We start from the raw sequence: 72,089 nt of genomic DNA on the forward strand, positions 1-72,089 counted from the left end.
GAATGTCCCTGGGATTTATTTTACTCATAACGAATCTAGCCTTGTTTTTTGTGCTTCCCATCCCAGTGAACACCGAGTTTCCGGATCCGGAGACACGGATGGAAGCCTTACTTCATCTTGACCCCACAGCCGATCATCGTCTAAGGACAGATTTTTCTCATGCTGGCTCAGTTTTGTGCCTTCTTCCATGTTTCTTGCCAGACAATGGCAACAGCTTCCTTGCTGGTCTTATTTTCTCTCCTTCAGCCTATTCTCTCATGGAAGGCACAGAGATTGTCTTACAGTATAAATCTAATTAACCACTCCCCCACTCGAAGCCTCCCAAGGCCTTCCCAAAGGAAGCAGAGGCCTCTGATGCCACATATGGGACCCCCTTTGTCCCCTTTGTACTTGGAATTGAATGCAGTTGCCAGAATACCCTTTCTCCTCCCTTCTCTTTTCTTCTTACCCTTCTCTCATCCCTCACCTTCTTTGCTATCCTCTTCCTTCTCTCTCCTTCCCTTATCTTTCTCCTTCCCTCTCCCATTTTCTTTTTTCTCCCTCTTCTTTCTTTTCCCGCCTCCTCCTCTTTGACCATTCTGTTTCTACTCCTCAAACTCTTTCTCTGCCTGTCTTTTTATCTCCCTCTCTTTACTCCATGCTTATCTTTCTCTTATAAGCCTCTTCTCTGAATTGACACGGGAGAGAATCCCATGCTGTGGTTACCACCTCTTGGTATAGATACAGCAGAAGGGCATTGGAAGAAGAGACTTCATAATACACCCTTCCCTGTTGACATGACTGTGGACTAGGGAATCCAGTGAGGTTACTGAAGCCTGCTTGACCATGTAATTCTGATTGGAGAGTGATGTGGGCCTTCCCTGTACTTTCCTCTGTCCATTGCTGTATATATATATTTGCCATGAATGTGACAATTCAAAGCTGTTTTGGCCCTTTAATAACTAATTTTTCTCTATCACTGTAACACCTTATTCCCTGAGAATAGAAAGTAATCACATTGCTTCTTTTCTTTTTTTTTTTTTTTCTTTTGGAGATGGAATCTTAGTCTTACTCTGTTGCCCCAGCTGGAGTGCAGTGGTATGATCTTGGCTCACTGCAACGTCCACCTCCCAGGTTCAAGCGATTCTCCTGCCTCAGCCTCCCAAGTAACTGTGATTACAGGCACCTGCCACCACTTCTGGCTAATTTTTGTATTTTCAGTAGAGATAAGGTTTTGCCATGTTGGCCAGGCTGGTCTTGAACTCTTGACCTTAGCTGATCCTCCCACCTTGGCCTCCCAAACTGCTGAGATTACAGGCACAAGCCACCACACCTGGCCAATCACATTGTTTCTTAATTGTAAATTTCCTAAGGGCAGATACCATATTTCATATTTCCATCTTCCACAGGGCCTGCACAGTGCCTGGTACAAAGTCAGAGTGCAATCAATATTCATTAAATTGAATGGAGTGGAGAAATAATGTCCTCTTGATTGGAGTCTTTTAGACGTAATCCCTTTTGGTGTCCACACCTCTCTAAATAGATCAGATTATTATATAATAATAAGGAAGCTTGAGACCCCCCCACCTTTGCCCAGGGCAGAAAAATTCCAGCCAGATCCATTTCAGCAGGTGATTTTCCTGCTGCAGATGTCTAAAGATGAACTCTTCAGAGATTCGCTCTGTTGTCCTTTCAAGCATTTTATCATTGAACCTAAGTATGATCTTTTAAATATCCATGCAGACTTCCCATCTTTGCTTCACTTTGAACCTACTATTTCTTGTTTGAATTGAAGAGTGACTTGTATGACTTCTACAAAACGTTGCCTTAAAATAGTTCCCAGGGTTGAAGACGGTAGCTGAGATTTTCTCTCTGTTCTTTCCTTTTATTTCTTTAGATTGACAGCTTCTGATTTTGGCTCTGCTACTAATCACCTTGAGTGAGTCAGTTTCTTTGTTGGTGTCAGTTTCTTCAAGTGTTAGTGAAAGGCTGGACAAAACATGCCCCACTGCCTGTTTTTGTAAATAAAGTTTTATTGGAACACAATCACGCCCATTTGTTTAGGTATTCTCTTGGGTTGTGTTTGTGCTACAACAATAAAGTAGTTATGACAGAGACTGTATGGTCTAAAAAGTCTAAAACATTTACTATCTAATCTGTTATAAAAAGGGTTTGCCAACTCCTGGAATAGATTAAGACTCTTTTAATCTGAACATCTATGCCATGGTTTAGCTAGTTCTACTGAATGACTCATTCTTATAGATAGGCATCTGCTCATGTGGGGGATACACGCTATGACTTTGTGGATCCACTGCCTGAAATCGAGCAGCACTGAAGTCCATCCTGAGCAGTTATTGTCTTTTAATTTCTCATCCAATCCTTCGCATTGTATCTAAGAGAGAGGCTCAAGTTGATACTAGAATGTGGAATCATGATTTTCTCCGGCTCATTTCTTCAGGTGCACTATCGTATTCAGCTGGAATTTAATCACACTTATTTTACCCCCACTGTATGGTTCACAACCTCTTATGTGAAATTTCAAAGTCCTAGACTCTCTGAAAATTGACTTTTTTTCATAAACCATTTGATAGTTCTACTTAACCCAAACAGACAGGAGATTACACGTAGCCTTTAAATTCTGTCTTAAATGGGACGACATCAAACTGGAAAGCTTTTGCACAGCAAAGGAAACAACTGAGTGAATAGACAACTTACAGAATGGGAGAAAGCATTTGCAAACTCTATCTGACAAGGACTTCATATCCAGAATATATAAGGAACTTAGCAACAACAACAACAACAACAAGAAAGAAAAAACAAAAACAAAAAACCCTAAAGTCCCGCAAGTTACCCAATTAAAAAATGAGCAAAAGACTTGAATAGACATTTCTCAAAAGAAGACATACAAATGACCAACAGGTATATGAAGACATGTTCAACATTACTAATCGCTAGGAAATTGCAAATCAAAACCACAGTGGAATATTACCTCATTCTCGCCAGAATGGCTATTATCAAAAAGACAAAATAAAAGCTGGCGAGAATGTGGCAAAAAGGGAACACTTACATGCTGTTGGTGGGACTATGAGTTAGTACAGTCATTGTGGAAAACAGCATGGAGGTTCCTCAAAAAATTAAAATCGGAACTCCTACATGATCTAACAATCCCACTACTGGGTATACAAAAAAATGACATTGATATGTCAAGGAGATATCTATACTCTTATATTTATTGCAGCATTATTTACAATAGCCAAGATACAGAATCAGTCTAAACACCCAACAGTGGATGAATGAATTAGAAATGGCAGATATGTAAATCATGTAATCAAAAATTTTTAAATTTCACCTTAATACATTTTAATTTTGCTTTATTTTGAAAGATTTTAGCCTCTGTGGCGACCCCTTTTTTGTCCCTCAACTTGAGATGTATGAAGGCTTTTGGTCTCCCTGGGAGTGGGTGGAGGCAGCCAGGGTTTACCTGTACACTGACTTGAGACCAGTTGAATAAAAGTGCACACCTTAAAAAAAAGACATAAATACACAATGGAATATTATTCAGCTATAAAAAATGAAATCTGGTCATTTGCATCAACATGGATGAACCTGGAAGATACCACATTATTAAGTGAAATAAACCAGACACGGAAAGACAAATACCATATGATCTCATACATAAGTGCAATCTGAAAAAGTTACGTCATAGAAGTAGAGAGTAGAACAGCAGATGCCAGAGACTGGGAAGGGGCAGCAGGAGCAGGGGAAGATGGTGATGCTGGTCAGTGGGCATGAAGTCACAATAAGAGAAGCAAAACAAGTTCTGGCATTCTGTTGTACACTACAGTGACTATGGGTAGCGGTCGGGCATTATATATTGTGAAACAGCCCGAAGAGAAGCTTTCAAGTATTCTCCCCACACACAAAAAATGATAAATGCATGAGGTGATTTGATAATTATACAACCTATAGGTATGTTAAAACACCAAATTGAAACATATAAATATGTACAATTACAATGTCAAAAAATTTAAAAATGTAAGTCTTTCATTTTCATGTAATGATGATCTTCATCACGAATAAAAAGATCGTGAATGTGTATAGGTTATGCTGCAAAACTATGAATGTATCTAATAAGGGGTGCGGTCCTGGGGGTATATGACCATGTTGCTTTTCTAAAGTCTAGAAAATTCTGAATTCTGAAATGCCTGTGGCCCTGGGGTTTTGAATTAGAGATGTGGACCCACATTTCTTTTTATGGCTACTTCCTACTTATGGTAAAACATTTACAAGTATATAGAGTAAGCCTATTTAAACCCTCCAAAATACGTATATAATAATAAGGGGTTGCTCATATCTGACTTACATTGTAGAGTGGTACAGAAATGACTGATGTTTGGGAAAGCTTGTCCTAAAGGACATTTTCCATCCCTTTAATGATCCCTCAACTCTTTTTTTTTCTTGCTTCTCACACTATTTTTAATTCTTCATTCTCACCAAGCCACCCCTTACTGCCATCAAACCTGGAGCATCTTTGTGCGTGATGGTAAATTAACGAACAATCCTGTCTTACCCATACAATGGTATGTGGCTTCAAGAGCTGATTCGTCGTCCCGACACTTTTAGAGACCACCTTTGAGGTCACTGAGGACTTGCACAGGAAGAGTTTCCCCTGGGGAAACTGGATGGGGAGCAGGAGTCAGGGATCTCAAAATTCTGGGTCCCGGGGACAGTATCCGTGGCTTCCGGACCAGACTCATCAGAGTGCTGTGTTCTGAAAGGAGCTGATTCAATGCTTTCAAAGGGCAATATCCCCAGCCCTAAGTAGTTCTTAAAACACCAAACAACATTAGCTTCCACAAATGAGGGAGGCTTAAACCTAAACCTGATTACAGCCAAGAGTGGTGAGGCGGCCAAGGTGCTATAAAGAAATTATGTTATTATGTCCAAGGGATGCCATTAAAACTCTGTTTACAAACCAAATGTGCCAGAGAATGGGTCAGGGAAAGAATTATTAGCAACAAAGCTATTTGATCTCTTTTATGATCCAGTGAGTCATATCGCTCCATGATCTAGAAGGTGAATAATGAAAACCTCAAGCCTGTTGATTTATAAACAGGCCCAGAATTCTGTGTTCTTTAACCTCAGATGCCCTCTTAAGTGTGACTTACCCTAAATCAAATGGGACATCAGATACCACTGGGCTTCTCCCTCCTCCCGAGAGGTAATTGAAGAGGTGATTGGCGTACAGGGTGCATAAAATCCCTGCTCAAGATGATGGATAGCTTCAGGGAAGGGTCACTAGCCTGGACTTAGAGACACGGCTTTGTTTCTACATGTCTTGTATCTGCAGGGCTTGAGGCTCCAAAGCTGCTTTTGTTCAAGCTCCTGGATTCTCAGCTCACCAAGGAAAGGGAGGCTTAGGGGTCGAAGTCAATACTTTGTCCTAATAGCCGTAGTTTTGTTCCCCTTTTCTCCCCCTCAGAAGGTTATGAGGAATAGGATCAATCTAGGTTTACATCAGAACTCCACTGCTATGGAATGCAACCTCAGGACAGTTACTCAAGGCCTCTGAGCCTCAGTTTCCACATCTGTAAAAGGATGCAATCATGGTTGGAGCCCTTACTCTGTGCCCAGCATTAGGCTATGCTGCTTTATATGCACCACATTCCTTCCTTCCTTCCTTTCTTCCTTCCTTCCTTCCTTCCTTCCTTCCTTCCTTCCTTCCTTCCTTCCTTCCTTCCTTCCTTCCTCCCTCCCTCCCTCCCTCCCTCCCTCCCTCCTCACCCCTCTTTCTTTCTTTCTCTTGCTGTGTTGCCCAGGCAGGTTTCAAACCCTGCATTTAATGATCCTCTTGCCTAGGCCTCCCAAGGTGTTAGGATTGCAAGTATGAGCCACCGAGTCTGGCTCTCAGATTATTTAAATCCTCACAATGATCAGACAAATCATTTATTTCGATCCTGCCATGTGACAGACACTCCTCTAAGAATTTTCTATTTGTTCATTTCATCCTCACGGTAACTCTGTAAGGCAGTGCTGGTATCAGGATCTCCTCCAGGAGCCGACTCTGAAACAGGATTTGAGTCTAAGTGGAGAATTTAAGAGGAGATCTCAAGAAGCATGTGCAAGGAAGTGGGGAACTAAGATGGGAAAGGAAAGTTCATCAAGCCTTAGCTCTCACTTCATGTCGCCAGCATCCATACTGCAGGCAATTTGGGTGCAGTCCCCATGGGAATCTCTAGGAAGGTTGCACCTCAGGGCTGAGTCACCAAATCATAAGGAAGTTGGGGTGATCAGGCCCCAACGCCAGTCAATCATGGTACAGGGCTCCTCGAGGGGTCATTCCCAACTTTTCCAGCAGGTCCCACATGCAGGTCAAATAATTCCCTTGAGCAAAGAATCGTAGGTACTCAGGGCTATAGTCAGAAGCCGTTGAATCTGCTTGCATGGGAATGGTGGAGGGAGGGTATGGGTCTAGCCCCATAACATCCGCTACAGGTCCATTCTGCAGGGGGGAAATCTGAGCCATGGAGATTTGAAGTGTCTTCCCCCAAATTTCCCAATGGCAGGTGGGAGGAAGGGGCCAGGTTACATATCCACTGGTCATCTTACTTCAGGGTCCATAATGGAAGCTTATGGGTGATGCTTCATAAACCTCCACAGAAGGTATCAATATTTTATTCTACAAATGAAGAATCTGAAGTTCAGGGTGCAAATTGACTTTGTCCTATAGCAAATGAACAGCAAATAAGCAACTGAGCCAGGGCTGAAACTTCCATGGACTTCAAAGTCAGGGTCAGCCTCAGCACGCTGCAATCTTTTTGCCTGCCGAGAAATCCCCTAGTTTCTCCTGAATCAGACCAGTTCTCCAGTGTCTCAAACCAGATGTCCAGGCTTCAAGGACAGGCAGAAGGTTGATGTTGTCTCATTTCCTTAAGGCTAACGTCACAGCTGAAGGCAAGGAAAGGTCATTGGTGAGTCTTTGGCCTGTGTGTCCACCCTTCAGTGAGGCTATCTCCAAGGGGGATGCCTCAGGGCTCGAGAGCCATCTGACAGTTTCCAGTTCCTAGATGCTGCCTGACTCAGCTCTTTCTTACCTCCATGTTTCGTTGTCACCCATGTCCCATCCTCTATGTTATTTGGGTATGTCAAAAATTATGCACCTTTGAATCAGAGTTGGCATAAAAGGCTGTAATAATGCATACTAAAATCAATTATTTGAGACCTTCAAGCAGAAACCCTCCCTCCTTCTTCTTCCCCTCCTCCTCCCCTTCAAGGAGTGATACAAAGACTTAGAAAGTCCCACTGGGCTCACAGGCACCCTGGCAGGGAGGGCGGAGAGCAGTGTTAAGAAACCACATGGTGCCATTAGATGTTCTTGACTGCTGTGGTTTTCTGGTTCACTCTGCTAGACTGTGCCCAGGGCTGTTCCTGGAGCCGTCTGTCATTGTACTTACAACTCACATCACACCCCGAGTCAGCCTGTTACCCCGCAGAGCCAACAGCCTGGCCTTTTTCATGCAAAGCCAGCAAAAACAGACCGCCTGGCAGAGCTGGAAAGCACAGACTCCGGAGCCCCCTTCTTTCTTGCAGCAATAATAAATGATAAGAGCATTGAGGATGACTGGAGAGCCTGACGATGATAAGAAACAAACAAACAGAAAAGGTATCTTCTAAGCCCCGGACTGGCAGACGGGGTGTAGTTTGGGCACACATTTGCTTGGAAACCTTGGGCAACTACTTTCCTCTAACTGGGTGTCATCTGTTTGCTCATCCGTAAAATGGAAATGCTGAGCTGTAAATGAGCCTAAAGTTTCTTTTCAACATTTGGGTATTGTATTAGTTTCCTGGGGCTGCTGTCACAAAGTACCACACAAACTAGGTGGCTTAAAACAACCGAAATTTATTCTCTCAGGATTCTGGGGGCTGAAGTCTGGAATGAAGGTGTCGGTAGGGCCATGCTTCCTTCAATATTCAGGAGAAGCTCCTTACTTACTTTTTTTCAGCTTCTGTGGGAGCTGTCAATCTTCTGTGGGAGCTGTCAATCTTCTGTGGGAGCTGTCAATCTTTGGAGTTCCTTGGCTTGCAGCTGCATTCATCCAGTCTCTGCCTCCATCCCCACATGGTGATCTCCTCTGCGTCTGTGCCCTCATATGTGTGTCTAAATTTGAGTCTGGGTCTCAATTTCTCTCCTTTGATAAAGTTTCCAGTCATATTGCAGGAGTGCCTACTGTACAATAGTACGAGCTCATCTTAACTTGAGTGCTCAATCTCCAAAGACCTTTTTTTTTTCCATGTAAAGTCACATTTACAGGTACTAGGGGGTTAACACTTCAATGTACCTTTTTAGAGTTGACACAGTTCAACCCATAATGGGTATTAATGAGTATTTTCCTGGTGACCAGGTTTATGAGGTTTTATTTTGAAATTTGAGATAGGAGATATTGATGGCTTCCCCTCAGTGGAGGAGAAACTGGGGAAATAAGAGCAAGGACCATGTTAACTGCAGCCAGAGCTGACATTAAGCTGGGCTGCACTGGTACAGCTTTATGGGTTGTTAAAACGTAAGAAGACCTACCACTGTCCTGAAATGCTTCCACCCATGAAATCCCTGATCTCCAGGCTGCCATAGTGGCAAGATGGCTTGATTTTCTACGGCTGGAGTTTCTGATTGGTTTTGGTTAATATGTTGAGTAATATAGAAGTTCATGGTGGCATCAGGACAACTTTGGTGAAAACTGAGACCAGGTGGGGTGAGTTCCACTTCCTCTCGCATGCTGCCCTACAGTAGATCATCAATTCCTGCAGGGCAGGGAGGTTTGTCTGTCTTGTTCACTGATGTATTGCCAGGGCCCAGCACAGAAGATTAAGGCTGGAGCACATAGTAGATGTTCAATAAATGCTTGTTGAATGAATTAATGAATTCTCAGATAAATCTGATGGCAAATATAAGCAAAGGAAGCATCAAGAAATAATCTTCTAGCACCAAAGTGCCCATTTGAAGTGTTCAGAACCTTTTTATTTTGTGTCCATTCACTTAGACGAAGTAGACATGTCATAACTTGAGACGCGTTCAACACTTTTACATCCTTAGAGTCACTGATACTGTCCCCATTTTCTAGCTGAGGCTGAGACTAAGAGAGGTTGAATACTTACTGGAAGGCACGTAGAAAATACATTGCAGAGACTAGAGCCCTGGCCACATCTGCCCAGCAGGGCTGGGCCATTCTTTTCCACACTCTAAGAGAAGCATGTAATTTGTCTCCCAGCCCCCAATCCCATGTATAATCATGTATTCCTTTATGTGATTATATAAGTAATGTCTGTCATCCCCATTAGACTGGAAGCTCTGTATTGCTCTGATACCTACAGCTACTTGTGGTTCAGAGTAGTTGCTTGTTGTAGGCATCCTCTAAGATGGCTCTCAATGACCTTGCCTTCTGGTGTCCAGGCCCTTTTATAAATACTACCCCCGCAACCCCCAACGCCACTGAAGAAGTCTGGCCTGTGTAACCAATAAGACATTGCAGAAATAATGTTGTGCAATTTCTGAGGCTGGGTTGCAATATCTTTTGTAATGCCCACCTTGCTGTCTCTTGGGTCACGTGCTCAGGGGAAGCTAGCTGCCATGTGGTAAGGACCCTCAAGCAGCCCCATGGAGAGGTCCATGAAGTAAACAACTGAGGTCTCCAGCCCACAGCCTTGGGAATGAGCTACCTTGGCAGTAGATCCTCCAGCCCCAGTCAAATCTTCAGATGAGACCATTGTCCCAGGTGACATTTGTGACTGAAGCTTCATGAGCAACCCTGAAACACAGCCACCCAGCTAAGCCACTCCTGAATTACTGACCCACAAAAATGAGTTTATAAATGCTTGGTTTTGTTTTAAGCCACTAAGTTTTGAGGTAACTTATCATGGGGGCACAGATCATAAATACTATGCTCAGTGTGAGCTTCTTGAATGAAACGGGTGCATAAGTCAATGAATGAACAAAAGCACTATTTTTCAGGCTAATTATAGTTATCTAGAAACTAGCTCCATCCACCATGGACTAAGCGGGTGGCTTCAGGCAAATATAATCTTGCTGCCCTGGGCCTCGGTTTCCTCATATGTAAAATGGGATGATGAGAGCAGTAGCCACCTCAGAGATTTGCTGCAAAGATTCGGGAGGAAAAGACAGGCAAAGACACTTAGCATGGTTCTTGGCACAGATCATACTGGAATTATTTCACACTCAGCACAACCTGTGCATAAGCGGTTAGAATGGTCACCAACTGGCTTGATATCAGCCCTGGGGTGGGGCCCATGATAAGCTCTCCAGAACTGGTAGCTGTCATCATCATCATTGCCACCAGGCCAAAGGCTAATAGACTCAGTGCCTGCAGCAAGGAGCTCTCAACTTAGTGTGGGAAAGAGACAAGCAAGCAAATATTTACACTAGTATGATGAAGGGCACAAGAATGTGCAAAATGATGATCCATTCTGCTATGGGAGGAAAATGTCCATATAATCACAGAGGGCAGAGGTCCAGAGGTCTCTGGCCCGAACCTCAATTCCAGCTCTCAGACGCTTTTAAGAGTTGACATTTGTTCCCACTGTTTCACCCAGTTTTGGAACAAAGAAACTAGTTCTGAGCCCACCTAAAACCAAACTCCACAACGCATCTCCTATTACGACCTTGGGCAAGTCACTTAGCCTCTCTGAACCTGCTTCCCCATTTATAAAAGGGGAACCATTAAAGTTTTTAACTCCTAGCAAGCACTTAAGACAGTGCTTGGTGTTATGTTTGACACTGGTAAGTGCTTTATAAATGTCATTGTGGGTTACTATTGTTACCACTTTTATGATTTGAGGTGCTGAATTAGACCCCTTCTTCCTGAAAGACTTCTGTTCTCATGGAAAAGATGGCTCCGTGAGAGACTAATCTTAGTTTTCCTTCCCACACATACCATACACAGGGCCCTCTTGAACTTCAAAGAGAAGCCCTGCCAGGAAGCTCAACTTGCTGTAAGTTTAGCAGGAGAAAGATGGGAGCCGGCTTCCAGGGCCGCGGAGCAGCTGTTTGATATCACACCAGGGTGGCCAAGACTTTGGGGACGGGCCTGTTTACTCCTTGCAGATAACATCTCGAGGGGACTGTGAGGAGGAATGGGAAGGACGCTCAGGGTCAGCCTTCACCTTTGTGGTTGTTTAAATGTCGATTACGCATCTGAGACTGACTTGCGCTAGGGTGAGGAGCGAGTGATGTGTTTGAAGAAGACTTCGTTTACGGGATCTTAGATCTCTTAACAAAAGTTGGTGGATCTCAGCCATCGTTTTTCTGGTTAAGAAAGTGCTCAGCGGCATTTTCGTTAATAACCTTCATGGTTGAAAACTCTTTCTAAGATCCCAGAGGCCTTCTCCGTCTTAATTAAATATGGCAATGAATATTAATAAGAAATTGAGCTATCTAACTAATTGAAATGAAAGGAGAATTGGATTTCAGAAAATAAGAAGTGCACAGACAAAGATGTTTTGGAAGCAACTTGTTTTTTAAAAAGTGCAGTGGCTTTCTTACCGCAGGATTTCCTAGGGTCTGTTGTATACCCGTGTGCATTTTGATTTTGTCTCCCTGAGAAAGACCTAGGAAGCCACAAGTTTTGCAAGAGATTTTGGATCACAGAATCTTTAATTTGTGGAGCGTAGTATGAGATTAGTATCCTTAGGTACACACTTTGGTCCAGGCTACCATGAGAATAAGATAGGTAAAGTACTCAGACCAGTGCACACCACCCACAGCAAGTGCTTGGGAAATGGTACACATTATTACTGTTACGATGGAGGGAGTTGAACTTCAAGGTTGCCTCTGACTCAAGAAATTGATTTTCATTATAATGCTATCACGAAAAGGTAATTGAGCTTGTTGGCTTGGATGAAATGGAAAAAAAAATTGAAATTATGCACTCAACATAATTTTTTTTCATAATTTAACCTTCATTTGTCTTTTTTTTTGTTTTTGTTTTTTATAAGATCTTAACAAACAATGAAATCCTCAGAGGCAACTCAAATAATACCCCAGGAAAATACCAGGGCACACGTTTCAGCATGTGTGGGAAATGTGTTGTCTTGACAAGGGGCATAATCCAGCAGACCCTGGGTTGCAGCAGTGTCCTTCCTGGGTCACATACGTGCTGTGAGCAGATGGAAACCACCTCACTGCTTTGGATACTGGGCTCTGAAAAGATGAAGCATACACAGGAGATTAACGCATCGGCTTGCCACTCAAAGTGTGGTCCTCAGATCAGCAGCACTGACATCACCTGGGGTTATTACTTTTCTTGGAGGGAGGTCCTTTCTCATGTACTTACAATGTCCAGATTTTGTTGGCAACTTGGTAAAGTGGCCGTTTGCTTAGCAAGATGTGCCTAAATATTTTGGAACTCCGAGTTGAGGGCAGTTCCAGCTTCAAGGAGAGAGCTGGTGCCAATTCTAATTTTCATTTCTAGATCTGGATCTTTATGACAAAAACCTCATCAACCTGGAAGAGTAACTTTCCTGCTTTCAACTGTGAGTTCTCCATCACCTCCCCTGGCTCCTTGCACATACACTCTCTCTTCTTTTCCATATAATAAAACAGCAATGTATTCAGCCCCTGGAACGTGTCTTGGCAAAAGGAATAAACTCAGCAGCTTGGTTTATTAGCTGTTTCCATGGGAGAGAACTCTTGGGGCCAAACATATTTACAAATATTTTAAGCACTCTGCTGCTCCCCAGCAGTGACATGGCTGTCTGGAGATAAATATCTTCTGAGAGAAGTTAGGTTTTCTTCTCCACCCTCTCCTCCTGCACCCTTCTCATCGATCTTGCTTTCAGCCAGATCATCCTAGAATTAGAAGTTCCCCAGAAGAACTTTTTTTACCACCTGTGGCATTGAGGGCCTGAGGGCTTGAGGTTTACTACTCTGGGGGAACAGACCAGAAATGTGGCTGTGGAAGATGAATATTTTGATATATTTTGTGATTTAGCCTGCTCAGAGCCTTTGTGAGCAGAAGTGAGCATCTCATAAACGGTGTTTTTAGCCTCACAGCTCTTACAGTGGTTAGAGGACCTAGTTCAGGGTAATTATATCAACTTCTTCTCCAAGTATTCATTTATTCAACAAATAGACATTGACTCTCAGCACATACAAGGCAGTGCATTCAGTGCTGAACTTACCATCTTGTATCTGTTAGGGTCCAGCGAGAAAACTGGCATCATTAAAGGTCCTTCAAGCAGAGAGAATTTAACATAGGAAATTGAATCCATAGGTGATGGAGAAGCTGAGGAAGCAGAGAGCAGAGAGTGAAGCAACCCAGAGTTTACCAGTAGCAGGAAGTTACTACTATCTCTAAAGAAAAGGGACAAGAAGAGGAACTTATACTTTCAGAGACAAAGGGCCAGGACCATCAAGTGTAGCCAAGATTGTGAAGCATCTGTAGCTTCTGCCAGAGCCTTTGTGAAGTGATACTCAACTGTGTCCTCTTTCTTTGCTCTAGTCTTCCATCAGAGCCTCCTACTGGCTGAGTATGCAAGGAAGCAAGAAGGCAAAGGAGCTTGGAAAATGTAGCTCCTTATGATTTGGAAGAGAACAGAGCACATAATGGATCTGAGAGTGAGTAGGTGCACAGTTGGCACATGTGGCAAGAGGGACGGGTACAGTCTTAGAAAAAAGTGGGTGTCAACTATTGCCTGGACCTACCATATCCTTGACACTCATCTCTCAAGCCCAAACTGAATCTAAAGGGTGAGAGATGATGGTCTTCCTTTTTCTTCCCCCTAACCTAAACTTTGGAAACTTGCCAAGAGAAAAAAAGTCACATTGCAAAAGAAAATTTACTTAGTAGATGAGCCGAAGTTTCTATGAACAAGTCCCCAGTGACACCATTTTAGTTTTAGAGCCCCCGAATTAGCACTGGGATGTTTTCCAGCCTTGAAAACACCTTTCCCTGCAAAAATCATGATTAAAATATATTCAATACTTGGTGTGTGGTGGCCATTGTGCTAAATTCTTCCCATGCATTATCTTTTTAAACTTTATATTGATCCCATGAGGTAGCAATAGCTACTCTTATTAGAACCAATTTGTAGATTAGCAATCCAAGGCTTAGACAGGTTAAATTCAGCATATTGCCAGGGAGCGGTAGAGCTGGAGACAGGCAATCTGACTTCTGAACCCCTAGTTTTAGCCACTTTTCAATATTGCCTTCCAATGAAAGTGTATTTGATGTTGTGGCAGGTAAGAGGGAAATCTGAGTTGAATATAGTTCAGATGATAGAGTTCAGAATACAGTTCAGTGCAACCCCACCTCCCAACTAAATCATAGATGAAATAAGGTAGTCACTTATTTTTCTTGCACATAAGGGACTGCTAATATGGCAGCTCTTTATCTTGGAGTTTTCAGTGGCTGGGATTTCTCTTTTTTCTTTGTCATCCTTAGGGTATTTTTGGTCATTAACACTTTTCTAGTTATTTCACCACCAAATTTGTAATCTAGACAGTAGAAATAGTAAGATAAATGTGAGGGGAAAAAACTCCTTCACTCTTAAGAGTGTGACACAGAAATCACACACATTTTTCTCTGTCCCATTAGCCAGAACTTAGTTATATGTTCCCACCTAGCTGCAAGGGAGCTGGGAAATGGGCAGCCCAGCTAAATTCAATTATTCTGTCAATACAGGGGAAAAGAAAAACATTGAGGGACAACTCTCTGGTTCTGCTTGCACATAACTTTCTTTTTACTTCAATGTACTTATTAAAAATCTTTTCCATGTTTCATCTCAGCTAATGTGCAAATCTCCAATTTGGGATAATTTTGTGTTCAGTTTACAATACATGAGGCAAACTGAGGACATGAGAGTTGAAATTACTTGTTTCAACACATGAGTCAGTTATGTGGTGAGTGAGGTCGGAATGGGTATTTATTTTATAAGTGGCCTTTCAATTGTTTTTATATTGCAAATGGCTTTTTGCTTCTTGATATAACCTCGTTACTGTGTTCGAATTGGATAATATATTCTTATGTAATGAAGGCTCTTCATATAAACACCCTTTGTTTAATGCTCAGTGCTATCCAACTTTTAGAAATTATTATTGGGAATATTACTCAATTTTTGACGTTAACACAATTCCAGCAAGTCTGAACTAGCTGATTCATGTGAAACAATAAAAAATGTGAGAGAGATGAAGTGTCTGGAGGGTTTAGTACAGAATTATTCATTTTTATGGACAGAAACTCAGCCTAGCTCAAGCCAGGAGAATTAACTGTAACAGACACCAGATGATATCCTGTGTATTTAAGAGTTAGAAACAAAGTTTAGGGGATCCCACTAGTTAGGAATTTGTCATTTGAGCCCTACACAACACATTGTATAGGGAAGCACATATTGTCATGGTATAAACATTACCACCAATAAACTCACGCACATATTCCCCAGCAAACATCTCAGCCCATTTTACATGAGTGTAACTACTCACCAGTGCATCAATACCTTTGTTGGACACTCCCTCACAGGTTGCCAGATGCTGTAGGTATCTGACCATACCATGCAAATACAATGCAAATAGATTGCAAAGCAAAATTGCAAATCTTGCAAAAGATGCAGGATTTCAGAAAGTGGATGGAAATTTTGCTGGAGAAGGGCTCTAATTACAAGCAAAGCATCTGATGAATGGGAATGTGGTAGCATCAGGCCAGTTGACAGGACAGGTGCTTCAGATGAGAATGATTTGTGTATCAAAGGATTAAGAGAGGCCCTTAGGAAAATTGACGAAGCCCTCCAGTATTCCTAAAAAATTACCACCTTTATAATCCTGCTGCAAAAAAGTCCACTGTGAAGGGAACGTGTCATCTTACGATATCATGTGATTTATGTGAATATATAGTTTCAGAAAACTTGCCAAAACTTGATTCAAACTTTGTTCATTCTAAGAATTAGAACACTGTTGACATTACAACCGGACTCTTGTTAGATATGATAAAATAACTTGTTTTTCTAATTTTCAGCTTGAAGAGTTTTCAATCCCCTAGGGTTCCCGTGGATGTTTTATTAGATTGTGAAGTTTACTGAATATTCCGTGTTTTGAGATGGGGTTGGAGGTTTTGACTTGCTGTTCAGCCTTTTTTGCTTTAGCTGGCTGGAAGCAATTGCTGTGCAAAGGAATATGTGTTGGGAGAGCCTCAATTCTTGGCCTCTGTTTGGGTGCTGGAGTAATAAGGCTACGGCTGCTGCTGCTCACAAAAACAGCCACAACAGCCGGGCGCAGGGGCTCAGGCCTGTAATCCCAGCACTTTGGGAGGCTGAGGCAGGTGGATCACGAGGTCAAGAGATCGAGACCATCTTGGTCAACATGGTGAAACCCCGTCTCTACTAAAAATACAAAAAATTAGCTGGGTATGGGGGCGCGTGCCTGCAATCCCAGCTACTCAGGAGGCTGAGGCAGGAGAATTGCCTGAATCCAGGAGGCGGAGGTTGCGGTGAGCCGAGATTGCGCCATTGCACTGCAGCCCGGGTAATAAGAGCGAAACTCCATCTCAAAAAAAAGAAAAACAAAAAAAAAAAAAACCAAAAAAAGAGCCACAACAAACCTTGACTAGACCTTTATCATGTACAAAGCCGAATGTTTACATGGGCCTGGAATCCTCAGGTCACCCTACAAGGTAACTGTTGTTTCAGACCCATTTAACAGTCGAAGACAGTAAGGTTTAGCAAAGTTAAGCATTCTGCCACTAAGTTTCAATACTTGGTCCTTTGGGAAACTAAATCTTTCCTCCCCCATCTCCCACTTTTTAAATAGTGGTAGAAACATTTAACATAAGGTTTACCCTTTTATACAGATTTTAAGCGTACAGTACAGTACTGTTGGCTCTAGGCACCATGTTGTACAGCAGGTTTCTAGACTTACGTTGCATGACTGACATTTTACACCCGTTGAATAGGAATTCCCCCTTTTCCCCTGCTCCCTGTCCTTGGCATCCACCATTCTACACTCATGGGGCACCGAGCCAGACATGAGGGATTCACACCCTGCACCAAACCCTCCGCCCCACCCTACCAGGCCGCAACTCCAATACTGGAGATCAAGTGTTTACCTAAAGATTTGGAGGACACAAATATCCACAGTGCGTCAGCTGGGGACTCAGGGGAGAAAAAGGCAATAGGCTGACACTAGTAAGAGCTTGAGCATGACTTTCTACAGATCTAGATTTAAATTCTGGCTCTGTCAATTTTTAACCCTGGGAACTTATGCAAGGGAATTAGCTATTCAATGTGGAAAGAATGCCCAGAGACTAATATTCACAGAGCTAGAAACTGAGCTGGGTTCTGATCTTGCTTCTTCCACTCTTGAGTATCAGACCTCACTATCCCCCAACCCCCAGTGTAGATCCATTATGTACCATGACCATGCAGAATCACTCTCTTCTTTGTGCCCTCTCTTTATCCTCTGCAAGCTCCTATGTTTACATTTATTAGTTTCCTTCTTAGTCTCCCCCATGAGAATATAAGTTTCTTGAAGGCAGTTGTGACTTAGTCCACGTTTGTACCCCACACGGCAGGCAGCCTCTAACATAACCCCCAACGATCCTCACTTCCTGGTATTAAATACAATTGTGCAATTCCCTCCCCTTGAGTGAAGAATGGACTTACTTACTCACTCTAATGCATAGAATACAACAAAAATATGGACTGTCACTTTCAAGATTAGGTTACAAAGAGAGAGAGACTTCTGTCTTGTGCACCTTCTCTGGTTCTCATGTTCACTGTCTCTGGGGGAAGCCAGCTGCCACTTGGTGACCACCCTAAGGAGAGGCTCATATGGCAAGGAAAGACCCAAGCTAACAAAGACCCAAGGCCCTGTGTTCTACAACCTGTAAGGAATAGTGTTATTCCCAGTTGAGCCTTCAGATAAGGCTGCAGTCCCAGCCAAGACCTTCATTACAGAATTATAAAAGACCTTGTAGCAGGGAACCCAGCTAAGCCAGGACCACGTTCCTGGCTTAAGTTTTGACCCATGGAAACCATGAGATAATAAATGTTTGCTTGTATTTTAAGCTACTAAGTTTTAAAGTAATGTGTTATACAGCAATAGATAAGTAACGTACTTTTAAAAATAGTGCAGTACCTAAGATATGAAGGGTATTTAAATGGCCTTGTTGAATAAATAAATGACCTCAAAATCTTAATACTAATGGCCATGCTAATAATGAATACTTACTGAGTGCCTAATATGTGCCAAGCCTATGATAGACATTATCTTAAGGTATCGTAGAAGAGTAGGAACAATTGTGATTCCTATTGTATAGATGATAAAACTGAGATCTAGAGTGGTTACATAAGTTGAATCAGGATTTAAACTCACTTCTACCTAACCCAAATCTTGATATATCTACCATTGTTGTGCCCTCTTTGTCTATCTTGGCATTTTCGTCTAATTTTTTATTTTATAGAAAGGAAACGGACCTGGCAAAGGGGAGGGACTTAAGGTTACACTATGAATTAAAGACAGAGCCAGGACTAGCATTCTAGCCTCCTGATAGTCTATCAGTGCATTTTCTACCCCCCATCCTAGCCTGTCTTGAGGATACCACACTGTCAGGGAAGGCTGGCTATATCTCTGCAAGCTCATGCATCACCCAAGCATGGAAAATGCAGTTACCCAATGACATCCATGCCCAAAGTTGAACTTATTTACAGTAACTACACCTGCTTCTCCAGTAAGAAGCTCCTGTGTAATTGAGTGGACTGGGCAGGAATTAGATCTGGGCCCATGATCTATACAACCTGCCTGTAGCTTAATCTATGTCAATTATTTCCACTGATCTCTGTTCTATAGCAAAAGTTGACCATGTGGCCTTGGGAAGGCCAGCAGAGGGGCAGCAGCGGATACATTTGGAAAGGGTCATGCGGATAGTATGACTTGTCAATTTTAAAACCAGAAGAGGTTTGGGGCAGGCTTGCTTACTTTTTACATAAATGTAAAATGCCCTCTACGCCTTTCCTGATACCTTGGGCATCTTTGCCAGGAAGCTTTCTTTTCTCCTTTTAATGGCGTCCACCATGTATTGAGGTATCATTACTTGTCTTTCTCCGTGACTAGAATTTCCTGGACACAAGAATTTTGTCCTGTTTATCTCTGTGTTACTAACATATCATTCAGTGCCTGGCACATGGCAGAGGGATCACTTGGCTGCTGTACTGGAAGTAAATGAAAAGGGCAGAAGTATAGCCCCCTCCGCCCTAGCGCCCCACGCTCTCCCTCTCTCATTAGCTTGTCTCTTCTTTCTCATGCATGTCAGCATAGGGTGCAGTGCAGCGTAGTTTGTCCTAAACATAATATGAAAGGTAATCGAACTGGCTCAGAAATAAAGCCTTGATCAAGATGTCTAAAGCTTTTTTTTTTTTAATTCACTCCTTGAATATTTGAATATTATTTTCTTCTTTGAGAGAGTCCTATTATATAATTAACAAGCTAAAGGCTCTAAACGTCTGATAATAATAGAGAAACAAATTATTTTCTTTCATTTTTGAACCCACTTATTATGGTATGATTGGCATATAAAAAGCTGTACAGATTTAATGTATACGTTTCAATGAGTTTTGGAAAAAAGTATACCTTGCAATGCCATCACCCATCATGGCTGAAGACATAACGTCACCTTCCAAAGTTTTCCCCTGCCCCCATTATGATGATCGTAATGATGATTATTTTGGTACCAAGAACACTTAACATAATATCTCTCCTTTTAGCAAATTTGAAGTATAGAATACAGTATTGTTAGCTATAGGCACTATGCTCTATATGCTCTATAGTAGATCTCTAGAGCACACTTATTTTGCACAACTAAAATTTTCACTTTCCCGTCTTTCCCTCCTCCCAGCCCCTGACAACTGCGATTCTATAATCTACTTCTATGAGTTTGACAACTTTAAGTTTTACATAGAAGTGAGATCATGCAGTATTTGTCATTCTGTGTCTGGCTTATTTCACTTAGCATAATGACCTTCAGTTTAATCAGTGTTGCTGCAAATTGTGAGATTTTCTTCTTGTTAAAGGCTGATTTGGGGAGGCTATCGTGGGCAGATCACATGAGGCCAGGAGTTCAAGACCAGCCTGAGAGACATGGTGAAACCCTGTCTTTACTGAAATTACAAAAAATTAGCCAGGTGTGGTGGTGCACATCTGTAATCCCAGCTACTCTGGAGGCTGAAGCATGGGCATCAGTTGGACGTGGGAAGCGGAGGTTGCAGTGAGCTGAGATCATTGCACTCCAGCCTGGGAGACAGAACGAGTCTCTGTCTCAAAAAAAAAAAAAACAACCCAACTATTTACTTTTAAATTGATAAACACAAGGCAATTCATATGTTAGCTTGATTTAGCCATTCTACAATGTATACATATATCCAAACATTATATCATATACCATAAATCTGTACCTTTTCATATCACAATTTCTTTGTCCACTTATTAACTGATGGACACGTAAGTTGAGTCCATAGCCTGCCTATTCTGAATAATGTTGCAATAAATGTAAAAGTGCAGATCTCTCTTCAAACCCCTGATTTCAATTCCTTTGAATATATATCCAGAAGTAGAATTGCTGGATTGTATGGTAGTTCTGGTTTTAATTTTTTGAGGGGCCTCCATACTATTTTCCATAGTGGGTGCACTGATTTTCATTTTCACCAACAGTGTACGAGGGTTCTCTTCTTGATATCCTTGCTCACACTTGTTTTCTTTTCATTTCTTTCTTGCTTTTTTTAATTTATAAAGAAAATAGGTTTAATTGGCTCATGGTTCTGTGGGCTGAACAGGAAGCACGGCAGCATCCAATGCTGGGGAGGCCTCAGGGAACTTTGATTTATGGCCGAAGGCACAGTGGTAGCAGGCATCTTCACATGGCTGGGAGGCTGTGTTTTGGGCCCTTCTGTCCATGGCTCTGCTCCTTGCTCCAGCTGGAAGATTATCTGAGGTTTGGTAATTCAGTGTCCCAAAGATACCAAGCTGCTGTAGGTCTCCAGCATCACGTTTCTGTTCAGGGTCCACTGAGCATCATCCAGGCCCTGCCACTCCTCCCAAGTGAAGTCCTTAGCCATATTCTCGAACAACACCAACTCCAGAAATGTATTCATTTATTTTGCTTTTGGAAACACATAGAAGTTTCTGGAATTATATTGGAGATTTATTCATCTTTGCTACCCTTGGAAATGCATGTAGCATTATGGAAGCATAGCTTCAGGGATGCCGAATGCAACTGTGAACCTGCAGGGTGGTCCAGAGAGCATAGCTGCCAGAATACAGTAACAAAATGGCAGAAGTCCCTCCCTCCCTCCCTCCCTCCCTCCCTCCCTCCCTCCCTTCCTCCCTCCCTCCCCCCCTCCCTCCCTTCCTCTCTCCCCCTCTCTCTCTCTCTTTCCTTCTTTCTTTCTTTTCTTCTATTGGCCATCCTGTCAGGGGTGAGGTGATATCACATTGTGACTCTGATTTGCATTTCCTTGGCTAATTAGTGAGGTTGAACATCTTTTCATACAGCTCTTGGCCATTTTTATGTCTTCTTTGGACAAATATCTATTCAGCTCCTCTGCTCATTAAAAAACTTGTGTCATTTTGTGTGTGTATGTGTGTGTGTGTGTGTGTGTGTGTATGTGTGTTTTACCATTGAGTCATATGGTATTTTTGTATATTTTGCACATCAATCCCTTATTAGATATAAGGTTTGCAAGCATTTTCTTCCATTCATTCCTTGTGTTGCCTCTTCATTTTATTGGTTTTATTTTTGTGTGTGCAGAAGCATTTTAGTTTGATAGAGGCTTAGTTGTCTATTTTTGCTTTTGTTGCCTGTGCTTTGGTGTAATATCCAAAAACGTAAGTGCCAGGAGAAGGGGAATATTAAGGAGCTCTTTCCCTATGTTTTTCTCTCTAGGAGTTTTTCGGTTTTAGGCTTTACATTAAGTCTTTAATTCATTTAGAGCTGATTTTTGTGTGTGAGCTGAGTCCAATTTCATTCTTCTGCATGTGGGCATCCAGTTTCCCCAATGACATTTATCGAAGAGACCATTCTTTCTCCATTGCATACTCTTGGTGTCCTTGTTGAAAACTTGCTGCATATGCATGGGTTTATTTCTGAGCTCTATATTCTGTTCAGTGTCTGTTTTTCTATCAGTACCATACCCTTTTGATTATTATAACTTTGTATTATATTTTGAAGTTAAGTAATGTGATGCTTTCAGCTTTTTTGTCCCCTTCTTCTCACGATTGCTTTGGTGGTTCTATATGAATTTAGGATTGCTTTCCTATTTCTGTAAAAAATGTCTTTGGAATTTTGGTAGAGGTTGCACTGAGTCTGTTAATTGCTTTGGGTAATAAGACCTTTTAACAATAACAATTCTTCCAATCTATGAACATAGGTTATCTTTCCATTTTTATGTGCCTGCTTTAATTTTTATCATCAATGTTTTATAGTTTTCAGCATAAGATTAATTTTCTTTAACTCCTTATTTTAGTAATTATTGTAATCATGGGTCCATTTTTTCACTTAACTCCCTTAGGAAAGGTCCATTAAAGTATCTTACACTGGGCATGGTAGCTTTTGCCTGTAATGACAGCACTTTGGGAGGCTGAGGTGGCAGGTCACACCTGAGGTCAGGAGTTTGAGACCAGCCTGGACAACGTGGTGAAAGCCCATCTCTACTAAAAATACAAAAATTAGCTGGGTGTGGTGGCACGTGCCTGTAATCCCAGCTACTTGGGAGGCTGAGGCAGGAGCATTGCTTGAAACTGGGAGGTGGGGGTTGCAGTGAGCTGAAAAGGAGCCACTGCATTCCAGCCTGGGTGACAGAGTGAGACTCTGTCTCAAAAAAATAAAAAAAGTATCTTACACTCTTTCTTATTTTATGGTGAATCACAATGTGACAGGGCCGGTGGCAGTAGGATTGGTGCCATTTGGAGACTGATATTGTAATCTTAGTAAGAACATAGTTTACAGTGTGTCACTGGGTTCTTTCATCACCTGCACTCTATGAACCATGACTGTTGTGGCTGCAAGTGGCAGAAACCCAAATAAAGAAAAAAAAAAATAACTTATTGGCTCATCTAATTATGAAGTTCAAAGATGGACCAGAAAGTTGCTCTCTCTCCCTGTCTTGCTGTCTTTCTCCCTGGCTTTCTCCATCTTCAGCACTGTTTCTCATTCCATGCTGGTATCATTTTCCTCTACGATGAATATTCTTTTCCCTTTTTACTTTTGTGTAGTGGCCATTCAGGAATGTATATAGAAGGACAGAAATAGTTATTTGGTCTCTTGTGTGGGCCCTGAGAAGTAAGTGAGTTTTATAGAATTTCCTTGGGGGAATGAAATGAATCAATATTCCTTGCCCCTGTAGTCTAACCATTTCCTAGGAGTGTGCTCCCCCTGGGAAAGAACATGAGTGTGTCACAGGCTAGAGATACCACCGCCCCTCAACGACATACCTGGAACTCCTTTTATTTATCATGCCTCTCAAATCTTCTCAAATGGAGTAATCTTTCTTCTTCATAAAAATGCACCTCAGCAGGTTAATCCACCAGTTTGCTCACCTTAAGGATGCCCAGTGCGAATCTCAGCCAGCTTTTTTGATCTCAATCTTCTTTGCTGAATGTTGAGTGATTTTTATTTCCAGTGGTGCTCACACGGGTCACTACTTTAATCAAGGCTCTTTGGGGTTTGAGGAATATATGTCTACTCACACAGGTTCAAGTTAAAAGAATTTCCTTTGTAAGATTATTCTTAATAAGACAGAATAATGTTCATAATAACCATTGTTATTATTAATAGGGTTATTAATAATAGGATAAATCCCAGAGGCCAAAGGCAGGAAGAGGAAGGACACTTCGAGAGTGCTGGAATTGAGAATTAAGGAGTAAAGGCTACTATTTCTGCCCCTATCTGAGACCCCATGGCCTTTCTCATTTCCTCTCCCATCTAAAGTCTGCTACACCCTCCTTTTCTCACCTAGTATGTCATTCCTCATAGCGGCTATGGCCGTGGTCTTGTTACTCCCTGTACCTTGATCTGTTGCTACTGGCGACCCTCACCAATTTCCCAATTCTAAATTCTGAGAACAGAATTTATGGTCTGAGTCATGTCCCAGTGAACAGTGCCCTGTATGACACACCAGTGACTGGCCAGTAGGCAGATGGTCTCCTGTGGGTCGGGTTTCCTCCCCTGGACCAGCCTGGGGCCAGACCACATGACCTGCTGCCTTCTCAAGTGGGGGCTGTGGGCGGTGATTCATCCAGGAATTCTGGAAGCCAGTTAATCCCTGTTTTACTCCAGATAATTAGGGTAAGACACTGGGCTAGTATGACCCACAATTTTTGGTGAAACAGAGAGGACACATGTCTCTGGTTCAACTGGCTACGGCGTGGGTGCTCATTCAATTCAATAAATGTGTACAATGAAAGGGCTAATTATGGGCCAAGCACTAAGACTAGTCAAAGGTAAATTCTTTCTCCGTCCTAAACCCCTGAGTTAATCTGTAGAGCATATCACAGAGGTTTCTCATCACTTTTCTTACAGCAAACACAGCACTGAGGACAACAGTATCTTCCGAGACTCCCGCAATGCTGAGGTCCGTGCAGCAGTCTGAGCTTTCACTGCAGTAATGGCAGGGAGGACAGGTGGCGGATGTCAGGCCTGCCCTGCATTTATATGTTGTCATTTGATGGGTCACTTAAAACTCTAAGTGTTATTAAAATAAATGGTATTCCTGCCATGATACGAGTTCTAGTCTTAACTCATCCTAGTGTAACAAGTATTCAAAGGGGACTTACTGATGCGATTTTGACCGAGGGTCGAAAGCAATCAGTCTAAATATTCCCACGTTCCAAAGGAAGGTGCTAAAGCTTCCACTACCTGGGTGGGACTTTCAAAACTGCACTCCAGCCTGGGTGACAGAGCTAGATCTTGTCAAAAAACAAAACAAAACAAAACAAAAAAAGAAGGAAATCAGCACAAAGCTGATCTTTCCAGGCCACAGGAAGATTTGCTTTCTCTATAGCTCCCTTCCCTACAGTCACAGGTGCACACTCACGCTCACACCCACACCTGCCCGTAATATGGTTCTGGGGAGGGAAGCCCAGACCTGGGAGCTGTGCAAAGGACAAGGACTCAGACTGAAGGCAGCGGGTGGTTGCATCTTGAAAGTGGAAATTGGATTTCCAACACTTTGCCCAAGAGGGTACCTGAAGGCTCCAGCCTGCAGCCTGACTCTCCCGCGTGGCCACTTGTCCCACATCTGTGCCATGGAGAGAGTCCCATTCTAGTAGTTCCCTGACTGCTGGATGTGCAGACCTGTATCCAAAGTGGCTATGCATTTCTAGCTGCATCTCAGCTTGTCACAATCCCTCCTAATGATGAGACTTCAGGGAAACTACTTGATGAATACATCTCTTGGTTCTGAATTCCTTGGGGCATCAGCCAAAATTGAGACAGAGCATCCTGGTACCTGTCTCAGTATCCTAGTACCCGAAATCATGCTTTCCAATTGCAAAGAGCCCTTTGGGTACTAAGGAGAAATCCCCGAATGTACATTAAAATCCAAGGATGTTGATGATTATACAATCATAACAAATGCAATTCACTGAAGGCCTCCTATTTGACTAGGGGACAGACAATGTATGGGCCATTATTCATGCGATCCTATTCATTGTCATCACAGCTATAGGAAGTAGAAGTTATGAAGTCAACTTCATAAATATGGAGCTAAGACTTAGAGAGAATAAGAAACTTGCCAAAGATCACACAGGAAGTAAATGTTACATGTGGAATTTGGACATGTGCTCTCATCATGCGGCCCTGGTTGGGATGATCAGGTGAGGCTTATGCTTAGAGCAGGCTTGGAGAGGCTGGGTTTTTATAGGGGAATGTCTAAGGCTCGTTTTCCTGGTGATTTATCCCTGTGAAGATTTTGCTATGAGAAATGAAGTTATCTTTCTTTTTCTTATTTCTTTGTAGAATGAGTTCAATATACGTCTGTGTTTACATCTGTGTCCTCATTCCTACCCACCCTATGTCCATACCCATACTTACATCTATTTTTTTAATTATACTTTAAGTTCTGGGGTACATGTGTAGAACATGCAGGTTTGTTACATAGGTATACACATGCCATGGTGGTGGAGATATATAGACCATCCATGTGACTATCTTAATGTAAAAAAGAAAAAAGATATATAGGCCCAATAGAACAGAACACCACCCATCTACAACCATCTGATCTTTGACTTATACCTATTTTTTTTTTGTCTTAACTTACCTTAAACCAGGGTTTCTCAAGCTGGCTACTACTGACATTTAGGGCTGCATAATTCTTTGTTGCTAGGGGCTGTCCTGGATGTTATAGGATATTTAGCAGCATCTCTGGCCTCTACCCACTAGACGCCAACAGCACCATCCATCAGTCGTGACAACGAACTAGACATTGTCAGATGTCCCCTAGAGAGCAAAATTACCATCTCCCTCCCCAACGGAGAACCACTGTCCAAGAGCGGTGCATGACCAAGTGGACCCTTGGTTTGGCCAAGGCACTAAGATCACAGATTTCAAAGAACCCCAAATATCAAAGCAAGGTACTAAATCACTTAGGCAAGATTTTCCAAGGAAGCCACTGAAAACCAGATGGTCGTCCTAACGGCCTCCACTCAAGACGCAACTCAGGGAAGGCTCCGGCTAAGTGATGTCGGAGAGCAAGCCTCCTTCAGCCCCGCTTACAGCCCCAGTCATGACTTCTTTCCTGATTTCTTCTTTCCATTTATTCTTGGCCTGTTCAGGAAGGAGATGGCAGCATCACGGTTCTCTCATTTATCTTCTTAGTCATTTTGTTTATTACTCTACAAGCCACCCTGTCCCTATCTAATCAGGGGGCTGCTTCCTGTTTTTGTTCACTGCCATTCATCCTGCTGGGGTGATTTTTATCATCAAACAGTATGAAAATAGAATGTTAGGAATTGGCACCCTTCTCCTGTCGAGAGGCCATGAGGCTGGCCAGTTGGCTTGGGCAGAAGATACGGAAACGGCACAAGATCCAGGCAAGCATTGTCTGCAGGACAAACAGCCAAGCATGCCTCAAGTTCCCTTCACAGGGACTCCCTTCAAAAAAATAAAAATAATGATGCCATTTGTTTAAACCTGAAGACATGTATTTACAAGCATTTCATGGCCATTCTTCCTGGAGAGTGGAGGGAATTTTCGTAGTTTGATGAATGGGTTCCGTCTGCCATCTAAATGTACTCAAAGGTGGGCATTTCCATTCAAGGGTGGCTCTCTACTTCCGTTTTGGTTCAATGCCTGTAGTCCGGAAGGAGCCTTGGTTCTCAGTGATGCAGGAGAATGGAGGTGTGTGGGTGAGGACTCGTGGACTCCAGATCTCTGGAAGAGCAGGAAAACTCAATGACGTGAATGCCTTAAAGGACTTTTTCTGTAGGCCCAACAGTTTTGCCACTGCATGACCTTAGGTGACTCATTAAAGGCCTGATGGAAGAAAGGGTAGTGGTGCTCAGAATCATTCCATTAGTTTCCCTCTGTGACTTCTAATGCAAAGTGTTGAGTCAGTGCTTATGTGTCAAGCACCTATCAAGTGCCTGGCATGAGAAGAGCTGCTTTAGGGGAAGAGCAAGAAACTAGTCCAAGAAGAAAAAAGCATAGTTTCTATGTATTGAATAGTTTCTTATTTTTCGACACTCAGCCAATTTTCCATTTCTTGTACAGCTTCATTGACAAATGCTGCTTGTCCATTTCTTCTTCTTATAAAATAATCCCAGTTCAATATCCCAGTGACACCATTTAGTACACGTCATTTGGATGCTGACCTATCACTGTCTATGTATGGCTCACATGCCTTCACTTGCCATCCCAGACCTATAGCAAACATGGTTAATGAATCAGCACACCCTTTTCCCTGTTTATTGCTATGGTGGCCTTAGAATCCTTCCAGAAGACACCCCAAAGTAAAAATTGTTACCCCCTTTTCCCCATTAGAAGCCTTATTCCACTGAACACTATTATTGGCTAAGCAAAGAGCAAACTAGCTGAATTAATTCACTCTGGCATGCAAATAGCTCTTAACCTTTTCTTTACTTTGGCGTTGCTAGATAAAATACAGAACTCCCAGTTACGTTTCAATTTCAGGTGAACAATAAAGAAAAGAAAATGATTCACTGTTCATCTGAATTTCAAATTTAACTGGGAGTCCTGTATTTTCACTTTTGAAATCTGGCACTGCTACCTAACATCCACTTTTTAAACCAGGGTTGTGAGGCTTTAACTTATATAAATCTGTGATGTTCCCATTTTAGGCCTGGGTGACAAAGAGGTGAGATTTTTACTAGTAGATGTTGGGAGAGGAAATAATTTGGAGCCTGCTGGAATAGGAAAAGAGAGCCTTTCTTTGTCGTGAAATTGTACTCCATCTTCCTCCTCTGCCTTTAGACAAGTCACAGGTAAGGAGACACACCAGGATTCAATAGCTTTTGCATGAATAACCCCTTCAGCATTGCTTTGGGAATGGGAGCTGAAAGACAACCTGTCTCTAGCCAACTTTTTGTCACCTGTTCTGTCTTTGAGGATGTGGACACCCCCCCCAACTCCGCCGAGAGAGCTCGTTGGTAAGGATCAGGATCAGGTGGGAAGAAGAAGTGCAGCCCTGCAAGGGATCTTAAAATATCTGTGCACAATTTAAGATGCTGAAAGCCAAGATGAAAACACCCCTCTGCATTTGAATTGGCTGTGCCCACATTGCCTTCTCAGACAGAGGTGGTAAAGACCAGCTTTACCTGTCACGTACAGGTGTAGCCTTCCTGCTTGTCCAGCAGATGAATGTTCAGATGGATGCACCATGACTTGCGGGGTGTACCATCCCCTGATCTTAAAATGTGCAGAGGACGGCAGGTGGGCATGCCATTTGATAGCAAGTTCTCCATCTCTGCCAGTCATTCCCAAACTTTGCTGCACATTAGAGTCACACGGAGAGGTCTTCTCAATCCGAATATTCAAGTTGCTCTCCAGACCAATCAAATCAGAATGTCTGCGGCTGGAGACCAGGCATCCACAGGACTTGAAGATCTTTGGTGTTTCCAATATGCGGTCCAGTTTGGGAGCTACTGGTCTATGTTTAATGCATTTTTTCTGCTCCAGCGAACACATCCTCAGCTAGACATCCAGGGATATGACTGTGAGGGAGAAGTCGCCTTTCCTTGTCCTGCCACGGGGAGGAGGATGGAGGAGGGAGGGGGTCCCTTCAGGATAGAGTGGCATTGTTTTGTATCAGTTTCTGGCTTTCTAGCTTGGCCACGCTGGCAGAACAAAGAAGGCTTCATGCAGACAAAAGCGCACTGTTTCACCTAATGAGGAACAGTTGAGAGGTCTGGAGACAGCACCCCATCAGGGAGGGACAGAGGGCGGCAGAAGAGAGGGTTGTCGGGCTGGCCTAATGAAGACCAGTTGAGAGGTGCCAGCCAGACACCAGACTCGCCTTTCTTTGTGAGCCCCCAACACCCTCCCCCTGCCACCTCTCCTGTCTCAAGAGGCTTGGCCTTGCCTCCAGAAAGGGAGAGAGACATGCTTAGATTCATCTGTCACAGTGATGGATCCTGACCCCGTGACCTCTTGAGCCATGCCCTCCGGCCTCTGGATTTGACCTTTCCAAAGAGGCCCCAGTCTTTGGCCAGAAGGTCCCTATTGACTACCTGCTCGTGGCCACCTGCTGAAGCAGCCCCTGAGAAATTAAAGCCAGCAAATGGTTCACCAGGGACTCTTTGAGGCCTTGCCAGAGTGCTGTGTCCGGGGCCCCTGAACCAATCTCTCTAATTATCTGCTGCAGTATGCCTTTTGACTTGTAGCTTCGTTGAACTGCGGGACTTTTAAAAAGCAGCACTGTTGAGACCAAGCAAGAGGAAGAGAGTTGTTAGAGGGGCTTTGGGATTACGTCCTTGCTTTAAGGACTCCCTGGGAAGTAGAGAACATGTGCAATGGGTTGAGCTGGGGGGATTTTGCTCTCCAAGGACTCTAGCTTTCAGAAACACAGCCTGCTTCAACTGAAGACCCTACTTTTGGGCCTTTCCTGGAACGTAGTTCTACAAGCAGAACTGCCTTTACCCAGAACCTGAGCCCCTACCTAGGTCCATGTAGAGTTTATACCATACAACACTGACATTTTATTTTTGTTTATTCTGAGACCGGGTCCTGCTCAGCTGCTCAGGCTGGAGTGCAATTGCACGATCTCAGTTCACTGCAACCTCCATTTCTTGGGTTCAAGTGGTTCTCCCACCTAAGTCTCCTGAGTAGCTGGGACTACAAGTGTGCACCACCACACCTGGCTAATGTTTATTTGTTATTTATTTAACTTTTTTTGGTAGAGACAAGGTTTAACCATGTTGGCCAGGCTAGTCTCGAACTCCTGACTTCAAGTGATCTGTCCGCCTTGGCTTCCCAAAGTGCTGGGATTATAGGCATGAGCCACCTCACCTGGCCAACATTGCCATTTTTGTGGGTTAAAAATTGTCCAATATTGACAATTTCATATAGTTGAAATTAATAACTGAATTTGGGTAAATTGTGTCTTTTGCAAATAAGGAATTGATGGCATATCAGTTATCTATTGCTATATAACACATTACCCCCAAACTTAGGGCTTAACACAGTAAACATTTATCATCTCTGTTTCTAAGGGTCAGAAAATTAGGAGTGGCTTAGCTGGGTGGATCTGCTGTCTCTCATGAGGTTGCAGTCAAGATGTCACCCAGGGCTGCAGTCATCCGAAGGCTGAACTGGGGCTGGAGAATCTACTTCCGAGATGGCACCCTCACATGGCTGCTGGAAAGAGTCCTCAGTTCCTCACTGAATGGGCCTCTCCCAGAGTGGCTTGAGCATTTTCATAACATGGCCACTGGCTGCTTCCCTCAGAATAAATGATGCAAAAGAGAAAGCAAGGAGGAGTTGCATTGCTTTTTATGACCTAGTCTTGGAAGTCACAACCTGATATTTCCACAATAACCTATTGGTTTTGCAGGTCAGCCCTGTTTAGGATAATTGAATATAAAAGTGTGTGAGCACCAAAGGCAAAACTCTTCTTGGAGGCTGGCTACCCCAGCGGGACCTGTTTACCACCCTCCTCTGCAGCATAACAATGGACTGATCCTGTGGCTGCTTCCTTTCCATACTTCCTAATGCATTTTGGTATCATCCAAAGGCTGAGTCTCTTTGCCACCTCTCTCCTTCTCCCTCCACTATATTAAACAGGAATCTGTCTGGCCAGGAGGTCTGAAAATTGTAGGTCGGGAAGTAGCAGGAACAGAGAGTGCTGGTAAGCACAGATGCCCTTTGCTGTTCAGCATCCATGATTTTCACCCCTACCTCCTTGTTTAAGGGAATTTCAAGCCTATGACAAGAGGAGCATTGTTACAGCATTCATTTTTAATTGATTTATTCGACAGACCTCCCGAGAAACTCTAGCTTATATATTTTCTCATCAGTAATTATGTATAAATCACCTACTATGCACATAATAGGATAGCGACAGCTGCTACTATTTACTCATTGTTTACTGTGTGCTGGACCCTTGACTAAGGGCTTTGCTTGTCTTGTCTCAGTTAACTCTCATAAACCTTGGAATATAGGTATTATTGTTATCTTAGTTTATAGTGAATAAGATTCAGAAAGGCTGAAACTTTTCTACTCTCACATGATTTCTAGGTTAGGATTGAAAGCAAATGTGTAAGATTTGAGTTTACAGCCATAATAATGAATGTGTTTGAATACAGGGGTGGGAGAGGTTGAAATAGACATCCACTGTGTAGGTTCATTTTGGGTTGCTATAAGGAATACCTGAGCCTGGATAATTTATAAAGAAAAGAGGTTCATTTGGTTCATGGTTCCACAGGCTGTATAAGCATGGCAACTGCTGGGCTTCTGGTGAGGACTCGTGAGAAGCTTTTATTCATAGCAGTAGGTGAAGGGGGAGCAAGTGTGTCACATGGCAAGAGAGAGGGTGAAAGAGAGAGAGGGAGGGGTGCTACAGTCTTTGGAACAACCAGTTCTCACATGAGCTGATAGAGGTAGAACTTACTCATTACCCCACGGAGGGCAAGTCATTGATGAGGGATCTAGCCCGGTGACCCAAACACTTCCCACTAGGCCCACATTGGTAATGAAAGTTCACCATGAGCTTTGGAGGAGACACACATCCAAACCATATCATCCGCTAACATCCATTCCACACTACGGCCCAGTGATTCCAGGACTGGTTTTCTGCTGTGGCATTGCAGGTTGGGCTCTTCAAAGTGAATTCTGAGATGGAAATGATCATGCCGGATATTTTTTAGGGAGCACTCTTGAGATTGACACTTTTAGAAGAGAGGAAAGAAACCAGAGTCAGGTGGAGGTTGAGGCTGAGCTTCAACACAGTCCCAGGGATGCCCTCCGCCAACCCTATGGGGTGCTAGGGAGCTGAGATGGTCCTTCAGAGATGTCCGAGTTGGAGTGAGAAGTCTGGTCTCGTTGCCTCATGTTGACCAGTCACTGAATGCACCAAAGAGAGCAGGTATCTGTGGATCATCCAACAGCAGAACTCCCACCAATAGGGGAATACATTGTTTATTTGTGAAGGAGGATCACAGCATTCTGTATCAGCTTCTAATCTAGTTGAGAAGTCACACATGCTCATAGAACAGACTCACAGATGTACATGGAGATGCATACACACCTTCCCACACTCATCGTCATCAGTTCCAGGCAGCATGAGAGAAATTCAGCTATAGGACTTGCCTGACTGTTCAGAGGAGGGGAGAAAATGCATTTGAGAATTTCACAGAAATTTGTTTCCTGTGAACTTTCCCCGATTATCAGTGTTAAATCCTTCTACCTCTGCTCTCAGCACAATTACACCCAACTGATAAGCAGAATACCAGCGTGCATGAGACACAATGCAACAATATATACAGATTCACAACAGAACACACACAGTATTATACACCTACATACAAACGCCATTCACTCACACATATCCTCAAGTGTGCACAATATCCATATACACATGTGCACATATTCACAGCACACACTCATTTAAACACAACACACAGCCCCCACCCCAAAAGTGCCTGCATACGTACACAAATATAGACAGGGAGGTTCATCTAAAGTCAGCGAGAGAATTTGATAAAGATAATATTATATTTGAAAATCTATTAAATTGCCACTATGAAAGACACATGGGGAACTGGACAAGTTATGGGAACAACAGAGACATATCCTTTGCCCTCTGTGTAGGGTAAGGTATTGATTAAAGAGGGTGGTGAGCAGAGATATGCTGACATTATTTGCTAGCCTCACTCTCCTCTCTCTCTTTCTCACTAGTCGAGTTTGTGTCAGATAAATAAGCACATATTTCTCTACTACATCACATTAACTGGACACAAACAATACACACACACACACACACACACACACCCAATAATGGATGAGAATTCCAGCAAAGATGGAAGCCAAGAATTTCTTCCTTTCCTGTTGGTCTTTTCCTTCACTCCAGTTCCAAGTCATCTCATCAGTGGAGAAGACCCCCCAGTCATGGAATGAAGGGGCTGACGTTGTCCTCACCACCTTCACATGGGTCGCCAAATCTGTGAACCTAGTTGTCAATAACAAGAGAGTGTGGAAGGAGATCTCCAGGCCCAGTGAAGCCCTCTGTACTAATTGCCAGCCAGCCTCTTATCCCAGGAGCAAACACTTTGTCATCTGAAGGGGCCATCTCAGATCAAACAGGGTTACCTCTTTAGCTTCACTCAAAATTTGAACAGTGCTCTCTTTTCCTGAAGCAGTTAACTCTTTCCCCCTCTTTCCCTGAAGTCTCTTCGCCTGTTCAACTTCTGTTGTTTTGAGCAAAGAATCCCGTCCCCAGGACTGTGTGAACACTCCCCTTCTCTGGAAGGTTCATCTGTGCTGGGGGCTGCCCATCTGCACATTCACCCTTCATCTGTCATCAAGGGCTTCCTTCCATCCCCAGGTCCCACTTCAACATTCTCCTGCTTCACTACAGCCCATAACTCTCAGGCAACTGGATTAACATGGTGATTTATCTGCAAAATTCCTTGAGTGAGGGATGAGGAGGAAGGAAGCCCAAGAGAGACCCCTGTCCCTGAATATTGAGTGGTTATTCTGTGCACTAAGTAAATGAGAAAACAAGCTCTGGGGTTTGGGGTAGGGGAGGTGATGGAATGGTTTGGGTTTAGTAAGGGGATGTTGTCATTCTGGAAAGTTTCAAGATTTCCTCTCCTTCCTCTGCCCAAGCTGTATAAATAACCTGGCCCGTTTTGGTTGGTGATCTCACTCTTGGATTATCCAGTGCTACCCCACTTACCCATCTTATTTCAGAGACACCCTGACTGGTATGGTGATGCCTGGTGGTTTCATTAGTAACTACTTTGCCATACTTAGGAACAGCATTAAACAGAAAAACAAAAGAACTGTTTTTCTGTTCCACCATCAAGGTGGGGGTGAGGAAGAAAATAGGAGGAAGAGGCCGGGTGTGGTGACTCAAGCCTGTAATCCCAGCACTTTGGGAGGCCGAGGCGGGTGGATCACGATGTCAAGAGATCGAGACCATCCTGGTCAACATGGTGAAAAACCCTGTCTCTACTAAAGATACAAAAAATTAGCTGGGCATGGTGGCGCGTGACTGTAATCCCAGCTACTCGGGAGGCTGAGGCAGGAGAATTGCCTGAACCCAGGAGACGGAGGTTGCGGTGAGCCGAGATCGTGCCATTGCACTCCAGTCTGGGTAACAAGAGCGAAACTCTGTCTCAATTAAAAAAAAAAAAAAAAAAAAGAAAATAAGAGGAAGAGATGGAAACAGAAAGTGTGACCAGTATCTCTCCCCAGCCTGAGTTGGGCTCTTCTCAGATTAATATGGCTGAGAATTCCATATTAACTAATAGTGAATAGCCCTATTTATTCACAACTTGTACCTCCTTCTGTTGTGGGTGCCTTTTCTACTAGTTGGGAAGTGATAATCCAATGACACTCACTCTCCTTGGATGGCTTAGATTCCCATGCTATGTGTAAGCCAGTCAGTTTAGACCATAGACCAAGGGCACAGTTTGCTAATGTAACATGCAAAGAGGCCAAGACATGTTTTCTCACCTCTCTCTAGCCCTCCACTTAATTATGGCATTTCAAAGTCTTCAGAACATTAGGCAGGAGGAAGGTGGCAATGCCCCTTGTACATAATAAAAGTGCAGAGGGAATGCCTGGAGCAAGATCATAGCCTCTGAGTTGTGTGGCCCCTAATCCCAATTTAAACACAAGTTAGGAGACCCCCTAAAAAGTGATGTACATTTTACTGGTGGAGGGCTGAGTCCTCCGTGAACATCCATCCCGTGGGACCTGTGTTATTCCTGTTGATCTCTCTGGAAGCCACGGGAGCTTGGGAAGCTGAGATGAGAGAATAAAAATAATGAAGAGGAGAATAAAAATAAACGTGAGAGTAGAGAAATTGGTCAGGTGGTGATAGAAACAAAACCCTTCATCTTATCTAAGTTCCAGCTGTTGGCTCAAAGGACTTCAGGGTGATATTCTGAAATGAAGCTCAGAGTTCAGTGAAGAGTCCTTGCTGCAGGGTTTTTTAAATCCCCCATGGTTTACCCCTCTCCACTTAAAGTACCTCCCTGCCCTGCACTGCCCTTTATTGCCTCTGTTTCAAAAGGGTGTCAACAAGCCATTGGAGATCAATACACATTAGTCCATCTGTTTTCACTTTGAGGTGCCACATGTCTTGCAATTCTTCCGATTGATTACTTTAAGCACTGACAGTTTGACTTTGAGTTGGAGTTCTCTTCCCTTATCTACAGTTACAGTTTAACTTGTAGTCAACGAAGTTTTCCATAACAGCTCTGGTTATGAAAGACCATTTTTGGTCAAATCAGAGACTCAAGTCACATGCCCTCATCCAAAAACATTGCACCATGGCCATGTTCTCTGTCCCCTTGAGTTTGTTCATTACTTTTTATTATCAGCCAACCAAAGACTGGCCCAATGCAAATCCATTTATTTATACAAGACTCTACAGAACTGTTCTACCTTCTCGAGGTGGACAGATGCCAGTGTAACTATTTGAATTTGGAAGATCAACCCATGCACAGTGAAACGAGGTAAAGACTAAATTCACACTCTGTGGTCTCTCCAAATGCATCCAGTTAGTTATTGATGAGCAGACTTTGGAGGGCATGAGTAACTGTGCTCCAATAAGCAATATTTTTAATATAATTTTATAATAAGAATGATCTCTCACTGTTCCAGCCATTAATCCTTGAAAGAAAGAGAAGGGGTCAGATGACTGGGATTTGGGGTATTTCAATGGTTGAGTTTGTGGATGCAAAAAGTACGAATTACTGAAGGCTGGCCAGAACCACATGATGAAAGCCCTAATCATTTGCCGCCGAGTGGCATTTTAGCACAGAAAATACAAAAATGAATATTCAAGATGTCATTTATCTTTGGTTTTGGATTATGTGCTATGACTGTTTCTTTTTTCTTTTTCTTCATATTTTCCACATTCAATATTATTGTTATTATCATTATTATTAATTTTATATAACCTCAAAGCATTGTAGAATTGCAGAGATAGAACAGATTTGGTGGACTAGTTAGTCTCATAATTTTCAAACCGTGTTTAGTGAAGGTTCAGGGTTCTGGAAGGAAGCCAGGGGGTGTAAGGGAAGAACAATGGGGGATGCAGGTCCCCTGTTATACAGACTGCACACAGGGAGTGAGACTTCCTAAGCTGGTTAGTGCCATAGCTGGTACTAGAACCTTGGTCTTCTGGTTCTTAGATAAAACAAATACCTATGGCTTTAAGGTTTAAGAGGATCATTCCAAAAATTCAGAGCTATCTGAAAACCTGATCAATAAAACTCATAGAGCTTTAAAAGATTTGGTCCAAGAATCACAGCAAAAATATTTCAAATACAAAATGTCTAATAGTAGTTTTAGACATTTGAGTTATCATCATTTTACTCTATCAAAGTTGGTCTGAAAATGTGGGATTAGAAAAATATAGAGATTAGGCAGGGCATGATGACACACCTGTAACCTCAGCACTTTGGGAGGCTGAGGCGGGAGGATCACCTGAGATCAGGAGTTCAAGACCAGCCTGGCCAACATGGTGAAACCCTGTCTCTACTAAAAATATAAAAATTGGCCAGCATGGTGGCAGGTGCCTATAAACCCAGCTACTAGGGAGGCTGAGGCAAGAGAATCACTTGAACCTGGGAGGTGGAGGTTGCACTGAGCTGAGATTGCACCACTATACTCCAGCCTCGGTGACAGAGCAAGACTATGTAAAAAAAAAAAAAGAAAAGAAATATACAGGATCAAGTGTGTCAGACAAACTGTCGACCAGTGCAGTGTGTTTGTGTGTGTGTCTGTTTAGGGGTGTTTATGTATACATGACTTGTGTGTGGACTGTGTGTGAGTGGAGTGTGTGTGTGGTGTGTGTGTGTGTGTGTAGGGTGTGGATGTTAAGTATGTGTATGCTAGTATGTGTGATACATGCCTGTATAGAGTATATGTGTGACATGTTTGTGGGTATGTACATGCAGTGTGACTATGTATGTAATATGTGTGTCTGTTCAGTGTAAATATTAAGTATGTGCATGGCTCTGTGTGTGATATATGTGTTTATAGAGTATATATGTGTTATGTGTATGGGTATGTACATGCAGTGTGACTATATAATGCATATGTGTTTGTGTGTGGTGTGCATGCATGTTTATGTGGAAGGCATGTGAGTGTATATGTAAGTGTTGTGTATATGTCTGCATGGTTCTTTTGTATGTGTGAGTGTGGTGTCTGGATATGAAATATGTGAGACACGTGTGTGTGCAGTGTGGATGTATGTTATGTGTATAGATGTGTGTTTGTGAATATGTGTGTACAGTGTGTGTAGTGTGGGGGTCTTGGATGTGTGTGTGAGAGAGAGAGAGAGAGAGGAGAGAAAAACTCAAGAGACCCACTGAGAGACATAAAAACAGAACATCACAGGCAGACAGAATAAGAAAACGATTTGGGCCGGGTGCTGTGTCTTACGCCTGTAATTCCAGCACTTTGGGTGGCCAAGGAGAGTGGATCACAAGGTCAGGAATTCAAGACCAGCCTGGCCAAGATGGTGAAACCCCGACTCTACTAAAAATACAAAAATTAGCTGGGTGTGGTGATGGGCATCTGTAATCCCAGCTAATTGGGAGACTGAGGCAAGAGAATCACTTGAACCGAGGAGGCGGAGGTTGCAGTGAGACGAGATTTCGCCATTGTGCTCCAGCCTGGGTGACAGAACAAGACTTTGTCTTAAAAAAAGAAAAGAAAGAAAAAGAGTTGTAATAGTCCCAAAAGGGTAAAAATAAAAACACCCTCCTAGCTCTGAAGAGAGATGGTTCAAGATCATCAAGATTGCCATCCTGGCTTCACTGCATATTGGTGCAAGTTTAGGGCAAGACATGCCACCTCTTCACGATACAACTTCCTCTTCAGTAAAGTACATGAATAATACAGGATCTTGCTGGGAGAATGTGTTGAGAACTTCATGAGAGAATATACAGAAAGCGTTTCAGAGAATGCCCAACACATACTTACGTGTTTAAGAAATGGGAGCTATTATTATTGTTACCACTATTTTGATTGTATCTAGTTTGATTACTATTATTTATATATATATATGTTTTGAGATGGAGTCTCGTTCTGTCCCCCAAGCTGGAGTGCAATGGCATGATTTCGGCTCACTGCAACTTCTACCTCCCAGGTTCAAACAACTCTCTTGCCTCAGCCTCTCAAGTAGCTAGGATTACAGGTGCCCGCCACCACACCCAGCTAATTTTGTTTGTGTTTGTAGTGGAGATGGGGTTTCATGTGTTGGTCAGGCTGGTCTCAAACTCCTGACCTCAAGTGATCCACCTGCCTTGGACTCCCAAAGGGCGGGGATTAAACTCACCGCCCACGGCCTTATTATTATTATTACCCAATTATATGCCGCTTGTTCAAAATGGAAAATTTCCCACAAGGTATACTGTTTTCCAGCTCCCACAGCTCACTCTTTTATGAAGTGTTTCTAGAATTCTTTGACTTCCTGTAAAAGTCTCCAAATATTTCAGGAGTATTTTTCAAGTGTAGTAACTTTCAAATGTAGGATGCCATCACTGTCACTGCATTGATTATTGAGAAAATAAATAAACAGCAAGACAATGCAAGGAATGGTCACCATAGCCCAATTTCCCAGATACACGGTTTTCTCTTCGTGAAAGGAATGAAATTCTTTATTCATCTTTCAGACTTGGCTTATTAATTTCCACAGAGTTGTTTATGGCAGTTAATAAGGAGAATTTTAATTTACAGAGGAAATAGAGGAAAGGGGATGGAAATGAATATCTGCTGTCTATAAATCAGACTCTTTACAGCACCGATTTCATTAAATATTTAAAATAATCCATTGATGTTCGGATTAGCATCTCCATGTTACATAGCAGGACAGTGGGACTTCGGGAGATGATAAAATTTCCTGCCTAATGTGACACAACCAGAAAATGGCAGAGTGACACCATGCTGCTTGGGCCCACCCAAGAATTTAATCTTCTAGGCCAAGAACATTAAGAAAAATAACAAACAAAAGAGGTGGCATGATTCCATCCAGAAAAGATGGTAGCACCTGAAAATCCAGAATTTTCAGGGTGTGGTTCAGCAGTTTAAAGGGAACACAATGTCCCCCTCCCCTCCCCGGGGTGTCTTATTTCACTTTCCTTGGCTTCTCCACAGACCCTCAGAAGACCCCATCAGAGAGGAAGCTCAGAATGTACAAATCCCAAATTTACCCAGCCTGGGAACCTCCAGAGACCAGTAACTTCCTTGTCTCCCAATTTGGCTGTCTCCTTTTCTTTGGTAACCACCCCAGTTGTTTTCATTTCTCATTTCTTTTTCTTGCATGTAGCCCTTGGCTTGTCTCCATGCCACCCAGCTCCTACAACAGAAGCGATAGGAGATTTTCTCTTACAGCAACATTCCTTGGGTGTTAAAGTTGCTTTGTTTTAAAAAGGCTGATGGTGGCTTAGCCACAGAAGAATGAACATGATGCTTTGGCTCCTTGCTGGGGAGGCGCCTGTGGGATGGTGTCACCTGTCACTGGGAGACAAAGAAAGTTGTGCTCTGTCACTCTTTGGGTGGTAATTCTGTTGAAGTCACTGACCCTGCTTGCTCAAATTCTGCCTCTGTGTGTGATGGGGTGCAGGCTTTTTAAAGGCTCTTTCCCACATGTCTTTTGTGAATGCCACTGTCTGAGACAGAGATCTGGGGTTTTAGGACACCTAGTTTTAGTGCCTCTCATGACTTCATCTTTCTGCTTGCTACTCTTGAGAAAATGGGCTTCACACAATAGAGATATCTGTGACTCTGCCTAGCAGCTTTCATGGAAGGAGTTAGCAGAACGAATGGGGTAACATCTTTTCTCTTTTTGCCCATACCAGAGTTTTGGAGTGTAAAGACAGTGTCCTAAGTCTTCTTCTTTATAAGCTTACCTTCCATGAGCTTTCAGCTAAAGGAGAACTAGTTTTATTTAAAACAAGCTAATAACATTAATTATGAGAAATATGATAGTTTTTTTTAAAACCCTAATGATTAACAAAAGACCAAAACCGAAATTATAAAGAAGAAAACTCTAGACTCTTCCTTGGTGACACTCAATTCATGTAGAATCCAAATACCCAAGCATTTGGTATTGCATTCTACAATTATTTGTCAAATGCCTGCTATACACTAGGCATAGATACACAAGAACAAACCAGATAGGCATGGTTTCTCAGGGAGTTGATAAGCTACTGGAGAGGACAAACACCTAGACACTATATAATAAATCTGGTTTAAAGAAGAGAGGGTCCTAACTCACTGGGGATCAGTGAGAATGCTCAGGATGAAGTAATATTCAGAGACCCCGGTACCTTGTCTTCTTTCTCCATTGTGTTGGGCCCAAGTTTAAATGGTAACATCTGAAAGCTTAATTCTCTAACCCAGAAGATTCTATGATCATGAAGGTGATGATAAACACTTTCAGCTCGGCACCATCCATCATATCATGACATTCAGAGGTGATGTCAAATCTTTGATATGAAATCTTGTTTGAGGTTTGTTTTCTATCATGACATAATTTTTGGGTCTAAGTCTATCTTTCTATTTTATATATGAGAGTATTCAGTGATGGAGGGGTGTGTGTGTGTGTGTGTGTGTGTGTGTCTTTATTTTTTTCTTTTCTGTAGTTTAGATCTTAGTTACAAAATAACTGTAATATAGCTTATTAACCACCCTTTATTGTAGAGTTTTAAGAGCTACAAGGAAGTATTCAGTCCTCCCACATTTGAAGAATAAACACTTTCATGATTGCTGTTATTAAAAGGAAAAAATAAAAAATACTTTAGTTCCTCATTCTTGAAGACATTTAAGATTTTGAATACCCATGCACAGGGAAAAAAGAAAACCTACCATGAATTAGTAGATAATAGCAAAGTATATTCCCCACACCATATGAAAAAACATTTGTATCAAATATCCATATGCCTTTGGGAAAGTTGTTTCCTCTTTTTGTACCTAATTTTGTAATTGTGAAACCAGGAGGATGCACTAGATAAGCTCAAAATTTATTTCTACTTCTAAAATTTCAAGTCCTGCCTTAGACCTTAACACATCTCGTGACATTAAGATATTCTAAGTCCCAGCCCAGAGGCACTTCCAAATGGCTTTTGATGTATAACACCAGATAAAGCAACTGGGTGAACTTTAAAATGTGACCTTAAGCTGCAGAGAAAAACTCAAACAGTTCCATCTCTGAGGTTCCATGCTCTCTTGGAAGACTGAAATGCCCTCCTAAAATCCAGGGTGTAAACATATTCCAGGGGATTCTTTGAGAAACAGGCAAGGGAAGGTAGAGAGGGAGAGATGAGGACTTCTCAAAGTAGACACCAACGAATGTGCAACCATTGACTGACTGAACGGGTGAGTTGACAGATGGATGAAATTTTTATCTCTAATCTGGGAGGTGGTTCAGTCACCAAACTGGATTAAGGAAATCCTTCCCTACTAAGATGGAACAAGTGCAAAAAGTGGTATTCAAAGGACTGGGTTCAAATCCACCCCCTCCTGACATATATACATATATACACTTACTGTATGACCTTGGTGGGTTTTAGCAATCTTTTTGACCTTCTGATGATGATGGTGATGACAATGATGGTGATTAGAAGTAGGGTCTTGCTACATTGTCCAGGCTGGTCTTCAACTCCCAGCCTCAAGCAATCCTCCTGACTCAGCCTCCTGAGTAGCTGGGATTATAGGCCACTGTGTATAGTCTTCAGATGGTTAAATTGTAGAATATTTTCGTGAGAATGCAATGAGATCATTTATTTAAGAGTTATTGGCTCATAGTGCATGCTCAATGAAAATGTTGACTCTAATTAGAATAATGATTTTGCTATGGTCTGAAAGTTTGTGTCCCCTCCAAATTCGTATGTTGAAATCCTAAACCCCAGGATAAAAATACTAGGACATAGGGCCTTTGGGAAGTTATTAAGTTGGGAGAGGAAAGCCCTCAGGAATAGGATTAATGCCTTTATTAAAGAGGCTCAAGGGAGCTCATTTGTCCCTTCTGCCAAGTGAAAGTATAGCAAAAAGATGGCTATCTATGAACCAGGAAGTGGCCCTCACCAAACACTAAATCTGTGGGTGCCTTGATCTTGGACTTCTGGTCTCCAGAACTGTGAGAAATAAATTTCTGTTGTTTACAAGCTGTGCGATTTATAGTGGTTTATTACAGCAGCCTGAATGCACGGAGATTTCTTCACTCAACATCCCCAAGAAGCGGTGGAACAATTTGGTAGTAAAAGTCACCGAGAGTGGGAGCAGCCAGTTCATGTTTGTGCAAACGCCCTGTTCCTGCTCTCTCACCTCACACCTGTTTCCTTCCTTCAGGTCTTCTCATCTACACCCTGCCTTTCTTGAGGTCAGATGCTGTCCCCCGTACTTGGACACTCTTCCCTCACTTCTTTTACCCAGTGAGCTCTTGTTTTTATTCTCCAGGCCTCAATTTACATATCTCCAGCTTTCTCTAAGATTTCCTCCCTGCTCTTCCCGGACAAGCCCAGGTTGCCAGCCCCAGCGTGGTCTCCTGCCCCCTCTACTCACGCTCCTTAGAACTCTTGCCCTTGTTGCTACTATCTGTCCCGCACCTCTCTTTCCCACCAGACCTTGAGAAGAAGAAAGACCGAGACTGGATGTTGCCACTGTTGGATCTCCAGCACTGGGTCCAGTTTCAGAGCAGACCAGACCCTCCGCATACACCGGCTGGATGCGGGAAGAGAGGCGCTCCGAGCACCACAGGAAGGGAGTCTAGGAAGGTGAGCACAACATGGCGGCTGCGGATCCCTCAGAAGGGGGAGGAGATTCCTGGGCCTCCCGACCTTTGTTCCCGCTCCAGACACCCTGAGGGTTCCATTCCAAGTCCTGGCACCATCAGATAATGCCCGTTTTGATGGGGGCTTCCCACTTGCGGTGGAGAAGGCCCTCTGTGCGCCCCCTCTCCCCCCCACTTCTCCCAGCTCCCCAGGCCCCACTCCTGGTCTGGGGCCTCCCGTCCATTTTCCAGTCTGGGGCTGCGCCTGCTCTTGGAGGCGGGAGGGTACTGTCTGCGCCTTCTGCGGAGACAGTGAGGGAACATGACGTCTCCCTCTGGCCCCAACCCCGAGCGTCATTGGTGTTGGCCTGAGATCAAAGCCGCTGTTCCATTTTTAACCTCCGTAGGGCCCCACCTCACCCTGAGCATGTGTTCCTGACATTTCATTGTGAGCCAGGGGAATAAACAAAACCCACCCCCTGAGTCCAGCGAAGGACGCCTTCGGGGGATCTCTGAACTCCAGGCAGATAAGTGTTTTTCCCACTCAGGGCCCCCCTTGTGCGCTGTGGTTTTTCCTGAGCTTACATGACACCACTGTAAGGGAGATGGATGGCTTTATTTTTGTGCAGAACAAATGTACAGATGGTGACCCCCCGACCAAAAGAAAAAGAAAAAAATGAGTGTGCAGAGGCGGGAGGAGGAGGCAGGGGGAATCCATGTTTGCCTCTCTTCTCCCTATCTTTTCACTTCTCCTGGGTCTCCTGAAAATGTCGCCAAAGGCCCCATCTGTGGTTACTGGAGATAGTGACAGGAGCCCATTTTCTTTTCAAATTATCTGTTCATCGAGGTAAAAATAAGGACATGCTTTTAGAATTTTAAGGCAATTGTAAGAAGTTATAAGGAAGAAAGATGATGTCTGGTACAAATTAGAACTCAATAAATATTTGTGGAAGGAAGAAAAGAAAAAAAATCCCTCCAAACCCCACTCCTATCAATATTTTGATGAGCATTCGTCTATATATTTATGTGTATTCCAACTACATAACAAACAGGATCATACTATATTCAGATATAACATATTCATGCTTTCTATAGATGCATAATAAATGCAGCACAATTACTATATTTACTATTTACTGCTGAATTTATATAGAATGATTACTATGTATGTGAACATCATACATTTATACTGTATACACACATATAGTATGTATTTACATAGAACGATTACTATGTATGTGAACATCATACATTTATATTGTATACACACACATATAGTGTGTATTTACATAGAACGATTACTATGTATGTGAACATCATACATTTATACTGTATACACACATATAGTGTGTATTTACATAGAACGATTACTATGTATGTGAACATCATACATTTATACTGTATACACACACATATAGTATGTATTTACATAGAATGATTACTATGTATGTGAACATCATACATTTATACTGTATACACACACATGTAGTATGTATTTACATAGAACGATTACTATGTATGTGAACATCATACATTTATATTGTATACACACACATGTAGTATGTATTTACATAGAACGATTACTATGTATGTGAACATCATACATTTATACTGTATACACACATGTAGTATGTATTTACATAGAACGATTACTATGTATGTGAACATCATACATTTATACTGTATACACACACATGTAGTATGTATTTACATAGAACGATTACTATGTATGTGAACATCATACATTTATATTGTATACACACACATGTAGTATGTATTTACATAGAACGATTACTATGTATGTGAACATCATACATTTATACTGTATACACACACATGTAGTATGTATTTACATAGAACGATTACTATGTATGTGAACATCATACATTTATACTGTATACACACATGTAGTATGTATTTACATAGAACGATTATTATGTATGTGAACATCATACATTTATACTGTATACACACATGTAGTATGTATTTACGTAGAACGATTACTATGTATGTGAACATCATACATTTATACTGTATACACACACATATAGTATGTATTTACGTAGAACGATTACTATGTATGTGAACATCATACATTTATACTGTATACACACACATATAGTGTGTATTTACGTAGAACGATTTACTATGTATGTGAACATCATACATTTATACTGTATACACACACATATAGTGTGTATTTACATAGAACGATTACTATGTATGTGAACATCATACATTTATATTGTATACACACACATATAGTGTGTATTTACATAGAACGATTACTATGTATGTGAACATCATACATTTATACTGTATACACACACATGTAGTATGTACTACATGACATTGTACTATCCTGTATTGTACTATAGTGTATGCTGCAATGGTTTTTTGTTTGTTTTTGAGATGGAGTCTTGCCCTGTCGCCCAGGCTGTGGTGCAGTGGTGAAATCTCAGCTCATTGCAACCTCTGCCTCACAGGTTCAAGCAGTTCTCCTGCCTCAGCCTCCTGAGTAGCTGGGATTACAGGCACGCACTAGCGTGCCTGGCTAATTTTTGTATTTTTAGTAGAGACAAGGTTTCACCATGATGGCCAAGCTGGTCTTGAACTCCTGACCTCAAGTGATCCTCCCACCTCAGCCTCTTAAAGTGCTGGGATTACAGGCACGAACCACTGCGCCCCGCTAGTATATGCTACTATGCTCTAAAAAGTGCATGCTCCTGTTATACTTACAGACAGGATCGTACTGTTTGAGGTGTTTCACCATTGGCTTTTTTGTTTACCATGCCCTGGACATCTTTCCATGTCTATGAATTTTAGAGCAAATTCATCCCATTTCAAGGCTGCCAAGTAGCTATTTGTGTGACTGTGCTATCCCTTACTTAACCACTCCAAGAGAGCCACTTGTGAAACCCCCACCTTAAAGTAATCTCATACTTCAATTTTTATTCTCTTGTGACTCTATCTCTCTGCTGTCTTGTAGCCATATACATTCGAGGTCAGAGTTTTCTACTCCCTCAGTTGCAAAGTTGTCAGTATCAGGACAAGGGGTACACATTTGCAGAAATCTTTTTGTATTTCTCTGTGGTGCTTTGGTTTGAACCAAATAGTCCTCTCCTCTCTGCCTTCACCCACCTAATTAATTTCCACAATTTTTTTTTTTTTTTTTTTTTTTTGTGATGGCGATGACTGTATCAGGCTTTAAAAGGATGGTATCTGGAGATTCATAGTTTTTCAAAAGCTCTTTGTTTTTTTCTGATGAACAGCCAGAACTAAGAAACAGGAAGGCATAGAAAGAACATGGTCTCTCATGTTCAAAGGGGCCAAATTCTTGTTCGACCTTTGACCTTCCATTAAACAGTTTCCTCATCTGCACAACTTGGGAAATTATAACTGAAATTACCTTGCAGTGTTATTATGAGGATTACGGGTAAGTAAGTGCCTGACACACAGAACTGCCTTAGCAATGTCAGCTTCTGTTTTTGAGAGTGGTGGGAAGCAGGAGACAAAAGGTTCTGGAATGAACCATATCTGCATTTGAATCTGAGCTCAGCTTCTATTTTTTATTATTTTTAAAATTATTAAAAAATTATTTTTGTTTTTATTTTTATTTTTTGAGACAGTCTTGCTCTGTCACCCAGGCTGGAGTGCATGCGGCACAAACATGGCTCACTGCAGCCTCTACCTCCCAGACTCAAGCAATCCCCCCACTTTAGCCTTCTTAGTAGCTGGGATTACAGATATGCACCACCATGACTGGCTAATTTCTTAATTTTTAGTAGAGACAGGGTCTCACTATGTTGCCCCAGGCAGGTCTCAAGCTCCTGGTCTCAATCTATCCTCCCGCCTTGGCCTCCCAGAGTACTGAGATTACAGGCATGAGCCATGGTGCCTGACCCTTTTAAAATTCTTTTGTAGAGACAGAGGTCTCACTTGCTATACTGCCTAGGCTGGTCTCAAACTCCTGGCCTCAAGCAATCCTCCAGTTTTGGCCTCCCAAAGTGCTGGAATTACAGGCATAAGTCACCATGTATGGCCTTCACCTCTCCAGGTAAGTGACCTAACCCCTGTAAGTTTCTATTTTCTTTCTGTAAATCGGAGCTAAGATATTCAGGAGACAGCAGAGTCATAAGGCTTACAGATAATGTCTGCAAAGGGCCTGGATCAGGGAACCTAGGTGGGGACTGCTGTTAATATTCATTAGATTCTGACTCTTTTATCTCCAAACTTCAGGAAAAGCTTGAACTATCTTTTATTTCCACATCTGCGGTCATGTTTTTGATGCGTATTTACATGTAGAAAATGTTGGGACAAAATTCAGAAACTTCCTTGTAATCCTGCCTTTCCTATTTACTTCCTGAAAGACTTTCAGCAAGGCACGCTGGTTCCTACTTTTCTTGTTTCCCTAAATTACTGATGCTACTTGTAATAAAAACGCCACTGAATATATCCTTGGTACTTAACAGTTTACAAAGTATCTTTCATTATCATTATTCTGTATGAACTTTCCAGCTACTGGGCCAACGTTTACCAATACACATTTAATACATCAGTATTCTATCAACTTCACAGCCCTTTTAAACTATTTTTATTTTTCTTTCTGAGAAAGCAAGTTGTGGGCAAAGGGGTAAGGGTGGGTGTTAATAATTCCCGGGTTCTTCAGAGTACTTCCTTATTCATTCAACAAGCATTGTGTAATTGCTAGTACTGGTTACTCTACTACAATTTGAGGATAAAATAAGGTGTTGTCATGATTCTCAAAAGTCTCCTTGGCTGGACATGGTGGCTCACATCTGTAATCCCAGCACTTTGGGAGGCTGAGGCAGGAGGATCACCTGAGCCCAGGAGTTTGAGATCAGCCTGGGGAACATAGCGGGGCCCCATCTCGACAAAAAACAAACAAACAAAAACAAAACAGCCAGTCGTGGTGGCGGACGCCTATGGTTCCAGCTACTTGGGAGGATGAGGTAGGAGGTTTGCTTGAGGCTGGTCAGTCGAGGATCCAGTGAGCCATGATTATGCCATCATACTTCAGCCTGGGCAACTGAGTAAGACCCTGCCTCAAAAAGAAACTCTCCTTTTTAAATTGGGAAAATAATTCATGTAAACAGGTACACTGGAGCATGGGAAATGTTCTAATCAAGATGTGCAGGGTAAAGTTGAAAGACTAAGGAGCAGGTATCTGATGCTGTTTATGGGGCTGGGGGTGGGGGTCAGTGTTAGAAAAGGTTTTAGGACAAGAAGATTCTTGAGTTTATCTTCAATAAAAAGAGTTCACTTGATCCAGACAGGGATGACGGGGGACAGAGGAAATGGGGGTCAGGAAGGGAATTCTTGGAAGACAGTGCAGTGTGTTTAAAGGCTTGGAGGCAGGCCTCCACTATGATGTTTTCAGGGTGCTGTAAGAATTGTATAGAGCAATATGTGGGGGTGAGCAGGAAATGAATTCAAAACAGTCAGCAGTGGCCAGAGCTTGGAGAACCTCGTATTCCCTGTTGAAAAATCTGGGCTCTTCTGAGAGCAGTGATGAGTTTTACATGGGGAAATAGGATGACCCAAGTTGTGTTTCTGGATGGCCAGATTTAAAGTAATGACCCTAAGACAGGATTTGGGTTGAAGTGGTGTATTTGGGGTGTGATCCCAGGAAGCACTGGGAGGGATGGGAAGGTGAGACAGGGAAGGAAAGAAAACTAGTGAAGGCTCCATTCCACCGCCAGGGCAAGGGAAGCGCTGTTCCTCCTTGTGCACACACACAGGCACACACACACACATACACGCGCCCTGTTGGGTCTGTTTCTCTGGAGAACTCTGAAAAAACAAAAAGGTAATGTTCTTTGTATGTTTGTCCTCTGTATACAGAAGTGGTCACATGACACAAGCCTGGACAATCAGAATCCTGCACTGGCTCCTCTGTCCTTTGCTTCCTTTAGGTTCTCCCACTGATGCCAGCAGACCCTGTGCTGAGTCTGGCTTTGAAGAGAATTGAAGAATTGGGTTAGAACTCCATCTGATGCTGACCTGGCCTGGCCTCCAAACACTGCTTCTCCCGCCACTCCTAAGATTAAGCAACTACTTCTGTGTTTGGGGAAGAGCTGTCGCACCTACCTGAACGCTCACTGTAGAGGGTTTAACTCTTGTTTTCGTTTCTTCATAATTCATTCTCTCATTCTTTGTCTTGATTATCTTTCCAGTATGCTCCCTATGCTGTTCTTTCTTTTTCTGAATATATAAGTAAAATACTTTCTTTGTTGAAAATTCAGAATATACCAAAGAGACTTTAGAAGAAAGTAAATATCACCCATAATCCCAACACTAAGCGATAATAACCACTCTAACATTTAGGTATATTTTCTTCTTTTTTTCTATGCATTTATGTGTCTTTTAAAAATATTAAGACTGTACTATATATATAACTTGTTTTAAAAAATATTTGATTTTTGAACAGATAGTATATTTTACATGGCTAAATAATAAAAAAGTATAAAACTATGTAGTGAAAAGTCTTGCTCCCTTGTAATCATGTAAGTAACTACCACTCACCACTTTCCTTACAGAGAATTTTGTTTTTAATTTTTAAAAATGTTTTTAGAGACAGGGTCTCACTTCGTTGCCCAGGCTGGTCACAAGCAGCCTCCCAACTTGGCTCCCAAGATGCTGGGATCACAGGCATGAGCTACTATGCCTAGCACTTCCAAAGAATTTTTATGTTTATAAAAGCAATTATGAATACTTTTCTTTGCTGTACCTGCAAGTTTTTAACATAAATAGCATACTGTAGTAACTATTATTCATCTTGTCTTTTTCATTTAGTATATGTTGCAATTCATCCCAAATCATTACATAAAGAGCTGCTTCATTCCTTTTTACAGCTGTCGTTTTATAATATTTTATTGAATGTATGCACCATCATTTATTTAGCCAGTCCCCTGGCGAATGGATATTTAGATTATTTCCAATCATTTTCTGTTACTAACAGTGCTTGTATATAGATTATTTTGCCCTTTACCGTGGGATAAATTCCTAGAATTCTTAAAGGGCATGTGCATTGTTATATATATATAAACCTCCTGGAGGGCAAATAATATATATATATATATGTGTGTGTGTATGTGTGTGTGTGCAAATATATAAGTATATACATATATATATGTATATACATATAAAGAGAGAGGGAGAGAAAGAGAGAGATATATATATATACATGTGTGTATCTATATATATACCCTCACCAGAGGCCGGGTGCAGTGGCTCATGCTTGTAATTCCAGCAGTTTGCAGGAAATGCTTCTTTTTTTTTTTTTTATTTTTTATTGCATTTTAGGTTTTGGGGTACATGTGCAGAACATGCAAGATAGTTGCATAGGTACACATATGGCAGTGTGTTTTGCTTCCTTTCTTCCCTTCACCCACATTTGTCATTTTTCCCCAGGTTATCCCTCCCCAGCTCCACCCCCCGCTGGCCCTCCACTCTTCCCCCCAATAGACCCCAGTGTTTAGTACTCCCCTCCCTGTGTCCATGTGTTCTCATTTTTCATCACCCTCCTATGAGTGAGAATATGCGGTGTTTCATTTTCTGTTCTTGTGTCAGTTTGCTGAGAATGATGTTCTCCAGATTCATCCATGTCCCTACAAACGACACGAACTCATCATTTCTGATTGCAGCATAATATTCCATGGTGTATATGTGCCACATTTTCCCAATCCAGTCTATCATCGATGGGCATTTGGGTTGGTTCCAGGTCTTTGCTATTGTAAACAGTGCTGCAATGAACATTCGTGTGCATGTGTCCTTACAGTAGAACGATTTATAGTCCTTTGGATATATACCCAGTAATGGGATTGCTGGGTCAAATGGAATTTCTATTTCTAAGGCCTTGAGGAATCGCCTCACTGTCTCCCACAATGGTTGAACTAATTTACACTCCCACCAACAGTGTAAAAGTGTTCCTTTTTCTCCACATCCTCTCCAGCATCTGTTGTCTCCAGATTTTTTAATGATTGCCATTCTAAATGGCATGAGATGGTATCTCAATGTGGTTTTGATTTGCATCTCTCTAATGACCAGTGATGATGAGCATTTTTTCATATGATTGTTGGCCTCATATATGTCTTCTTTTGTAAAGTGTCTGTTCATATCCTTTGCCCATTTTTGAAAGGGCTTGTTTGTTTTTTTCCTGTAAATCTGTTTGAGTTCTTTGTAAATTCTGGATATCAGCCCTTTGTCAGATGGGTAAACTGCAAAAATTTTTTCCCATTCTGTTGGTTGCCGATTCACTCTAGTGACTGTTTCTTTTGCTGTTCAGAAGCTGTGGAGTTTGATTAGGTCCCATTTGTCTATTTTCGCTTTTGTTGCCAATGCTTTTGGTGTTTTGTTCATGAAGTCCTTGCCTACTCCTATGTCCTGAATGGTTTTGCCTAGATTTCCTTCTAGGGTTTTTATGGTGCCAGGTCTTATGTTTAAGTCTTTAATCCATCTGGAGTTAATTTTAGTGTAAGGTGTCAGGAAGGGGTCCAGTTTCTGCTTTCTGCACATGGCTAGCCAGTTTTCCCAACACCATTTATTAAACAGGGAATCCTTTCCCCATTGCTTGTTTTTGTCAGGTTTATCAAAGATTGTATGGTTATAGATATGTTGTGTTGCCTCCGATGCCTCTGTTTTGTTCCATTGGTCTATATCTCTGTTTTGGTACCAGTACCATGCTGTTTTGATTACTGTAGCCTTGTAGTATAGTTTGAAATCCGGTAGTGTGATACCCCCCGCTGTGTTCTTTTTGCTTAGAATTGACTTGGCTATGCGGGCTCTCTTTTGGTTCCATATAAAGTTCATGGTGGTTTTTTCCAGTTCTGTGAAGAAAGTCAATAGTAGCTTGATGGGGATAGTGTTGATTCTGTAAATTTCTTTGGGCAGTATAGCCATTTTCACGATATTAATTCTTCCTAACCATGAACATGGAATGTTTCTCCATCTGTTTGTGTCCTCTCTGATTTCGTTGAGCAGTGGTTTGTAGTTCTCCTTGAAGAGGTCCCTTACGTTCCTTGTGAGTTGTATTCCAAGGTATTTTATTCTTTTTGTAGCAATTGCGAATGGCAGTTCGCTCTTGATTTGGCTTTCTTTAAGTCTGTTATTGGTGTGGAGGAATGCTTGTGATTTTTGCACATTGATTTTATATCCTGAGACTTTGCTGAAGTTGCTTATCAGTTTCAGGAGTTTTTGGGCTGAGGCGATGGGGTCTTCTAGGTATACTCTCATGTCGTCTGCAAATAGAGACAATTTGGCTTCCACCTTTCCTATTTGAATACCCTTTATTTCTTTTTCTTGCCTGATTGCTGTGGCTAGAACTTCCAGTACTATATCGAATAGGAGTGGTGAAAGAAGGCATCCTTGTCTAGTGCCAGATTTCAAAGGGAATGCTTCCAGTTTTTGCCCATTCAGTATGATATTGGCTGTTGGTTTGTCGTAAATAGCTTTTATCACTTTGAGATACGTTCCATTGATACTGAGTTTATTGAGGGTTTTTAGCATAAAGGGCTGTTGAATTTTGTCGAATGCCTTCTCTGCGTCAATTGAGATAATCATGTGGTTTTTGTTTTTGGTTCGGTTTATGTGGTGAATTACATTTATAGACTTGCGTATGTTGAACCAGCCTTGCAGCCCCGGGATGAATCCTACTTGATCATGATGGATAAGTTTTTTGATTTGCTGTTGCAATCGATTTGCCAATATTTTATTGAAGATTTTTGCATCTATGTTCATCATGGATATTGGCCTGAAGTTTTCTTTTCTTGTTGGGTCTCTGCCGGGTTTTGGTATCAGAATGATGTTGGTCTCATGAAATGATTTGGGAAGGATTCCCTCTTTTTGGATTATTTGGAATAGTTTCAGAAGGAATGGTACCAGCTCCTCTTTGTGTGTCTGGTAGAATTCAGCTGTGAGCTCATCTGGACCTGGGCTTTTTTTGTGTGGTAGGCTCTTAATTGCTGCCTCGACTTCAGACCTTGTTATTGGTCTATTCATAGTTTCAGCTTCCTCCTGGTTTAGGGTTGGGAGGACACAGGAGTCCAGGAATTTATCCATTTCTTCCAGGTTTACTGGTTTATGTGCATAGAGTTGTTTGTATTATTCTCTGATGATGGTTTGAATTTCTGTGGAATCTGTGGTGATTTCCCCTTTATTGCAGGGGATGCTTCTTATGCTGCTCTTAGCCAATGTGACTTTAGGCACAGTCTCAGTAATGAGGTGGAATCACATGACTCAGCCTAGCCAATGAGAGTTCCACTTTTGTATGGCCTTGGTGATTGGTCCAAAGCTGGGCACATAATCCAAGCCGCTACAGTCAGAGCCAATGAAGGGCAGCCCCGGGGTTTTCACTGAAACTGTTGGACAACTGGAGTTCTCTTTCTGCTGATTTGCCAGGCTAGTGGGGAATAAGGATGAAGCTGCCATCTTGAGAATAAATTCAATTCAGTAGAAAATAAAACTAAAAATTGGGAGAGAAGCTAAAACTTGATAACATTATTTGAGTACATGAATTCAATCATGCCTGAAAGCAGACTTCACCTCTGGACTTTTAAATTATGTAAATTAATAAATTATTTTAATTTCCTTAAACCCATTTAGTTGGGTTTCTGTCTCTTGCAAACACAGAAGTCCTAGCTAAAGTATTAATCAAATCTTTGGGGAATAGCCCTGGCTTTCAGTAGGCTCAGGTTCCCTTTTTCTAGGAGATGAGAATCTGATATGTTGGAATCTTGAACCATCCAAATAATACTGCTGCAACCTCAGCAACAACAACAGTTTATTGAGTGCTTCCATACATTATGTCACTAATTACACTCCTAGGCACTATTATTATTAGTTATTATTATCATTGTTTTGAACAGGGTCTGGGTCTGTTGCCCAGGCTGGAGTACAGCAGCATGATCTTGTTTCACTGCAACCTCTGCCTCCCCGATTTTATAAATGAAGAAATTGAGGCTCAGAAGTTTAGCAGCTTGACCAAGACCACAGAGCTGGTAAATGACTTAACAACCAAATTCAGGTCTGTCTGTCTCCTGACTGCAAGTTCAATCTCAGCTTTTCATTGCTTTCTGTCTTAGGAATTGAAAGATCCCTGCTGAATGGACAGAGATGTGAGTTGAATTTTGCTAAATACCCAGTAAGCATCTATAATGTCCCTTCATTACCAAGGTACTAGGTTAGGTCAACAAACAGACAAGAGAAAGGTCATGCTCTCACTTTGTGGTTTTCTCCCAGCATATCTCCTGGAATGCCAGTCTTGCTTGGAGAATGGCATGTTACCAGATACTCCCTTCTTCTCGGGGTTTCTGTACACAATCTTATTTCCTGCCATAAGTGGAAATATCTCCATTATGAGGACCATACCTCGTAAAGCACGTGTGCATAAACTCTGTCTACTGAGCCCCCAGAATCTAGACTATCAGGTGTACTTATCCAAATATCTCGGAAAGCTTTGAAACATTAATCCACTTGCTCCTAAGTCCTGGGTAACCACATGCAAAAAAAGTGGGGAAAGGGTCCTATCTTGTGGCTTTTCAAGATTAAAGATCTTGATAGCATTGAATGGTGCTCAGGTATTGAGGGGCCGTTTAACAGAGCTGCTGCACCAGCAGATGCAGAGTTAAATACCCAGGTTGTGTCCCCAGATCAGTAGTTGCAATCAAAGATGTTAAAACCATTCCAGTCTTCCAAAAAAAAAAAAAGGGGGGAAGAATTCCCAGTCAGGCGGGTGTTAATGGTCTGCTAATAGCTTTAGTGGCTGTTTCTACAAACTTGCAGAATGCTTCTATTCCTTCGTTTTGTTTTAGTTACCTATTTTGTGAACTCTGCTTGGGTAAGGGGAAGATAAGGGTGTGGGAGAAGGTACCCTTGGGAAAAATGGGGAAATATTAAAGGACTGATTCCCAACTGGTCTCCCAGAAGATGCCTCATGGTTCTCTGAGACCTAGAGACTGAAGAGAAGAAGCTGAGATTCTCCATGTGTGGTCTAATGACAATGCCAACCTGAGAAAATACACTAGAATCCCCTAGAAATACTTCCAAAGGGTCCAGTGTGGTTGAATCAGAAGCCTGGATTGGAGACTCATCTCTGACACTGGCTGGACTTAGGCAAGTCATTTGTTTCCCTGAGCCTCAGTTTCTCCATCTGTTACAATTAAGCTGGATTGATGATTCCCAGATTCCATCCTTTGAGTTTCTACATGAAAATCACCTGGGAAAAATGGTGTTATAATACAGATTCCCAGACCCTAACCTTATTCAGTCAGGATCTACAAGCCAAGGCCTGTGAATCTGCATTTTTTTGCATGCTTCTCCAGAAGAGTCTTAAGCAAAGCCAGATTTGGAGATCACCAGACTAAATCAACCCGCGGCCCCTTCCCACCTTAGCATTATGCAAGAACAGTTTGGGGATCATATGTTAGGGTTTTCTGTTCTCTGTTGGAAGAGAGTTGCTTTGGAGGCTTCTTGGCTTTCTCAGTCTCACTCCTGAATAACTTTTCCCAGTGGCACCCACCTTTAAACAGAAACCATTATGGGTGTCCTGAAGGGAAATAAAAGCAAAGAAGTCTCATGTTTTTGGTTTCAAGAGAGAACTTTGCCTTCTGTTCTCACACTGCGATCATTTTATGGGGCCTTAGCGAGACATAACCTGAATCAACTTTCTTAAATCCAGCTACATGGAAACTATGCTTGAGAGTATACACAACCAAAGAAGAACTAATAATGAGTCTTTGGGTTACAGAAGAGTCTACAACCCAAAGAACTAAATGAAAACTCCATTGTTAGGCTATTAACTGCAAATGGCACCACACATAAACATTTATTGAGCACTTACTCTGTGCCAAGAACTTTACATAAATTATTTCTTTCCATCTTCCCATCCCAAGAGGTAGATGCTGTCGTTTCACCCCTATTTTACATTTGAGGACGTTGAGGCACACACAAGCTAAGTTATTTGCTCAAGTTTCCCTTGGTCGTAAACTGTGGGAGCTGTAGTTACAAGCCCAAACCGATGACAAAACAATCCTTTGTGTTAAAAAGAGATAGTTCATGCATCGTCCAGAAAAGTTTAGAGGGTGCAGACTCCAGCCTTTTATTCCCTTTTTCTAAGAATTGTTGTCCAAGTAAAATAAACGGAACTCATAATAGCTCACTATGCTGTTGGCCCTGCCATCTCGCATGTCCAGCATTCCGTTATCCCACCTGGCAGCTGCTCCCTTCACTAAAGGGAGCTGGGGACGTTAGCAACGGAATATTTTTTTTAATTATAGAAGGGGACTTGTTTAGACTGATCCCAGGGCCATAACATGGAATAATAGAATGACAGTTGAGAGCAATTTTGCCAGACCAAGAAAGGACTGATTTCACGATGATTTTGGTAATTCTGCTACCCACCACATTTAACATAATGCTGAGATTTATGGTGTCATGGGAACTAGGTGGGATTTGATCACTCTTGGCTTCAGTTTACCACTGACCAGAATGCATGCCACATTTATTTAGCATGTCACTTTTGTGCAAAGTCCTAAATGGGGGAGAGCAAAGCCTGCTGAGCTGAGAATCCAGGCCTTTGTTCTCTGTGTGAATGAGGACAACCACCTTCTACCATCTTAATCTCGGTTTTTCCCTCTGTACAACAGGGTGATTGGATTGGAAGATTCCCAAACTCTTTTTGACTCTGACATTTGATTTATTTTGATTCAGTTCTGTTCAGCCAATAGTCACAGAGAAGCTGCTCAATGCCAGGCCTTTAAATGGGAACCTGGGGACACAATAAAGAATAACAATGACGATCACACCTGGTTTGTAGGCAGGTGTTTCATAGGGCCAAGAGGATGGGACAGAAAGCAGAGCACCCACCTCTGCATTGGGTGACTGGGTGACTTTGGGTGAGCTTGTCTTCATGTCAAAGAGCTGCCTACCTCTTTGAGCTTGTCTTCATGTCATGAGGCTTACAGAAAGAAGTTTCTCAAAGTGTAGTCAGATGACTCTCTGGATCAGCAAAACCTGGGGTACTTGTCAACAACTCAAATCCCTGGATCCCAGTACAGGCCTGCTAAATCAGAATCTCTTGGCAGGCGTGTGTGTTCATTTCAACAAGAACCTCAAAGTGATTCTTAAATGCATTGACGTGTTTAAGATAATGTGCTAAAGTTCCTCACAATTTTTGAGCAAGGGCTCCCTGCATACTTGATGACTTTTATCAACAAGTGCACTGGAAAACCTTTGCTTTCAACCACCCTCTACTCCACCATTCCTGTGGGGTTTCTGTTTGTTCATAAATATGTTTGTGTACATGAATACACACATCTATATATTTATACATATATATTAAAGCTCTATTATTGAACACATATATCAGAAATTTTACTTACATATATTATTGAAGTGTGGAATATGAGCTTCAGAGAGGTTAAATAGCTTGCTTAGATTATGCATTTAGTAAGAGATAAAGCCAGGTTGTGAACCCAGGTCCATCTGACTTCAAAGCCTGTTTAGTAGACTGCCTCCTGATCTTTCTTAGCCAGGGGTACTGTGATGACCATCTCTAGGTGGTACTATTCACATTAACTACAACAGAAACAGTGTCCCTGGAATGGTGCAACAAGAGTGTCCTGCCAACACTGCCAATGCTCTACCCCTCTTCTCATTGTCCTTCCCCCATCTCCAACATCCTCTTTATCTCTTAGCTCAAATCTCTTTACTTCTGGATAGTCCCACATTATAACCTAGCCCTGGGTCATAACGCCTGTATTTTCTTCTCAGTGACCATGTGTAGTAACTGTAGTGCTTATGTGGAATGGAGTGAAAGTTAGCCCAACCCTCCTTACCCTCAACATTTTTTTGGTTCCAACTCCTTTGTTCTGGTTATTTGTTGCTGCATAACAAGCCACTCCAACTTAGTGGCTTAAAACAACAACTGTTTTATTGTAACTTATAATTTTGCAGGTTAGGAATTTGGGCAGGGCTCAGCTAGGTGATTCTTCTGTTCCATGCAGCATTAGCAGAGGGCACTCTGGCTGGTCTAGAGCTGAGGTCAGAAAACTATGGCCTTCAGGCAAAATCCAATCTGGTGTCTGTTTTTGTAAATGAAATTTTATTGAAACACAGCCACACACATTTATTCATGCATTGTCTGTGGCTGCTTTCATGCTAGAGCAGCAGAGTTGATTGGTCATGACAGAGATGGTATGGCCTTCAAAGCTTCAAATATATACTATCTGGCCTTTTGCAGAGATAATTTTTCTGGTGCCTTGAAGGGACTTGGAGGGCCTGGCTAGAACCTAGTTCAGCAACGACTTAACTGGGCTGCCTACAGGTGGCTTCTCCCAAGCACAAAGACCCCAGTGGAGTTTCTTCCATGGCAGCCAAAGCCTCACAGAAAGAGGAACATTCTTTCTAGAGGCCCACATGGAACTCAAAAGTCCTTTTATGACTAAGTCTCAGAAATTTGAGAAATTCCCTTCTGCCACGTTCCATTGGTCAACCAAATCACTAAAGTCAGTTAATATTCTAAGGGAAGGAATTAGGTTGCATTTCTCAATGAGAGGATTAGCAAAGAATTTGTGGCCAAATTTAATCTACCACACCTCATTTTTGAAAATCTTTCTAAAACGATTGCATCTTCTTTCTTGGCCAGTGATAATCACAATGTTTGAGTACCTGGGGGATACTTAGGGATAAGCATTTATTCTGCCAATATTTACTGCACTCTTTCTAAGTGCCATGTACTCTGTTAGACTCTGGGGATGCAGCAGAAAAATGTGGCCCCTGACCTCATGAAATTGGCAGTCTAGTGAATGTAGATGAAAGAAATCCAGACATGAAGTTGAAATGTTCTGGAGATAAAGTTGACTATGCCCTTTTGACTACATTTCTGAATCTGACTTTATTTATTTTTTGATTCATTTATTTTTTCCAAAAGTGAAATACAAGAAAAGAATTCCAGTCAGTTGTTGGTTTCAAATAATCAGAACTTTGGTTAAATACTTTCTATGTTTTCATGGCATTTATGTGTACATGATGTTTTGTCATTCATATGTTTTACAATTTACCTTTCTTTCAATTTTACTTTTAATTCTACCAAATGCATTTTAAATGGTCTCCACTTGTATTACAAGTACCATGATGGTGACAGCTATGTTCCTATTTCCCACGGCACCTAAGTCAGGACTCTGAAATAGCAGTGGCTCAATAAGTGGTGTAGTACCTACACAGTTGCAAATGGAAATATCTTTTGAATATTTGGAATAAGAAGAGATCAATTCCAGGGCTCAGTTCCAAGGGCCTAATTGATGCTTTGTAGTTTTTACATTGTCACCAGCCCTAACGTGGAAGATTCTCCACGTTCCTGTTAGTTTGACCCACAGGTATTTCCTGACAGTCCTGACCTGTTGGCCTGCTGGAAGCTGACGTTCCCATGTCACATCCTGATGCCTCAATAGCTGGGGACTTAGGGAGAATAGAGGCTTTATTCATCTTTTCCCACATTGATCACATTCCATCAAATCTCTTCCCCCCGTGGACCCTTCAACATTGGATATCAATGGTTTCATTGTAGTGGTAAGCCCTCATTATCTGAAAATTCCTTTTTGCTCACCTTTCTTTTTTTCCCCTTAGTTCTCAGAGGTGGAAGTTTCTTTGTGTGTGTGTATTTTTTCAATGACTCTATTTATATATCCATAAATCTATTTTGAGTATGTCATGCCAAGGAGGTAGCAGTTTTCTTTTTCTGTTCTTTTTTATATTTTCGGGCTTAAATGTATGAATTTTTAAAGTCCACTTTATTGAGGTATGATTCACCTACAAAAAGCTGTGCATATCTAATGCATATAGCTTGAGGAATTTGGAGCTATGTTTGTGGAACCACCACTATCTATGCAATCAACATATTCATTACCTGTTCAAGTTTCCTTTCACCTTCTTTATTATTATTATTGTTATAAGAACACTTAAGTTTTTATTCTTACCAAATTAAAAAATATACAACATAGTATTGTTAATTATAGACACTATGCTATACAGTAGTTAAAACTTACTCATCTTGCACATCTACAACTTTATACTCTTTAATAATCACCTCCCCATTTACCACCCAATTCCTCCATACCCTAACCCCCCAGCTTGGGGAGCCAACATTCTACTCCTGTTTCTATGAATTTGATTGTTTTAGGTTCTTTGTGTAAGTGGGATGATGTAGTATTTTTCCCTCTGTGTCTGGCTTATGTCAGTTAGCATAATATCTTCTAGGTTCATTCATGTTATTAAAAATGGCAGGATTTTCTTCTTTTGCAAGGCTGAATAATATTTCATTGTGTATCTGTACCACATTTTCTTTATCCAGTCATCTGTCTATGGGCATTTATGTTGCTTCCATATGTTTGTTATTGAGAATAATGCTGCAATGAACATAAGAATGCACATTTCTCTTTGATGTATTGATTGCATTTCTTTTGAGTAATACCTGAAAGTGGGGTTACTGGCTCATACAATAGTTCTATTTTTAATTTTTTGAGAAACTTTCATACTGTTTCCATAGTGGCTATGTCAACGTACATTTCCCTCAGCAGCATACACAGTCACACCAACACTTGTTAGCTTCTGTCTTTTTTATCATTGTCATTGCAAAAGGTGTGAGGTGATATTTCAACATGGTTTTGATTTGCATTTCTTGGGTTAGTGATGTTGAGCACCTTTTCACAAACTTGTTAGCCATTTGAGTGACTTCTCTTGAGAAATGTCTGTTTCAGTTCTTTGCCCACTTTTTAATTAGGTTATTTGATTTTTGTTACACAGGGTAGGAATTCCTTACATATTTTGGATATTAACTCTTTATTATGTATAAAGAGTTTGCAAATGTTTTCTCCCATTCTATAGCTTGCCTTTTCATTTTGTGGTTTGTTTCCTTTGCTGTGCAGAAGCGTCTTAGTTTGATGTAGGTTCTCTTGTCCATATTTGCTTCTGTTGCCTATACTTTCGGTTAAGAGGCTGCGTTTTATGGGAATCTTCTCAATGAATTCTCACAGCAACTTTATGTAGTAGCTTCATGATTAGGCACTTATTCTCCAGAGAGAGAGCATAGGAGTCCTTTCTGTTATTGCATCTCTGAACCTTGGTTTTCTTTAAAATGGTGTATTATTACTGAGCTAAAAGATTTGTTCTGGAAATTAAGTGAGTTAAAGCTCATAATAAACATCCATCAGATATAACCTACAATTATTATTTACCACCTTTCTTCTCAATTTGCAGAAAAAGCCACTGAGGCTCAGAAAGATTAAGTAATTAACTCCTAGTCACACAACTACAAAGAGCAGAACGAGGAGTTTAACATAGCGTAGTCTGACTTTAGTCTGTGTTTTTTTCCCCTCTATGTTACACCAGCTCCTATCATCCAGTGATACACATATGCCTTTGACAGTATACCGAGTGCAACATTATAGATGCAACCACATTCTCTTTTTTTCCTTATTTTATTTTTTGTCAGGTGAGCTTCTTCCTTCAATAGTACCATTATTGTCTTTGGTGATTCTTCTAGATGAAGCAAAACAAAACAAAAAACAAACACACACAAGCGAACGAAACAGCATCCATATTTGCAATCAAGAAAACACTTCACAGATGTCCTTGACTTGGAAAGAGTGCAAAAATCAAAACAGATAAACAATTCTTGGCTAATATTGCCCAAGACTTGGAAAGCCAAGATGCTTCCTGAAGACCCAGGATGGATTGGCGTAGCCTCATTCCTGACTACAAGAATAGCCCCATGTGAGAAGTTTCAGCCATGCCTGGAGACCCTCTTTGGAACCCCTACATAGGCGTATCTGTGGGTGGGAACTGAGAACATCTCAGCTCACAAAGTTTGGCAGTTGTGTTTTCTAGACATGTGTGTGGTTAACAGAATTAATCATGACTAAATGGGGACCACCAACCTCATCTGCAGAGGCTGCAATGGTATGGGAAGTGTTGAGTTGAACAGCCTTGGGTTCCTTTTTGGAAATCCGTTTTTTTTTTCTTTTTTGAATTAAAACCAAATGTGCACAGAAAGACTTAGCTTAGATGAGAAAATTGAAAAGTCCGTCATTTCAAATCCCACTAGCTGAGACTTAGGCTCCTACCAGCATCTCTCTGAATCCTTCCCATTCACTGCCTCACTAATCCTCACCACAGACTGTTGAAGTCAGCACCCCATTTTAAGGATGAGAAAAAGAAAGTCCACCAATACATTGCTTTAATGCCTTCAGAAAAAAAATACCTTTCCAGATGCTTTTCCCATGGAGTAATTGTCAACATTATGGTCGCTAAAGAAGTAGCAGGTTCACTGCTCGGTTGTATAGTAGCTATTAAGCAGTAATTCCAGAATAATATGTTAAGCTCATGGTCCTGAGAGTCTCGTGGCCTTAGGTTGGACACCAGTCTCAGCTGTGTGTCCTTGGTCAATTACTGAATTTTTCTGCTCCTCACTTTCCTCTTCTGCGAAATACCATTAATAACAATTCCTACCTCCTGGGATTATTGGGAGGTTTGAGATTATTTGTGCAAAGCATCATCCTTATGGGAAGCTGCTAATAGAATTTATCTGTTCTTAGCATTAGAGACACAGAGTTGTCAGGGTTATTTGAAAATCATCACAATAACTCTAACAATAGTAATTCCAATTTAATGATAATATCACATTCATATAAGGTTTTATATCTCAATGGTCACTTGGTCTGGCAAGCGCAGGAACCCGATGGATCTATTTCATTTCTTCTGAATGCTGTACCTGGCCGGAAAATCAAGGAACCGAATTTTTGGCCTGTGCTGCAGGATAAAGAAGTAACTCTAGTAGCATGGAATTGCTTAAGCTCTGTGCTGGACTACAATCATGAAAATTCATGTGAGTCTCTGGAGCCATGCCTACTTTAATTCTTTTATAAGGATACCGTAACCTAGATGGGGATTAAAGATGCTTTCCTCTCTGTGAATAATTACAACTTCCTTGGCTTGATGTACCAAGTTTTGGTAGAGAATTTAAGAAAAATGCTGTCCAAAGCCATGATAGAGTTGACTTCACTCCCATCTACGGTGGTTTAAAGCACACAAAGAAATATTCTCTTACAAACATCAAACAGCTGCTCCAAAAATACAGGCTGAAAAAGGTCTCATCCTCCCATATTTCAGCCACAACAAACAAAAGTTTATGAGAAGCCACGATACATTTCAGAGGCACGGGAACATTCTTTAGTGTCTAATGTCAATTGACAATTAGCAGGAGAACCACAATAAACATGCAGCTGCATGGCGGAAAAATTACAGACCTACACCACATGGTGAAGCAGTCACTGCTGTTGGCCACCAAACCACCTACGGTCCCCTCGACCTCACAGACTGATGACTGGGTGCAGCATGGGGCTGTGAGGTGACCATTGGCCCTGCTGAAATCTCACCATCCCTCCAACATTCCAAAAGGTCAGAAGCCTCACGCACTGTTTATAGATGGATTTCACCGAATCTCAGCCATTAACCACCTCATCATTCTTTCCAGATCACCTAAAATATATTTCTCAAACTCTGTTTCACAGAATAATAGTCCCAAGAGATGGTTCTTGACAAACTGATTCTGTATTGAAAGAAGACTGGAAATGACTGCCTGCTGCTGCTCTCATGTGAAGTTTCTCACTCATCAGGAACCCAGGTGCTGCAAATGTCTTGATCTGCCAATCTTAGCATGTCATCTGCATTCAGAACAGCAGGAAGGAGAAAAGTAGAAGACCCCTTTCCTCTACAAAAACATCCTAGAAATAACATACAACATTTCTGTGTAAAACTTTACTGATGAAAACCCAGTCTGATGGCTGCTCTTAGTTATAAAAAGACTGAGAGAATTAGGTTTTCAGCCAGGACATAACTCTGGACTGTTAAAAGCCAGGGTTCTGATGCTTAAAGAGGAGAAGCAACGTTGCAGTGGCATCTAGCGCCTTGTCTGTCTACCACAACTCACTCTCACTAAACACTGTACACAGTAATGGCCGACACTGAACACTGACTGATCATTTACTATGTACCAGGCTCTGTGGTAAACACTCTGCATCTATTTCTAGTCCTCAGAACAACCCTTCAAAATTAGTACTTTCATTTTACAGGTGAGAAAACAGGCTAAGAGAGGTTAAGTGATTTTTCCAAGAACCCACAGCTAGAACACAGTGCAGTTCGATTTCATCTTGACTTAGGCAAAAGTTTGATTTCATCTTGATTTTACAAAACAAATGATGGACAAAATACCCTTTTAACACAACATATTAGACTTACAAAATAATTCAGCACAGATGCACCAAGCTTTTCTTCTTTCTTCATCTTATTTGCTGAGCAGACTCTTACTCATCCATCAAAACCTATCATAGATGTCTCTTCTTCTATTAAGTCTGCTTTAAATCCCCTGTGTGGCTGTGATGTGACAACAGCCATTCATTCATTTTTTCGTTCAACAATCATTTACTGACACTCTTGTGTTAATTACTGTGCCAGGGATACAATACAGGGCAAAACACATGCCTGTGCTCAATGTTTGTAGTCCTCTTGGATAACCCAAGGCAGCACTGTCCAATGGAACTTTCTGCAGTGGTGACATGCTCTTTATCAGGGCTATTCAATATGGTAGCCATTAGGTGCTATGGCTGCTGAGCACCTGCAGTGTGGCTAGTGCGACTAAATAACTAAATTTTGTATTTTATTTAAAGTTGATTAATCTAAATTCAGGTTTTTTAAATTGCATTTTAGGTTATGGGGTGCATGTGAAGACCCTGCAAGATTGTCGCATCAGTACACACATGGCAGTGTGATTTGCTGTCTTCCTCCCATCATGTGTATCTGGCATTTCTCCCCATGCTGTCTCTCCCCAACTCCCCACCCCAGTAAATTCAGGTTTAAAAATGAACATGATTCAGCTATTGGCTTTTAAAGTCTTTTTGACTGTAAATTTTGTGAATCTAAATGTAGACCAAGAATTTTCAATAAAATTGAGCATGTAAATGTGATGCGTTACTGGCATAAGATATACACGAGATTTTAAAAACGTAGGATGCAAAAAGAATGTAAAGTGTCTCACTGATAAATTTTGTGTCGATTACATGATGAAAGGATAATATTTTGGATAAAATAACTTATTATTTAAACTAAATTTGTTACTTTTTACTTTTTAAAATGTGACTACTAGAAAATATACTTATTTATTGTTATTACTATTATTTTTGAGATAGGATCTTGCTCTGTCGCCCAGGATGGAGAACAGTTATGCGATCTTGGCTCACTTCAACCTCCACCTCCCATTCTCAAGTAATTCTCCCACCTCAGCCTCCTGAGTAATTGTGACTACAGATGGGCACTGCCATGCCTACATAATTTTTGTGACTTTGGTGGATGTGGGGTTTTGCATGTTTCCCAGGTTGGTAGCAAATTTAAAATTACAAACATGGCTTGCCTTAGATTTCTACTGCATGGTGCTGAGCTAGAGTGTAGTAAGTCACTGAACAAAGACCATTTTACAAGTCTGTTCTTTCTGCTGTAAAAGAGGTACCACTGAATCATCTCTGGTTTTAGCATGAACCTAGCACATTTAATAACAATGGGATAAACAAAGGAATATAGATGCATATGTGAAGTGAAATATTTTTTTTCATTTCTAGGTTTCATTGTGGTTGCTGAAATCTCCCATCTCATGTGAGAGGCTCCCCTGGGTCTTTCACATGTTGTCAGAGATTCCATAGTCTATCACCTGGAATATTTTTCTTGTATTGTATACTTAATGGCAAGATCTTGACGTCAACTGGGAAGTAAGGAATACTCTACTTCATTCATCTATCCAACAAGTAGTAGCAGAATCTCTACTCTACACCCAATACTGTTCTAGGAGAATATTGATTCAATGGTGACCACTCTAGACACAGTTTTTACCCTCCTGGGGCTTACCTACTATTGAGAGACCAAACAAATTATAGGAAACATGTAGACCCTTTAATTAAGAAATTTATCCCAAAGGGTCTCACTTTTGGCTGGGGACGGTGGATCACACCTGTAATCCTAACAACTGGGGAGATCAAGCCAGGTGGATCACATAAGGCCAGGAGTTCGCAACTAGCCTGGCCAACATGGCAAAACCCCATCTCTATTAAAAATACAAAAATTAGCCAGACGTGACATGCGCCTGTAGTTCCGGCTACTCCAGAGGCTGAGGCAGGAAAATTGCTTGAACCCAGGAGGTGGAGGTTAGAGTGAGCAGAGATTGCACCACTGCACTGCAGCCTGGGCAATAGAATGAGACCCTACCTAAATTATATATATATATATATATGTGTGTGTGTATACACACACACACACACACACACACACACACACATCATGGGGAAGAAAATACAGCAGACATATACAGTAGATGTGTATGTGTGTGTGTGTGTGTGTGTGTGTGTGTGTGTATTTTCTTTCCCATTATCTTTCATATATTTCCTTCACTGAGAGTATTTTTTCTTTTCTATCTTTTTCTCCTCGGCAAGGTTTGGGGGAACCAAGGAAGCAATTTGTGATGAAGTCTTTGTTGTCACACAGGCTCCTGGGGGAACCTAGGAGAGGAAGCCACAAGGCGGCCCCAGAATCAGACAATCCAGCCCAACATTCGTGTGACTTCTCCGTCTCCAGTTCTTGACAGACAATCAAGATTAGTCACCAGGAGAACTGACTGTGGTTCTTTAAAGGAGCATATAATTATAATGCTTGGTACTTAAGGGGTGTCTTTTATTTCAAGCTCTTTCAGCACCTAAGACATTTTAACTCCATAATCTTGGCAATTTTTTACTACATTTTTTTCCCCCATTAAATTGTACAAGGACCTACTTGGACAACATTTTTAAAAAGCTCTGTATTTAAAAAATGTTTATCTAGTTTATGCTCATCTCTATTTCTTCTGTGACAGTTTGCTGAGACTTTAGTGACCCTGTTGTGTGCTATTTGAAGGCCAGGACCTGTTGCACTCAGATAGTGCTGAACACATGCTGTGTGCCTTATTAAATGCTTGTATCATTACAGTTTAAGTTTAAGCCTATTTTATTCTTCTACCCAGTCATTGCTATAGCCAAATGTGTTGAGTTAGTTAAGGAATTTTTAGTTGTTGGAAGCAAAAATTTACAATAAATCGTATAAAAAATGGAATGTATTAGAGGACATTGAGATATGTTGAGGTGACAAGGACAAAGGTGCATGATAGGCTTCACTGGGGCCTCGAACTGGGAAGCCAGAAACCCAGGACCTGAGACTACTTTGTCCACCTTTCCTGGTTTCATATGGCTTGTCGCTTCTGTTTCTCTCTATAGGCCAACTTCCTGTCTTTGTGGTCAGCTTTTCTCTGTCACTTGCACATGTCCTTCATTTGAACTACTGTAGATACAAACTCACATCCACCAATGTGTTCTTATACAAAGATCTTAGAAAGGAAAAACTGATTGGTCAATTTAGATCATGTGCTTTTTTTTTTTTTTTTTGGTCCAATTAGTTAAGGACAAAGATGAAGACTCACAGATTTTACAAATTAAGAAAAAAAGTTGATGGTGCAGCTGCTTTGAAAAAATAGTGCAGCAGTTTCTCAAATTGTTGAACATAGACCTACCACGTGACCCAGCAATTCTGCTCATAGGCATTAATCCAAGAAAAATGAAAACATCCATTCACATAAAATTAGTACATGAATGTTTCTAATAGCCAATAAGTAAAAAGAACTCAAATGTACATCAACTCATGATCAGATAAACAAAATTTGGTATATCCATGCAATGGAATGCTAGTGGATAATAAAAAGGAATAGCACTGAAACATGCTGCAACATGGATGAACCTCAAAAGCATGATGTTCGGTGAAAGAAGCCAGATGTAAAAGACCACATATTCTATGATTTCATTTATTTAAATGTCCAGAAGAGGTAAATTTATAGACACAGAGTAGATAAGTGTTTTTCTGGGACTAGAGTGGGAGTGGGAAATAACTAAAATGGGCACAAGATTTCTTCCTAAGGTGCTGGGAAAGTTCTAAAATTAGACTGTGGTGATGGTTGCATGGCTCCATAAATATATTAAAAACCATTTACTTGTTTACATTCAATGGGGTAAATTTCATCATATGTAAATAATTTCTCAGTAAAGCTTTTAGGAAGGAAGGAAAGAAAGGAGGGAGGAGGTTTGGAAGAACTGGTTTATGTCATCCATGGATGAATCCCCTTCCAGTTGCCCCAACCTGCATGGTGAATTCCTATCTCTGTGTCATTTTTTAATATCATTTCTTTTGCTGATGCCATTCTTCCCTCCATTTATTCAAATGGTGGAGGTGGGGGTGGGAGGCTTCTGTTTAGTTCTCTGCAGCTTTAAGCATAAGAAATTTCTGTTATTTTTAATGAATTTCTTATTCTCAAAGCCCTACATTGCCTGAACTTCTGCTCCCCTAGACCTCACTTGCTGCTACTTTTCGCCTCATTCAAGCATCCTCACCACTGACCTTCTTTCCTTCATCATGCTCCACGACCTTCATCCTGCCCCATGAATTTCACTTAAGATCCCAAAGTGGTGCTCCCTGAAATGTTCTTTCCCCACATCTCTGCAAAGCTTATTGGGGCCTCTCATTCAACTCTCCCCTCTAACGTCACTTTCTCATAGGGATCATCCTTGACAACTCTTTCTAAAACAGTGTCTCAATCCCAGATATTTTCTCTTTTTTCCTTAGGTCACCCTCCACTCTTCCCCACCCTGCTCTCTGCCTCTGGAAAATGACCTATATAGACACATCCATGGACTCCCCTGCACACTGCCTTCCTTTTGGGTTTGCCAAGGACCAGTCCTGTCTTATCAATTCCATTTTCAATGTTATTAGTGTAGGGACTAATCTTGATGCTTTGGGATCCACTGTTTAATCCTATCTCCAGCTCCTTATAGATGCCCCTCAATTTGTGGATAATGACTGCCATGTTTATCATAGTTCTCTAGGAGGAAAACTCATAACCTTCTTTTGGAGAGTCACAATATAAAGCATAATATTAAAGGCTCTGAGAAGGCCTGCACGTAAACAAACAAAGCAAGCATGCAAACACATTTATTTTTGTTTAGCCCAGCTTATCTCAACCTTCTTAAACCATGGATCCCTTTTTCATGTGCTAAGTTAATCTCTTATAGACTTAAAATCCTTCTGAGCATAGTTTAGGAAACTTTGTCTTTTCCTATGTGAGTTCCAATTCTCATGTCCATCCCACAAACTTTCCCATATTTCAGAATTAAGACTCAGAGAAGTCAAGTTACCTCTGCACAGTAGCTTAAGCTCATGAGTTGTATAGCTGGAATTTGAGCCCATGCTTGGATACATTGAAAGCCACATTTTTGCCCCTGTACCATGCTCTTCCTAAGATAAGGTGGATTGCCTGGGATTCATCTTAATTATTTAATAAAAATAATTTGTAATTATCCATCGACTTCTTCTCAGTGAATGCTATTCTGAAGGACTTGATGACAACCGTTCTCAGCTCCGACAGTCTGCTTTGCATTATCAATTTGTTAAGAAACTGCTTTTGTAGAGCTGTGCAAAAGGAAACTGCTATCCAGACTGTCTGAATTACCCCAAAATTCTGAACTGATGGGATCCAAATGAATGAGACTTTACAGAACTGTGTTTCGAGAATTGATTAGATTTGTCAGTTTTCCTGTGGATATGAAGTCCTGGATGGCTTTTCTGAGAGTTTGCTAGAACATAAATAATCAATAAGTTTTCAGGTGAATTCCAGGGAGTCCATGGGAAAAAGAAAACCGTGGCTATCTGCTTGGAAATCTATAGTCTATCTGACACAACCTTACACATGGTTCCAAAGTATGAGCTCGATGATGAGGGTGTTTGGAGAAAAAAGAAAACACAGATTTTTTTTTTCTAAGTGAAAGCACTTTCCAGCAACCAGTGTGAAGATTTAATAGCCAAGAAGTTCAGGGTGATGAACTTGCAAACGTTCATGGACCCTCGGCACCCAGGCAGCTCCACAAACTCCAAAATGCTAGAGGGTCAGCAAACAAGGAAAACACGTTTTTCTAACAAAAAAAAAAAAAAGATGTCTTGGACAGATATATTTATTTATTTATTTCCCATCAAGGGGTTTTTGGAAGGCCATGTCTCTTGGCTTCCTGAGTCTCTTCTTCCTCTGTTTTAGGGAGGGTGATATGTAAGGCAAAGCTTAAAAAACAAGATTTGGATCATTCTCCTTTATGTTTTCCAGAGGCTACATACTGGTGATGAAAGATCTGACCCAGGAATTTAAGTTCATGAGTTGGGTGGAGTGGTGAGGGGATGCTGGGGAAGGGGGGCCTACCATCCCAGCGTCCGTCTGTCCCTGTGGCTGGACTTCAACCACTTTATTCTTGAAGGGCTGAGCCAGTGCTGTGGTTCACTGGTGGATCCATCTTCCCTTACAAGGAAGTGGCTTTTTGCTTCTTTCTGGGATGTGGGGTCCAGCGTATGTTTATGCTCAGCAGAGCTTTGGATGATTTCAGTATCCACTCAAATATTCAATAAGTACTGGTTGAACATGACTGCATGCCTGGCACTCTGCTAAGCATTGAAGATGTCAGAAACAAGCAACATCATGTCTGTCTTCTTGGGAATCCTGATATTTTTTGAATTACATGGCACCAGTACCCATTGTAGGTCAGCTGGACTCAGGGGGAAGGATCATATTAGCAATTATCTTTCCCAATCCTCCCACTTCACAGATGGGAAGACCAAGGTCCAGAGAGGAAGAAGGGACTTGCTCAAGGTCACATGGTGGATTACTAATAGATTCTGAAGAAAGATACAGTTTTATTGCTACTTCACCCAAAGCTCTTTTCTTTGTACCATATTGCCTCTCACAGTTCATTCAACTAGCCTTTCCTGAGCAATCATTGGACACCATGAATTGCATTAGGCTGAATGAAACACAGATATGTCACTCAAGAAGTTGAAGATCCAAGCGGGTGGTGACGGATTCTTAAGTCATTAATTGGGAAATATGGAGGAGAGAGTGTAGGCTTGGGAATCATATGGATTTAGGTTTAAATTCTGGAATTCCACTTATTCTTAATGGAATTCAATGTATTTATCATGTTGTCTTGGGCAATTATTTAGCTTTTCTGAGCTTCAGTCTTTTCATCCTTAAAACAGGAATAGTGCTAGGATGTAATACCTATGAATGTTAGAAGGAGAAGCGATAATATATGGAAAATACTTAAATACAGAGCACTGCCTGGTTGTCATGATTAATAATCACTGTGATAAATGCTGTCAGTAGCTGTATGTACGGCATTCTGGAAATACAAAGCAAGAAGCGGTTAATCCTGCTCCAGGGAAAGGATGAAGAACAGCGACTCTCTCCTTTGGTTGAATTTTTCTTCCGGATCTTGGGAAGGGGATATATTTTTCAAGGCTAAAATCTCCCTATAGGCATTTCTACTCTAAGAAATATATTCTCTTATGAATGGCTAAAAAAGTGAGTACAAGAGACACGACCACAAACTGATATAAACACAGAACAAAATCCTCATGAAGCTGACCAGCTAGATATAGAGTTCTTTTAATGGATACATCCACACACTGCAACTACAAAGATA

The 72,089-nt window shown here is 41.6% G+C and overlaps 2 long non-coding RNA genes across 4 annotated transcripts; both read right to left on the minus strand.

Moving 5' to 3' along the window:
* Positions 1-11,925: 11,925 nt before the first annotated feature.
* LOC128928621 (uncharacterized) lies at positions 11,926-24,062 on the minus strand. Of its 3 annotated transcripts, none has more exons than XR_008474000.2 (4): positions 23,982-24,062; positions 23,462-23,621; positions 13,171-13,274; positions 11,926-12,190 (listed from the first exon to the last, which is right to left on the minus strand). It is a non-coding gene; the product is annotated as an uncharacterized LOC128928621 (long non-coding RNA). The 3 variants fall into 3 exon arrangements; XR_008473997.2 differs by having other exon boundaries at positions 23,462-23,684; XR_008473996.2 differs by having other exon boundaries at positions 23,462-23,708.
* A 15,236-nt stretch (positions 24,063-39,298) lies between these two features.
* Positions 39,299-43,695, minus strand: LOC128928622 (uncharacterized). Its single transcript, XR_008474004.2, has 3 exons — positions 43,289-43,695; positions 42,213-42,394; positions 39,299-40,181 (listed from the first exon to the last, which is right to left on the minus strand). It is a non-coding gene; the product is annotated as an uncharacterized LOC128928622 (long non-coding RNA).
* Between the last annotated feature and the right edge of the window lie 28,394 nt (positions 43,696-72,089).

This window comes from Callithrix jacchus, chromosome 9 (assembly GCF_049354715.1).
Source record: "Callithrix jacchus isolate 240 chromosome 9, calJac240_pri, whole genome shotgun sequence".
Classification (NCBI taxonomy): domain Eukaryota; kingdom Metazoa; phylum Chordata; class Mammalia; order Primates; family Cebidae; genus Callithrix; species Callithrix jacchus.